Genomic DNA, 60,948 nt, shown 5'->3' on the forward strand with positions numbered 1-60,948 from the left:
TACTTGCATTCAGATGGCAGGATCACAAGCAAGTTATTGTTTGGGTTTTTTTTTCCTTTTCTCCTTTCCAAAATATTTATAATGCATACTGTTAAAAAATAAGGTTTATAAACAACATTAAAAGTCTGGTTCCACAGGAAATGGTTCTTCTCTATGTCACTTTGTCTCCATTTCCCTTTAGAGAAAATAAGGCCTCTGCAGCTCACATAAGTCACTAATATTTATTGAGCAACTACTTTTGGCCCTTTACATATTTAGTTCAATAAGTCAAATGAAGCAGAAATCCTCACTACCACTTTGCAAATGGAGAAAACAGAAGCTCAGACAGGCTAAAAGACACAACTAAGAGGTGACAGCTGTGGGACTGAAACCCAGGTCCTGCTAGCTCCAAACCCAGTTCTTTCCACCACATCACAGTGACTACCTAAAACAAATCTTGGTGTCCAGGGTGTGCCAGGAAGAGTGCTAACACTTTACATATGTTTTCCCATTTAATAACCCTGTAGGTAGGGTCCTCGTTTTACACATGAGGAAACAGCAGCTAAGGGAAGCCATGTCACTAGCACTAGATACCCAAGTTGGTAGGAAGTAGAACTGGGATTCTAATGCAGGTTGTCTGTGTTGGTAGCCATTACGTTGCTATGGTTACCGTGACAAGGAAAACCCAGCAACTCTGAGCCTGGGACACAGGGCACCATCCCTGGTACAGCGACGATCAAAGAAGGAGCATCTGGCAGGAAGGGGAAGGCGATAGGAGGTGGGCTCCAGGGCTGTCCTGAGCTGGGTGGGGCCTGCCTCTGTGCACACATGTGCACCTGAGGCCCCGGGCTGGATGAGCTGGCACTGTGCACACAGATGTCCATGTGGCCTGGCCTAGGGCCAGCACAGATGTCACGTCCTCCTGCCAACACTCACAGTACTGGTGCTAACCTGCCAAAAGGCCTCAAGAAAAGCCATTAACGCTCTCTTAAGGATTCCTGGTTCTCAGGGCAGGAGGAAGGCTGGGGGAGGGGAGGGACACCATCTCCCCTGTGGTGGAAAATTCCGATGCCACCTGACTTGGAAAGAGAAAGTGAGGTCTAACCTCCTTGACCCCTATGGAGCCACGGGGTCCTACTGGGAGCCAGAATGTGGAGCCAAGGCTGCAGCTCCGTGCCTGGATCCAGAGCCTGAGCCAACAATACAAGCAAGGGCTTAAACGCTCAGGGAAGCAAGAAGTCCAGGTGACCAAACAAGAGGTACCCAAGCCAGAGGCCTGGTACGGCCTGAGCATGGCCAAGGGCCTCTGAGATGTGGACATAGCTGAGGGGGAAAACAGACCAGCACCAAAGAGACCTCTGAGGATACAGTGTTGGGAACCCGCATACACTGCTCATAGGAGTGCGGATGGACACAAGCCTTTGGAGAACGGTTTGGCCTTATCTGGTACACACACACTCCATGATCCAGTAACTCTACCCCTCACAATATACCTAGAGAAGCTCCCCCACCACATGGGCCCCAGAATGTTCACAGCAGACTATTAGTAAAAACAAAAGCAGCCCAAACACCCATGGATGTGAGAATGGACTAAAAATATATACACTATATTCATACAATGAAATGCTATATAGCAGTGAAAATGAATAAGCTACAAGTGCATGAATGAGTCCCATAAACACACGCAGGGGTGGGGAACCTGCAGCCTCAAGGCCACATGTGACCCTCCAGATCCCCAAGTGCGGCCCCTCAACCGAATCCAAACTTCACAGAACAAATCCCTTTATTAAAAGGATTTGTTGTGTAAATTTGGACTCAGTCAAAAGGCCGCACTCAAGGTCCAGAAGGCCACATGTGGCCCGGAGGCCACGGGCTCTCCCCACCCCTGCGTGAGCATTATCTGCAAGGCGTGAGGGGAAGGGGGTGGGACTTAAGGGGAGGATGTCAGGGGCTTAAAAGTATTGGAAACATTGAATTATTAAGTTAGGTTCTGGGCACGTGGGCATTTATTTTTATTATTATTCTTTAAACTAATCTCATGCATTATATACACTGATGTATATGTATAAAATGTTTCAAATTAAAAAAAAAAGCTTGAGAAAAATCTGAGTCGGGAACTGCTGCTTGCTACGTTTAGATGGCCCAGCACCTGGCACCTGCCTGGCTCTGAGCAGCCCCCACTGATTGTCAGTGGCCCAAGGAGAGGGCAGAGACACGGGCTCTGGTTGGAAGGAGTATGGAAGAGAAGGTGCAGGTGTGAAGTCAGAAGAATGAGTTCAAATCCCATCTTTGCCAATTGACTGGCTATATGACCCTGGGCAAGTCATTAAAACTCTGTGAGATTCAACATCCTCATGTGCAAAATGAGCATAAGCTAAGAGGCATCTCTCAATACCCAGCACCTAGCATCTTATTTGGTATATAGTAATAAACACACATCAAATATCCAGTCTTATCACGTGAAAAACAGACAAATTCCAATCATGGGAGCTCCTACAAAATACCTGAGCAGCACTCTGCAAAACTGTCAAGGCCTACAAAAACAAGAAAAGAATACATGTCAAATGATCCCACCGACATGAGGTACCTAGACTAGTCAAAGTCATATAGACAGAAAGTAGAGCAGTGGTTACCAAAGGCCGGCGGTAGGGGGAAATGGGAATTGCAGTTTAATGGATACAGTTTCAGCTTGGGATGATAAAAACATTTTGGAGACGGATGGTGGTGATGGCTATACAGCATTGTGAATGTACTTAATGCCACTAACTGTACACTTAAAAATGGTTAACATGGGCCAGGCACAGTGGCTCATGACTGTAATACTAGCACTTTGGGGGACCAAGGCGGGAAGATCACTTGAGGTCAGGAGTTCAAGACCAGCTTGGGCAGCATAGCAAGACCCTGTCTCTACAAAAAAATAAAAATAAAAAAATTAGCCAGACATGGTGGTGCGCACCTGTCATCCCAGCTACTTATGAGGCTGAGCCAGGAGGATCACCTGAGTCCAGGAGTTTGAGGTTGCAGTGAGCTACGATGACACCACTGCATTCCAGCCTGAGCAACAAAGCACGAATTTGTCTCAAAAAAAAAAGAAAAAAAGTTAAAATGGTAAGTTTTATGCTATACATGTTTTACCACAATTTTTTTTTTTTTTTTTTTTTTTTTGAGACAGAGTGTCACTTTGTTGCCCTGGCTAGAGTGAGTGCCATGGCGTGAGCCTAGCTCACAGCAACCTCAAACTCCTGGGCTTAAGCGATCCTACTGCCTCAGCCTCCCCAGTAGCTGGGACTACAGGCATGCGCCACCACGCCCGGCTAATTTTTTCTATATATATTTTAGTTGGCCAGCTAATTTCTTTCTATTTTTAGTAGAAACGGGTTCTCGCTCTTGCTCAGGCTGGTCTCGAACTCCTGACCTTGAGCGATCCACCCACCTCGGCCTCCCAGAGTGCTAGGATTACAGGCATGATCCACCGCGCCCCGCCGTTTTACCACAATTTTTAAAAATCAAACAAAACAAACCATGAAAATTCTGAGAAACTGCCACAGGAGCCTAAAGAGACATGACAGCTAAATGTAATGTGGTACCTTGGATACGATCCTGGGACAGAAAAAGAGAGAGACTAGGTAAAATGTAAGGAAATCTAAACCAACTATGGACTTCAGTTAATCAAAATGTATCAATCTTGTTTTGTTAATTATAACAAATATACCATATTCATGAAAGACGTTAATAAGAAAGGAAACTGGATGTGGAGTATATGGGAACTCTGGGTCACAGTTTGTCAGATTTTTTCTTGGTTGTTTTGTTTGATTTTTTAAAATTGTGATAAAATATACATGACATAAAAGTTAGCATTTTAACCATTTTTAAGTGTACAGTTCACTGGCATTAGCACACTCACATTGTTATGCAGCTATCTTCTCAATTTTTCTAAAAATTGTTAAGTAAACTCAATTAATTTTAATAAATAGAGTTTACTTACATATTATTATTTTATATATATATATTTCAAAAGAAGGATAAAAGGGGCTAAGGGGCTAAGGGGCTAAAGGGCTGAGGGAAGGAAGGAGGCCAGGGGAGAGGCAAAGGAGTGTTGGACAAAACTCTGTGTAGGCCCTGAACCTCTGTCTTCAGGGCCCCCTTTCTGGGAGCCCAAGTCCCAGGCTCCCTCACAGTGGCAGGTCCTTACCCCAGACTCACCATGTTCTTGCTATTTCCCCACCCACTGACCCATGAACAGCGGCCCTGTCTCCTGTGTGATATCAGTCTCTTTCATGCTCCCCCTCCCCCAGATCATCGAGGAATTCATTAATTGCTCTTTAGTTTATATTTCTCATCTTTGACATTCTTTTTTTGTTTGTTTTGGGTTTTTTGTTTTGTTTTGAGACAGAGTCTCATTCTGTCGCCCCAGCTAGAGTGCAGCAGTGTCATCATAGCTCACTGCAGCCTCAAACTCCTGGGCTCAAGCGATCCTCCTGCCTCAGCCTCCTGAATAGCTGGGACTACAGGCGTGTACCATGATGCCCAGCTAATTTTCCTATTTTTAGTAGAGGCGGGGCCTCACTCTTGCCCAGGCTGGTCTCAAACTCCTGAGCCCAAGCAATACTCCTGTCTGGGCCTCCTGGAGTGCTAGGATTACAGGGGTGAGCTACTGTGCCCCGCCACCTTTGCCATTCTATATTTGCCATCTCTTCTGCTGAATCAGACCCAGGGCCTGGCAGGTCACTGAGAAAACACAGAAAGGCCACCTGAAGTGAGAGTTTTCGCCTCACACAGGCATGAACTCCACTGAAACAGAGACACAGAGAAACTCTAACCCTAACATGGAATCACAGAATCTTTGAGGTCACCCTATCCCCTAGCCCTTGTTTTACCAAGTAAGAAACCCTGGGGCCCAGACGGTACACATGACTTGTCTAAGATCATAGCTGGTTGAAGGCTGAGCTGGCAATGGGACCAAGGGCTCCTGACCCTGCCTGTCGTTTCTCCTGTATCATGCTGCCTTCCTAAAGCGGACATTGAACGAACTTCTGCTTCTGGCAACGGAGCACACTAGGCACTCTGACTACTTCCTGCTCAAAACATTAACTATGCTGGGTAAAATAATTTCAATCCTTTAAAGGCACCAAATGAGATGGCAAAAGAGTTAAGAATAGTCACGGGCCAAAAAAGAAGGGAAAGCAGGAAGCCAGGGAACACGTGGAAAGGAAGCTGGCTTTCTCCCCGAGGAAACGTGCCACGTCAAGTGAGCTTCAACTTTTAAGGCCTCACAGTGACCATGAAAGAGATAAACCCCAGCCTAGTCAAGGTGGAGAATCGAATAGAAGAACCCTGCCATAAATCTGGGCCGCATCCTCAATATAAAGGCAGGTGAGAAATAAATGTATGTTTCACAAAAAAGCAAGGAAAATGGCCCATGTCAAATTTTGAAAGTGAACGGAAAGAAAAACATTTTTACCCTTATGTAAACCACAAGCCAGCCCTTGTGTTTAAATTCTTAGATACCAGGCAAAAACTCTCCAGCCAGTTGAGCAAGGCTTCACAGGGGAAAGGGAGTTAGCCACACAGTATCTGGGGGGAGAGCATTCCAGACAGGCAACAACAGCCAACTCAAGGGCCCTAAGGTGGGGTCCTGCCTGGCCTATTCCAGAATACAAGGGGGCCTAAGTGTGGGGCATGGAGAGAGCAAAGGAGAAGTAGGAGATGAAGTCACCTAAGTTAACAGGAAACCAGGTTGTACAAGGCCTGGTGAGCCGTTGTAAAAACCCGGACTCTTCCTCTGAAATGTGGGGCCCCTGGAGGAGTTTGATCAGAGGAATAAGATGATCTAATTTATACAGTAAAAGGATCACCCTGGCTTCACTGCTAAGAATATATGAATGGAAGCAGGAAGACCAAACAGGAAGCTGTTCCAGTAATCCAGGTGAAAAATAATGGTGGCTCCGGCAAGAATGGTAGCAGGAGAAGGAATGAGATCATATTTGGACATGTTTGAAGGGAGAACCAAAAGGTTCCTGAAACTGAATGTGAGGTATGAAAAAAGGGAAGACCATAATGACTCCAAGGTTTCGGGCCTGAGCAATTGGAAGGAAAGAGTTGCCATCAACTGAGATAGGGATCAGGTTTGCAGAAGAACATAAGAAGTTAGGTTTTGGACTTGCTGAGTTTGAGATGTCTATGGAACATGTCAAGTCAGCAGTTAGATATATGGAATGAAGGAGAGAATTCCAGGCTACAGATATAAATTTCAGAGATGTCAGCATATGGATGGTATTTGAAGCCACAAGGCTGGATTAGATCACCAGAGAAGTGAGTAGAGAATCAAGGACTGAGCCCTGACGCACACCCAAAAGCCAGAGGTCACAAGAGGAGAAACTGGGGTCAAGAGAAAGGGAGAAAGAGCCGCCAGTGTGGCAGAAGGAAAACCAAGAGAGTGTGGGGCCCTGGAAGCCACACTGAGGAAGGCGTGACGAACAGGAGGGTGTGCAAATCTATCAAATGCTGCTGGTGGGTCAACTGAAACAAGGACTGAGCACTGACTGCTGGCAAGAGTGGTCTTGCTGGAATGAAAGAGTTGAGAGCTTGACTCAAGTAAACTTAGAGAAAATTACGACCAGAAAAGCTAAGATCAAAAAAAGACTGAAATACCACGTGTTGGAAAAAATGTAGAGCAACTGGAACTTTCGGACACTCCTTGTGGGAGTGAAAATTGGTACAACCCTTTGGCAGTGTCTACTAAAGCCAAACATGGGCATAATCTGTGGCCCAGAAGTTTCCCTCCTGGGTTTGTAGCTAATAGCAATCTGTACATGTGTTCACCAGAAGACATGAACAAGAATATTCATAGCTGGATTCTTTGTAATAACCCCAAACTGGAAATAACCCGTCAACAATAGATTAATGATGATATATATTCACAGAACGATGTATTATCCAGCAAAGAAAATGAGCAAAGTACTGCCATACGCAATAACATGGATGAATGTCACATTATAGAGCATAACACTGATAGAATATAAAGTCAGACAAAAAAAAAAAAAGAATATAAATCATGTGACCCATTTAAAGTTCAAAAACAGCTAAAACTGGTGTTCAAACAGAAATGTGTACACGAATGTACACAGCAGCACTATTCATCATAGACAAATGGTAGAAACAACACAAATGTCCATGAATGGATGGATAAACAAAATGTGATATAGCCAAACTATGGAATATTATTCAGCCATAAAAAAGAATGAAATACTGATACATGCTACAACATGAATGAACCCTGAAAATATCATGCTGAGTGAAAAAAAAAAGCCACACACTAAAGGCCGTATATGATCCTATTTATCTGAAATATCAAGAATAGGTAGGTCCACAGAGATAAAAGGCAGATCAGTGGTTGCCAGGGGCTGAGGGGAAAGGGAAAAGGAAAGTGACTGCTAATGGCTATGGGTTTTCATTCTGGAGTCATGAAAATGCTCTGGAACCAGGTAGTGGTCATGGTTGCACAACACTGTGAATGTACAAAATGCCACTGAATTGTACATTTTAAAATGGTTAAAATGGCAACTTTTGTGTTATGTGTATTTTATAATAAAAAAGATAAAACTAATGTATGGTGTCATACACCAGGATAGTAGTAGTACCTTGGAGTGGAGAGAGAAGTAAGTCATGGGACGGCTGCAGGGTTTCTGGGGTGCTGGTAATATTTTTTTTAAACCAAGTGGTCATTACAGGATTATGTTCATTTTGTAAACACGCATTGAGCTATGAGAAACAGTGAGTATAGACAATTCTTTCAAGCAATTTTGCTGCAGACTGGAGCTGAGAAAGTGAGCGGAAGCTAGGGGGAGAAGTAGAATTAGGGAAGAATTGTCTTAAGAGAGGAGAATAGTATTTTTTGTATAATGAGAACAATCTAGTGGGGGAGGAATGGATGACGTAGGAAAGACAGGGGAGAATGGCTTAAGGGGTCCTTGAGCAAGGGAGAGGAGATGAGACCTCCCGCCTGCGTGGGGAGATGGACAGTCAGTCCATCTACAGGACCAAGCAGGACTCGGGGTCACGTGGGTGTCCATGCTGATGGGTGGGCAGAGCAGTCTGTGGTCTGTGGTGTTCAGTTCTGGTTTATTATCAGGTTTATTACGCCCAATTTATGGACTAGCAATCTCAGGCTCAGGGAGAAAAGGGGTTTGCTCACAATCACACAACTGGAGCCAAAAGTAGACCCAAGGTCTCCCTGACTCCAGGTGCACCACACCAAGCTGCCCAAGTGCCTCAAGTTCACCGCTCCACCGTGTAAAATAGCACTTTCTATTGTTTGCCCTAAAACAACTTCTCAAACTTTTAGAAGTACCTCTGTGTGTGTATGTGTGTATGTGTGTGTGTATCTGAAGTGGCTTGGCTACAATAGATACATAGATACATTCTGGGATCTGATGAACAGGTCTGGTCCACTTTGCCAATGTGCCTTATCATAGAAAGGGCTTTAGCTACGCTCCCTCCTCAGCCGCCATCTTTCCAGGATGGAGGACTCTGACTGTGGAGCTCGCCCTCATGGTAAAAGCCCTTCATCGCTCCATTGTCTGGCCCTTTTCCAGTTCTATTACGTCTTTCTTGGAATGCAGAGGCCATAACAACAGAAACCACAGTGGCTTCCACTTTGAAGAGCCTTTTGCAGGGACAAGGGCCCATTTATATATTCAAACCGATGGTCAGCAAAGCTGTGGCTTGTCCAAGGTCACACAGAGTGTCAACAATTGAGCCCAACCAAGAAGAATTCCAGTCTCCACCACATCCAGCTGCCTGCATGCAGGACTCCAGATGGGCACTGTGTATCAGCCAGGGCACATTCAGCAGCTAGTGATGGGGGCAGGGCAGGCGGGGGTCGTCAAACTGGTTTAAAGCAATAAGGTGGACTTGCTGAGTCACGTAACTTGAAGTCCTGAGGCAGCCATCTTCTGGATGGGTTGATAAGGGCTCAACAATGTCATCGTGGTCTCAATTTTGCCATCCACAAAGGCTGTAGTGGGTTGGAGGGTAGCTCCCCAAAATGAAGTCTACCTCCTAACACCTGGAACTTGTGAATGTGACCTTATTTGGAAAAAGGATCTTCCAGATGCAATTAAGGATCTTGAGGTGAGATTATCCTGGACTACCCAAGTGAGCTCTATGTCCAATGACGAGTATTCTTATAAGAGACAGAAGAGAAGGCAGACACAGAGGAGAAAGCCGTGTGAACAAGCAGCAGCCACTGGAATGAGCAGCGGCAAGCCCGCAAGCCGAGGAATGCCAACAGCCAGCAGAAGCCGGGAGAGGCAAGAACCAGACTCCTCCCTAGAGCTCCTGCAGGGAGCAGAGCCCTGCGACGCCCTGATTTCAGACTTCCACCCTCCAGAACTATGAGAGAATAAATTTCTGTTGTCTTAAGCCACCAAATTTGTGGTAGTTTGTATGGCAGGCCTAGGAAATGAATACAGAGGACAAGAATGCAATTATGCGAGTTACCTTAGGCCTGAACTTTATGCCCTGTTCCTATGTCCAGGGGTGGGGTCATTGTTCCCCAAAGCTCACAGCCTGCATGGGAAAGGTATTGTCACCAAAAGAATGGGAATAGATGTGGGGGAGGCAAGCAGAGTGTCCACTCCAGGCACCATCCCCTGAGCATCTGCTCTGAGAGGAGAGTATAAGAAAGACAGAGGGTAGCCTCGAGGCATGACCTTCACAAGTTCAAGGTTGGGGGGGGGTCTCCCAAACTCCAAGAACGCAGTTGCACAACTGGAGCATGGAGCACCATCCTCTTGAAATAGTGGATATAAAAGTGCTTATGAATTATAAAGATCATTCACACTTAAGAGATCGTTCCATCCACCTGGTTGCCCCAACCAGGACCTCAAGGTCATCCCAGACTCTTTCCTCTCCCTAGCCCTCCCCTCACAGGCAATCTGTCCCCACTCCCGTCAGCTCTGCCTTCTATAAATAGTTCCAATCTGTCCACCTCCCTCCACCTCCATAACTATTACCCTAGTTGAGGTCACCATCCTCTCTGGCTGGACTATAGCAGCCTGGCCTCCCTGCACTAGTCTCGGCCTCTTCCCGCCACTCTCCACCAGGAACAAGAAGAATCTTCCAAAAATGAAAATCTGCTCATGTCACATTCCTGCTAAAAACCCTTCAAGCCCCTTGACAGGACTTTCAAGGCCCCTTGCTTACCTGACTTCATCTCCCATCATGTCCCTTGGCAGTTCTCCCAAAATACTTCAAGCCTTCTCACACCTCGGGGTCTTTGCACACACAGCTCCCTCTGCCTTAATACCCCCAACCGCACTTGCCTGGCCAAGTCCTCAAAGACTCAGCTTAGAGGCTGTCTCCTTTGAGGGGTCTCCTTGACCTCCCACCCTGGTTGGGTTCCCCCACATCCTGGGTTTCCTCTTCTCATAATTCTTGTATGGCAGCGGGCCCCAACCTTTTTGGCACCAGGGACCAGTTTCACAGAAGACAATTTTTCCACAGACCACAGGTTGGGGGGCGTGGCTTCAGAATGATTTGAGCACATTACATTTATTGTGCACTTTATTTCTATTATTATTACATTATAGTATATAATGAAATAATTATATAACTCACCATAATGCAGAATCAGTGGGAGCCCTGAGCTTGTTTTCCTGCAACTAGACGGTCCCATCTGGGGGTGATGGGAGACAGTGACTGATCTGACAGGAGGCGGAGCTCAGGCGGTGATGCGAGTGCTGGGGAGCAGCTGTAAATACAGATGAAGTTTCACTCACCCACCACTCACCTCCTGCTGTGTGGCCCAGTTCCTAACAGGCCATAGGCCGGTATCAGTCCTCAGCCCAGGGATTGGGGACCACAGTTCTATGCATGTGCCATCACCTCCCGCTCAACTCGGAGCTCCATGACAGCAGGAACTAGGCCTCTACCTCTTCATCCTGAGTACACAGCACATAGCAGGTGTTCAGAAAGAAAGTAATGAATAAAGACTGAAAATACAGTAGATGCCCTTGCTTTTCTGAAACTAAATTCATCCTAGACTTTTGCTAAATCTAAATGTTTCCCACCTCAGTAGAGCAAGCATACAAGCCCCAAAACTTAGAGTCGGATGACTTGGGTCACATCCTATCTTTGTGACCTCTGGCCAGTTATTTCACCTCTCTGAGCCTTGATTTCTCTCTTCCTGTGAAGTGGGAACTATAAATCCTACTTCATAAGAAAAATCAGGCTGGGCGCGGTGGCTCACGCCTGTAATCCTAGCACTCTGGGAGGCCAAGGCGGGTGGATCACTCGAGGTCAGGAGTTTGAGACCAGCCTGAGCAAGAGTGAGACCCCCGTCTCTACTAAAAATAGAAAGAAATTATCTGGACAACTAAAAATATATATAGAAAAAATTAGTTGGGCATGGTGGCGCATGCCTGTAGTCCCAGCTACTCGGGAGGCTGAGGCAGTAGGATCGCTTAAGCCCAAGAGTTTGAGGTTGCTGTGAGCTAGGCTGACGCCACGGCACTCACTCTAGCCCGGGCAACAGAGCAAGACTCTGTCTCAAAAGAAAAAAAAAGAAAAAGAAAAATCACCTAGGATATAATCTGGCAGAGGACACAGCACAATGCATTTTACTTTCCTCTCCATATACATACGATTTGGTTGAAGTCAGTGAGTACACAGTATGTACTTACTTACGTGCCGGACAGGTAGGTACTGGGGTAACAATGATGACTCTTAACCTAGATTTCACAGTAAACTTTTCTAAGAAAACTCATCTATAAACTCTGGAGTAAATCCTGAGAATTCACAGGTGAGTCTGCCAACCAGCAGGAAGCTGATGAACAGGAACTTAAGCCTGAGCCAGCCTCGCATCTCCTCCAGGGTCCCTGAACCTCCCTGTAAGTCACATGGGACACAGAGGCGTCAATGGGTATCTACTGCCACCTGCTGGAAGAATGGAATAAGGCCACAGGTAGCAGCCAGGAGAAATTTGGCAACGCCTGCCTGGAGTTGCCAAACACGTGGCTCTAACTCATATCTGCCACATTTGTTCAACTGCTAATGAGAAGCTGTCAGAGGAAATTGCTTTCAAATCAAAATCACCTCATCAGAAAAAAAGAAAAGGAAAACTAACTGCACCTTGCCTCCTGGGACAGTTTCTATCTCTGACTCAACGGAGTGAAGGACCAGAGAACCCTGAAAGGTGAGAGGAAATATCTTCTTTCAAAACCATGGCTGTGCTTTACTCTAAAGGCCATCACCAAGTACAAATCCTGGTGGCATTCTCCAAACCTTGGTGCCCCAGAACCCAACTGAGCTGTTTTCCTGCCCGTAAACAAGGCAGGATCTAGCTCAGTCCCGGAACTGCCTGGATAGAAACTGCCCGAAGCAAAGAGGCTGTCCTTTCCAAAGGCCTTGGCTTTGCAGCCAGACTTGCTAAGTCAACAAAGTGGGAGCCAGCCCTGCCTCCTGCCTTCCTGTTACACCCTCCAACTTCTCTTCCCTCCAACCAGTGGTTCTTCTCCTTGGCCTGCCACGCTCGCACACACATGCATGTGCACACGTGCGCACGTGCACACACACTGTCCTCCAGATCCAGCCCTCTCAGCTGTTTGGGTGGGGAACCTGCTCTGGCAGAACTGGGAGGCAGAATCCAGATGGGCTGCAGCCGGGGTTATTTTTTCTCTTTCTCCATATTCCAACTATCCTGTGAAAAGTTGGCCCCAAGAATGCAAACTCCGGAAAACCAAGGGCAGTGCAGCACCAAGATATTTACTTAGCCAATGAGTTTGCTTCCGTCTCCTAGGGAGGCAGTCTCAGATTTCCTCAGGGCAGCGGGGCTTTGCTGAGTCCAGCCAGTTGCTTCTCTACACAGAAGAGAGTGGTCTCTGCAGCCTCTACAGTCAACGTCTGAGAAGGGGAAGACGGGCTCTCGGGGAAAGGCCCCTCTTAACCCAGGCACACAAGCATCTGAGAGTAACGCTTGGGGAAGCAGTGTCCATCATACCCTCCTGGCTTCTCCGTCCCCACTGTAAACATAGCACCAAACTAGGTTAGGGAAATTCCCGCAGAATTTCCCAAGGGAAAAAAGCCATGGAGTAGAAACAAGTGAGGGCCATCGAAAATACACAAAATTGCCTACACAAATTGTGACCAGCACAATTCTGTGTATTCCATTACAGAACAAAAATTGCAAGTTTTTCATCAAGATAGGAAATAAAAACAAAAATTATTAGCACTCTGGTATTAATCAACCTATGATATTTCAAATACATTATCTCTATCTAGTTGATGATCTGTCCCCCTCCCCCCAGCACTAACTGGTTAACATCCAGGCTTCTCCAACTTTGCGTGCTTACGTCTTGCAGGTTTTTAAAAGCAAAACCATCATTCTCTCTAACCATCCAAATTTCCAACCCCAAGGTTCCATCTGGGCCTTCTGGGGTTCTCCTTGATTCCTTGGAATTGTACCAGGGCTTCATGTGGTGCCAAGGCAAATGGGAGTGGGCATCAGGTCCTCCCTGGCCCTCGCCCCTCTGGGTCCATCAGCTTCTCCGAATGCTTAAGCCCTGGGCATCTTTTGCAGGACAGTCCTAACTGCCTACAGGCACCAACATCCATTACTCTGTGAGGACCTAACTCCCCAAGGTCGCTCCAGGAAGCAGGGCTCATGCTCCATCCGCTCTTAGCATCCCCAGATCTCTCTCCTCTGCCATCTCTCATACCCCAAGAGGCCTTTTCTTTTCTGCCTGGGAAAAATTCTTTTCCTCCAAATTTCTCCAAGATGTACAGTCTGTTGGCCCCAAGCCCCCTTGCCTCCTTATCAAAAAAAAAAAAAATACTATAAATCCATTTTTGAAAAACAAAATCCAGAATGATTTCTTGACTGTTTTCAACCCTGCCACATAGCTCCACTAAGGCAGTGAGCAGAGAGCCAACTGCTCACTTGCGTGCAGAGAGGGATGGATGAGAGAAAACAATCAAGTGCGTATCTCAAATGTCATCCGGACACACTTGGTGGACATATACTTACTCTCCCTTGCCTCACCCAAGATCTTGGCTGTGGTCAGTTGTGGTTTCTTTCTTGATAAATGATACTGTTCGAAAGAAATGTCAGAGTAAAAGTTTCTCCTTTGTTCCTCCTAACAGTCCCTTAGTATGTATTATTCTCAGCAGCCTCTGTCCATTCCCTCCATTTCTCTCTCATCACTGCCTCTTCCCCAGCCTGGCTCACACATTCTGAAAGAAGCTGGCCAAAAGTCACCATTGTCCCAATAGACAGAGAGTGCCAAAGGCAGTGGCTCAGGTGGCCTCACACATCCCCCTAAGAGTTTTAGCCTGCACCGCCCCTGCCTCCACCCCAAATCATTACATCATGTGAGCACTTCCTAATTCCCGCATCCCAAAATACCATTTTGGGCCTCTCTTTATAAAACATGGCCACTCCTTCTTTCTTTCTTTTTTTTTTTTTTTTTTTTGAGACAGAGTCTCACTTTGTTGCCTGGGCTAGAGTGAGTGCCGTGGCATCAGCCTAGCTCACAGCAACCTCAGACTCCTGGGCTTAAGCGATCCTACTGCCTCAGCCTCCCGAGTAGCTGGGACTACAGGCATGAGCCACCATGCCCGCCTAATTTTTTTGTATATATATTTTTAGTTGGCCAGATAATTTCTTTCTATTTTTAGTAGAGACGGGGGTCTCACTCTTGCTCAGGCTGGTCTCGAACTCCTGACCTCGAGCGATCCACCCGCCTCGGCCTCCCAGAGCTAGGATTACAGGCGTGAGCCACCGCGCCAGGCCTTCCTTCTTTCTTAAAACTCTCATTAGATTGGGCTTGAGTGGCACCCCACTTACCTGGTCTTCGTCCTCCTCTGCTGCCATGCCTGCCCTTGTGACCAGATCCTTCCACCCAGCCTCTCACCACCAATGTCCCCCAAGGTTCTGCCCTTGGCCCTCTTCTCTATGTGTCCGCGGTGAACCGTCTCAACCTCTCTCAATGCTGTTAACACCTACCAAACCCTCAAAAATCCCCCAATCTGCACCTCTAGCATCTCTCTGATTTCAGACACATACATGCAACTGCCTGTTGACTGTTTAGCCTAAAAGACAAGAAATCCAGAGAGAGGATAAGATTGCTAATTTTCAATATTTGAAAGTGTGCCAGGACCACAGAGCAGACCAGGACTAAATGGGTAGATTTCAGCTCAACCAGTACAAGGAGGACTTTCCTAACAAGAAGCACCAGCCAGCAATGAACAGGCTCCTTCTGAGGTAGTGAGCTTCCTGGGACTGGAAGCAGGCAGAGAGGAGTCCTACAGATAGCACAAGGCCGGACTAAGAACATCCATGTTTTCCCCCATTCTCAGATTGACTCAGCAGTCAGTGATTCAGATAAATAGAAGATTTTTTTTTTAATTTTTTTGAGTACCTAAAATTACAATGCTTCATGTAGGACACTGTAAAAATTGGTGTGACATTTCCTTTTTATTTCGTTATTTTTTAAATAACCATGATTTGTTTATCAAATAAATCATCTGCATTACAAACTCATTTGTCTTGTCATAAATACACTCTAGTTTTTAAAGAACAAAATTTACCTGGTCAGTGATTGAAGGCTTTCAGATTAACACATTGATTGCCACACTAGAAAAAAAAATTTTTTCCCTGGAGCCACGGTGTTTTAGTAAAACAAAATGATCCTTTCTAATTTGTCATTTTTTATTGTTTTCTATCTGTGAGTTATATATCATGCAGTCCACATTTTTAGAATTAGTTTGTTGGGCCGGGCGCGGTGGCTCACGTCTATAATCCTAGCACTCTGGGAGGCTGAGGCGGGAGGATGACTTGAGGTCAGGAGTTCAAGACCAGCCTGAGCAAGAGCAAGACCCCGTCTCTACTAAAAACAGAAAAATTAGCCGGGCGTGGTGGCGCTTGCCTGTAGTCCCAGCTACTCGGAAGGCTGAGGCAGGAGGATCCTTTGAGGTTGCAGTGAGCTATGATGACACCACTGCACCCTAGCCTGGGTGACAGAGTAAGAAAGAAAAAAGAAAGAAAGAAAAGAAGAAAAAAAACATTCTGATGTCTTTTTTTTTTAAGAAAATATTATTTTCTACCTCCTTACTCCAATAAACCCTATTTCTCTCCTACCCACTTGGCCAGAAATAACCAGAAGGAGGAACCGCAAAGATTAACTTCTAAAATGCAAAAGAGAATCCTAGATTCACAACTCTTTCATGGATCACTAAGAGCATGAGCAACTTGTGAATTTCCTTTGCTCAGCTACTCACGTACATAAGCTTTTCTTCTTTTCTTCCCTCCCACCCCGCCATAGGTGTAATCTTCCCACTTCGTGATTTCTGCCTTTACTCATAGTTCCAACTGCCACATAACTCCAGCTTAAACATGGGCTGACATACCTTTCAACAACATAACCCTTCCATTTCAGCCATTCTGCCACCCTCCTCAGGCCCCCAATATCTCTTGGCTCAGTTTCCCAAGTTTACCTTTTCATGCCAGACATACTCATGGTCTCATCAGTTATGACCCTGGGAGAAGGAGGAAAGAAAGAGGGGTGTGGTGATATATCTACAACCGCCCTTTCAGCAAAGACAGTGGAAGGGACATTTTTTCTCCCTAGGACAGCCTTGGCCATGAAGCCCCTCAGGGCCAAAACCACTGCCTTCCTCGTAAGGTTCTGCCTTATTCACACAACTTGCAGGGACTTTGTAAAACAGTTTATACGGTTAAATGCTCAATTAACTGCTATGGAGGGTACTCAGATTTCAGATCTGAAAGCTTCTCTTGATTCAGCTTCAATAAGGAAGGAGGGAAGTAAGAAATAATCCCTGAGCCTGTCAAAGAGGCACAGGTGACTTACTCTGGCGGCCCCAGACCCCACTGCTACATTCTCGCACATGCAGGGCCAACAAAGACAGCGGACCTCAGAGTCCTGTGTGCATCTAGGTCCCAGTTCTGTCGTTCACTGTGTGATCTTAGAGAGGTCAAAACATTTTGAGTCTTGCATTCCTCACCTCTAAAATGAGATGAATAAAAAAAAAAAGTGACTTCTTATCAGTAATTATACGGATTAAAAGATTAAATGGAATCGAGTTTCATGTCAATTAAAGGTTATAAAATTACTGATTTAATTAATTTGCCAGTTAGTTTACCAGCCTGTGGAAAGCCTTTGTTAACTCAGTGAACATTCAATTTCCCATCAACAGGAATAAATAACAGCCACAAAGTCTCCAATGTCTCCTGGATTCCAATCCCTGGTCAATAGTGTCAGATCTACAGAAACAAACTAAATTTTTTTTTTCTTTCATAGAGTAGTTTTAAGCCTCTAAGTGTTTGAATCCTTAAAATATAATTCAGGGACTTTAAATGAAGGAGTAAAGCCCTGCTCAGAAGCATCTAATCAAAATGGAAAAAAGGGCCGGGCGCGGTGGCTCACGCCTGTAATCCTAGCTCTGGGAGGCCGAGGCGGGTGGATCGCTCGAGGTCAGGAGTTCGAGACCAGCCTGAGCAAGAGTGAGACCCCGTCTCTACTAAAAATAGAAAGAAATTATCTGGCCAACTAAAAATATATATACAAAAAAATTAGCCGGGCATAGTGGCGCATGCCTGTAGTCCCAGCTACTCGGGAGGCTGAGGCAGTAGGATCGCTTAAGCCCAGGAGTCTGAGGTTGCTGTGAGCCAGGCTGATGCCACGGCACTCACTCTAGCCCGGGCAACAAAGTGAGACTCTGTCTCAAAAAAAAAAAAAAAAAAAAAAAAAAAATGGAAAAAAGTAGACTGATTGTTTTTTTCTACTTTTATTTATAAAGAACACAATTCCTCTCAACACAGACACAAACATTCACACATTCCAAGCAGGAAACCTTTAAAAACAACAACAGAACTGAGAACAGGGGGACCTTACGTAACACCAGTCTGTGCACCCCAGACTCAGGGGTCACTGGGAACATTTTCTCAGATATGACATCTCACCTCAAAGAGAGGAAGAGAGACCTTGGCCTGGAGGGCCCACCCACCCACAAGGCAGAAAGCTCCACACTCAGTCTTCCGCATCATCGAACTGTCCCGTTTCAAAGACCATCTTGGAATAATGGGGTATCAGTGGAGGCGGATGGTGCCAACTGGGGTCATAGATCATGTCTCCTCGTGGGGCACAGCACACCCATGGTTTGACCTCTTGAGAAATGCTCCCCTGGATGTCGTCAGCATCTGCGGGCAGTTTTAAAAGACAGATTAAAGGAGGAAGGAAGGTAAAAACAGCCAAGAAAATAATACTAGGGGACATTCATACTCATTTTGTTTAAAAAGATACACGAAGGCCGGGCGCGGTGGCTCACACCTGTAATCCTAGCACTCTGGGAGGCCGAGGCGGGTGGATCGCTCGAGGTCAGGAGTTCGAGACCAGCCTGAGCAACAGCGAGACCCCCGTCTCTACTAAAAATAGAAAGAAATTATCTGGCCAACTAAAATATATATAGAAAAAATTAGCCGGGCGTGGTGGCGCATGCCTGTAGTCCCAGCTACTTGGGAGGCTGAGGCAGTAGGATCGCTTAAGCCCAGGAGTTGGAGGTTGCTGTGAGCTAGGCTGATGCCACGGCACTCACTCTAGCCTGGGCAACAAAGCGAGACTCTGTCTCAAAAAAAAAAAAAAAAAAAAAGACACACGAATACGAGCATGCACACGTGTACACAAACACACACAGTCCTCCTTTCCTGAAAAATTACAAACATGTTCTTTCTGAATAACCCACAGCTGTGCTTCTCAGACAAGGGTTCTTAGCAGTGGAAAGGAAGCAAACTGGTTAACAGCACTTCTATCTGCAGCAGCTCAATGCAAAGCAAAGTTTTTTTTAAGAGAGTAACATTTCAATGTTAAAGTGATACATTATAGAGTCAAATTCAAAATTTGCATATACATTTTTTTTTCAATACAAAAGTGAAGCTGTCACAGAAATTTAGACCTGTAACAGACACCAGGTTAGACTTCTAGATGTGCACCCCCTTTTCCAAACTGTCTGCCTTCAGAGGTAGTCTGGGAAGAGGGTCTGAGAAAGTCTGGCTTAAGGATCCCAGAAACTCCACACCTACCATATGGATTCCCTTGATCTGCTTTCAACTCCAAGTCCCAGTCCTCATTAAAAAGATCACCAGTCTGTTCCTTGGGCGGACACTGTGTCCCTTCTGACAGCTCCCAGGTATTCGGCTCTCCATCAGAACCCTCATCATCCACAGCAAAGCCTTCCTCTTCAGAATGGGTGCCCTCACCACGGGTAGGACTGTCATTAGGAATGCTTTGTGCTCCGCTGGCTAAGAAATCAACAAAAAGAAGATGGTCGTAAAACAACTGACAAACCAGAGAGGGCCTGCTTGCGTGCTAGGAAAATTTTTGGCAAACTTACTAAACGGGCAGTAAAGCAAATACACAGGGAGCTCTTTAGCCACCTGACCATTTTTTTTAAATGTTGTTCTGTTTATGTTTTTAAAAGAGGGATTGATCATTTCTTTTCAATAAGATGTTTTGTCTTACACAAGGCCATTAGTTGCCAGGTCTAGTAATTTACATAGAGAGCCAGAACAGTTTACATTTTCAGGTGGTTTACATGTCACCAAGGTAAAGGGCCCCTGGCAAATGATGTTTTCACAATATAAGCTTGAATTCAATTTTTGCTGTTCTATTCCTCCCTTTAGCCTCAAAGAACACGTTAAAGGTGCACAGAGGGCCAAGGAGGAGTGAGAAGAATGCAGAGAGAAGAGCAGAGCCCATCTATTCCCAACAGGCAGTCACCATGTTCCTCCTCCTCACCTCAGGGGAAGCTGGAAGGTACATTTGCAAAAGGTCTCACAGTGATGGAAGAAAGTCTGGGAAGGATAATGGGTCTATAAGCGCAGAGTGCTACGGTGGTGCCAGGTCAGAGGTAGGAGAGCAATCAGCCTAAAGACAGCCATGCTCTTAACACCGTATCAATAACAACAGCTATAAGCAATAAGTCATAGTTCGAGGCATGAGGTCTGCAAGCCAGACTACCTGGGTTCAAATCCCAGTTCTGCCAATTAATAAATGTGTGACTGAACTGAAATTTATTTAACTACTTCCTCAATAACTTAAACATAGAATTACCATATAACCCAGCAATCCCACGCAAAAGAACTGAAAATGGGTGTTCAAACAAAACAAGGATGTTACAGCAGCACTACTCAATCAACAAAAGGTAGACACAACCCAAATGTCCATCAATGGATGAATGGATAAACACAATATAGCACTATCCATATGATGGACTCATTCAGCCATAAAGGGAATGAAGCACTGATATATGCTACAACATAGATGAACCTTGAAAATACGTTAAGTGAAAGAAACCAGACACAAAAGGCCACATGTTATACGATTCCGTTTAAAGGCAACTCACATTTGCCTATCCAGAATAGATAAATCCATAGAGACAGAAAGCAAATTAGTGGTTGCCTGGGGCTCAGGGAAGAAGGGAATGGAGAGTGTTTACTTAATGGGTATAGGATTTTCTTTTGTGGGTGATGAAAATGTTCTGGAACTAAATAATGGTGATGGTTACACAACACTGTCATTGTGCTAAATGCCAGTAAATTATATGCATTAAAGTGGTAAAAATGGGCCCTGTGCCATGGCTCACACCTATAATCCCAGCATTTTGGGAAGCCAAGGTGGGACGATCACTTGAGGCCAGGAGTTCAAGACCAGCCTGGGCAACAGAGAGAGACCCTATCTCTAAAAAATAAAATAAAATACAAAGGTTAAATGGTCAATTTATATTACGTATCTTTTACCAAAATAAAAAAAAATTTTACTTAACTATTCTGTGCCTCAGTTTCCTCATCTGGAAAATGGAGATATGGTTGTTGTGAGAATTTATTTAAAAAAAAAAAAAAAGGAAAAAGAAACACTTAGAACTGCGCCTGGCAAAAAGTGAGTCCTCAATAAGTGTTAGCTGCTGTGACTATATCTGTTATACACATGATCTAAACCAGCACTATCCAACTGAACATTCTGCAGTAAGGGAAATATTCTACAATCTGTGCTATCCAACAGGGTAGTGCTAGCCACATGTGGCTAGTGTAACTAAGGAACTGAATTTCTCATTTTATTTAATCATAATTAAATTTAAATTGCATCAGTGGCTAGTGGCTATTGGCAGTACCATTCTAGTGCCTCTCATCTAAACCTCAGAACAACCCTACGAGGTAGGTATTAACCACATTTTAAAGATGAAGAAAAGCCAGATGACTGAGCTAAGGCCACAAAACTTGAGCCCAGGACTCTGACCCAGAGCTGAAACTGAAAAAGCTTTTGCCTGGCTCCAAAGCCTACGCGGTGGCCCCCCCTTACATGCAGTTTCACTGCTTGTGGTTTTGGTTACTGTCGGTACAATACAGTAAGATATTTTGAGAGACCACATTCACATAACTGTTAGTACAGTATATTGCTATAATTGTTCTACTTTGTTATTGTTATTAACCTCTTACTGTGCTTGACTTATAAATTAAACTTTAACATATGTATTCACAAGAAAAAACAAAGTATATACAGATTTCAGTACTATCCATGAATATAGGCATCCACTGGGGGTGTTAGAACATATCCCCTGGGGATACAGGGAAACTCTTGTCCTCTTTTCACTGTTCCAAACTCTCTCTCTCTCAGTGGAAGGGATGGGTTTACACATAAAGAAAGTCCAGGACTTCCTTTAAGGAAGCCCCAGTAGGGCTTCCAAAGGAGGGCAGTGTGGAAACACTGGGCAGAGAAGGCAGCTAGCAGGAAAGAGGACTAGCTAGAAAGAGAAGGTAAATGAGATGTAGGGCCTGTCCCTCATCACTTGCCAGCCTCTCCCAATATCCACCCCAGTCTGTCATCTACTTACCTACTCTATCCGTGGCTTTCTCAGTCTCTCTCTCCTGACTGGAGTGGTCAGCTGTAGCAAAGCCAGCCTGCAGGAAGAAGCAGCAATTACCAGGGACTTGGGCATCTGGGGTATGCCCAGTATTAAGCTATTGCCCATCAGCTCTATCTACCCTTCCACACCCACCTTGGGCTGGGACTCTGCAACCCACATTTCTGCTTTGTCCTGTTAGCCTGGGCAAGGCTGGAGGGAGAAGGGCCCTGCTCTTCCTATTCCTATAGTCATCACCGCAGCGACACTTCTTCTCCACTGGCAGCAGAAATGCCTTCCTATAGCAGCCACTGAATCCATTTTACAGTTTTGCCAACACTTGCAGAGCCAGCCTCATCACTGGGCCCTCTTCAGAGGTCTGAGTCCCACGAACTTTCCTCCAAGCTCAGAGACCTTTGCACCCCTCGAGCAGCTGTGGCGGCACCCCCTCCTCAAAGGCTGGAATTTCAGCTCACAAAGCTTCTCCTCTAAGCTTATAATACCTTCAAATTCATCCCCTTGCTCCCTCAGCCATAGGGCTGGTAGCTGTTTCCTGCAATTGCTTTTACCTTGTACACGTCTTACCTTTTTGGTTACTTGACAACTTTATATCTAACAACTCTTTCTAACAAATTCTGTTTCCTCAGTGATAAATAGGGGAACGGAACTTTGGTTCCTCTGAAATGCTGAGCATTGAAGGGAATACCTCTAATTTAACTGGAAATCTTCCCTCACAGCATACCAGATGCTTCTCTGCTCCATCACTTATAAGTTCCTGAAACCCTATCACCTCCAAGACCTCTTTCTAATAGAACAAGAAATGTTCACCGTCTGCATGAGACCTGATTTCAAGCCCAGCTCTGCCATTCATTCAGAATGTGACCCTGGACACATCACTTCAAACACTGTGCCTGGGCTTTCTCCAGAAATTGGGGATAATTGTTCTGACCTTGCAGGAGACTTATGATGAGATAACATTTATGAAAACACCCAGCATATAGCAGGAATGTAACATTTCTTGAATTTAAATCCATCTTCTCCTACATCTCAACTGCCCTTGGCACCTGCCCCAATTAGCTAGCATTCATCACATAGTCATGCCTGAGTTTAGCGATTCAATTCCACCCACTATGGTCAGTGAAAATCATTGGTCACTGCAAGCTACAGAGGAGTCTGATCTCTCACCTAAACCACTGCCATAGCCTCCCAACCACCTCCCCACCCATCTTGCTCAGCCTTACAGGGTTAATCACTACTCTGCTCAAAACCTTCAACAGCCCTCCAATTAGCCTTGGCATTCACAACTCCCCTCCCCTCCCCAGCCCACCTCCCATCCCCAATCAACCTGTTGAGCACGGTTCTCTAGCTTGCTCTGAGACTCAAGTCCAAGCCATTTGCCCTGCACTTTCTCATCTCCACGTCTTTGCAGACACCAACACCCTCCCACCTTGGAGAGGAAGTGCACATCCCTTCCTGCTGTGCCCTGACAAAATTAGTGCCATCCTATCCTGCCCTCCACAGCAATTTTTTTATACGTCTATCGCTACATTTTTCCTATCTTACTTTGGCTAAGTACCATCTTTGATGCTTAAATAAGCATTACATTCATCCACCCAATTAACATACCTATTTCTTGAGCCAGGCGCTGGATAAACGGTCCTAAACAAAGAGTCCCTACCTCAAGGAGCTCACCGCCTAGCAGGGATTGACTGTAAACAAGGCCAGGTGATGACTGTAATAACGGTCTTGGAAAAACCAGGAGCTGTCTAGCGCGCACATGAAATACAAGTTTCTGGAAACCTTGCGTCAAACGGGGCCTTTGGATTTCAGGGAGTACAAAAGGAGAGCCAGCATGTGACACCATCTGGTGCTCAGGGTTAGCTGAGCATCCCCACCAATGGACAGAGGTCCTTAAGGTAAAGTTCCTCTCCTCGCCATCCTCACCTGGCCCTTGTCCAGGCCCCCAGCAGCGGGCCCCAGCTCTCGGTCCTGGGCATCACCAACCATTTACCAAATACGCAGAGGCGCCCGCTGGGCCGACAGCCTTCCCTTCAGACCCGCTGCGCCCACCCACGCCCTCGAGAATCCTCGCCCCGCTGCCTGGCCGTTTCCAGCTCCAGCGCGCGCCCCAACGGCACTCCGCGTTCCCCGGGCGGCCCGAGACCCGCCACTGGCGGTTCCCGGCCCCGCAGCCCCCGCCCAGCCGGGCCCCGCCACTTCCCACCCCGGGCTGCAGGTGGTGGCTGTGCCCAGACCCCGCGCGGCGCTCACCTCCTGGATGGGGGGTGTCTCGCGCGCGCTCGGCAGCTGCGGACCCCCAGGCGGCTCCGCGCCCCCCAGCGCCCGGGCCCCGGCGGCCTGAGGGTCCATGCCCAGCCGCCCGCAGCTCGGCGCCCTGGACGCTGCTCGGCCACGTGACGCGCCGGCCTGGCTGCCAGCCCGAGGATACGCCGCAAAGGGCCCAATGAGCCGGGGGCTGCGAGCCGAGGGGGGCGGGACGTGGGGGGAGGGGTCACAAGGCTGCCAGGGGCGGGGCGGGGCGGTGCAGGGGGCGGGGCGCGCCGCCTCGACGAAAACGCCCTACCTTCCCCACGCCCAGGAGAAATCTGAAACAATCTCGGGTAGTGACTTTGGCGGCTCCTGCGAGTGCAGGCTCTAAGGCTGGACGACTAGCTGGGTCTGCAATGCTAAGTTATCCCTACTCAACCACAATGGGCGTGTTTCAGTTTCAAAACCTCGAACGACCCCAGTCTACCTGACGGTATACAAAGCCCAGCTGTCAAAACTTTCGATGCAATTGAGGCTCCAAACAGATGTCTCTGCATCTTCACAGGTTTCTCTTATATAACTCATCCACAAATGGACAACTCAGGAGCCCAGTGACTCTCCACCTTCAGTTAATGTTCGTCTTTAATCAATTAGAAATCAGGATAGATGACTAAAAAACAAACTCCTACAATGAGTGGGGGACACAGTACAGACTATGACACTTAGGCACGTAACCCTAAAATTCTGCGCTGTGACAGAAGCTGACCCGGTCTCCTATCTTTCAATACTTTCAAGTCTGGTGCTCTACAACCTAGTTATCCCTCTTTTTGCCTCTGAAGTGGCACCTGGTGATAGGAAGGGCCCGAGCTGAGGATAACCCAAAGGAAAGACAGACTTCGCTGCCTTTCCCTGCACTGCCTAAACTCTAATAGCCTGCTCAAGGTGTGATAATCACATGTTCAGTGTCAGAAAAGCTGGAATTCACCAAGGCAACCTTATTACAATCCTTCAGGACATCAGAGAACCTCTTCCTTCAATCCCTCAAAGACCGTGTTGTTAACTACATAAGGCATTTAAAAATTTTTTGACGTAACACTGACAAAATATTCAAGTTTTTTTCCCTATGTAGACTTTCCTACAGAGATGTGAGACCAATTAACACGTGCTCTGTTCTGCTGACCTGAGTCAGTTTACCCAAATCTGACTGGCTGTAGTCAGCACTGTAGAATAGAACCTTCTGCAATGGTAGAAATAAAAGTTCTATGTAGGGCTGGGAACAGTGGCTCACGCCTGTAATCCTAGCACTCTGGGAGGCCGAGGTGGGTGGATCGTTTGAGCTCAGGAGTTCGAGGCCAGCCTGAGCAAGAGCGAGACCCCATGTCTACTAAAAAAATAGAAAGAAATTATATGGACAGCTAAAAATATATATAGAAAAAGTTAGCCCAGCATGGTGGCGCATGTCTGTAGTCCCAGCTACTTGGGAGGCTGAGGCAGGAGGATTGCTTGAGCTCAGGAGTTTGAGGTTGCTGTGAGTTAGGCTGACGCCACGGCACTCTAGCATGGGTAACAGAGTGAGATTCTGTCTCAAAAAAAAAAAAAAAAAAAAGATTTAGCACCTTAAACTTTCCAGGACTTAAGGAAAAAGGAAAAAAGTAATTTTTTTCTTATCTTAAAACAAATGACAAGCAGAGTACAAAAGCTCAAAATAAAAATGTCCTAAAACAGACTCTAATATTCATACAAATATAATCTATAATAAAAGTAGCATTGCAAATCAGCAGAGAGAAAAATGACTGGCCAAATAGTGTTGTAAAAATTCATTAACTGCTTGGGGAAAAAAACTGAGTTGTACTCAACAAGAGGAAGGGCTTTCAAAGCATTTTAAAAACAATAGACATCACACACACACAAAATCTATGGGTATCAAAAACTGCCACAAAAAATCGGGCCAAACAAAATATTCTTAATATATAAAAAAATCTTATAAATTAGTAAGGAAAAAGTTTTTAAAATAGTCTAAGAATGTGAAAAGACAAGAGAAACACAAAAAACACATTAACTTTACTAGCATCAAAGACATGCATGTTAAAACAACGATACAATACTTTTCACTTATTAAATGGTAAAAATAAAAAATATAATACCCAATGTAGGCAAAGGTTGACACTTATATAAATCACTTGAAAGAAGGAAGTAATTAGCAACAGATACAGTATTATCTAAAAGTTATATCATTTGGTCCAGTAATTCCACCATCAGATGTCAATGCTAACACTTCTCTGCTCATCAGTCCCAAAGATAGAAGACACTTTTAAATGGTCTTAACCTTCTTAAAGGACTTTTCCCCCAATACCCAGAAACTCCTTTTCTGCTGCTCCAACCAGCTCTCTCAGAGCATCCAGCTGTTTTTTAAACTCCTCCCTTCCTCCCCAAAGGTCTCCCTTCTTTCTTGCACATAACATTCAAATATTTCTTGAATAAATGAATGAGTAAATAATAACAACATAAATCCAATTCTGATAAAGAAAATAAAATTACTGAGTTTAACTCTAGATGGACTACAGGATGCTTTTATTTTCCTCTCTACACCATTCTATTTCCTCCAAATTTTCTAGAACAAATACATACCATGTATACTTTTATAACATGGAGAGAATAAACACACAAAACTGTACTTTCTCCTCCATTTGAACTGGCTCTTAGGTCTAGATTAGAGATACTCATGCTTGACCTGGGATAATAAATGAAGCTCAGCTGTATGATTTCCATATATTCTAGAAAACATTTAGGACCTACGGTATTGTCTGGCCTCAACAAGCAACCATTAGATCAGTTCTCTTTTCTGGAATTAAAGACTAACACGTTAACACAAAATTAATGTACGTCTCAAAATCAAACAGCCATCCTGTCTGCCATCTCTGAGCACATTACAGATTTCCTCCATAATACAAATCTGGGCTGGGCACAGTGACTCATGCCTGTAGCCCCAACACTTTGGGAGGCTGGGGCGGGAGGATCACTTGAGGTCATCGAAATCAGCCTAGGCCAACACAGTGAGACCCCATCTCCACAAAAAATTTAAAAATTAGCCAGGTGTGGTGGTAGTTCCAACTACTCAGGAGGCTGAGGCAGGAGGATCACTTGAGTCCAAGAGTTCGAGGCTGCAGTGAGCTGATCATGCCACTGCCCTCTACCCTGGGCAACAGAACAAGACCCTGTCACTAAAAAAAAAAAAATTAATAGACAAAATAAAAATAAATAAAAAAAAAAATACAAATCTGCCTAGAGGGCTTGCAACACTATTTCACAAAGTTGGCTGTATTCTTCCTCTTCACAAATGGCCAGTTTGATGCATAGCATATTTAGCTACAAACACCTCTGCTAACTCTCCCTGCAACATTTTCATGGCTCGCCAATAGATCTGTCCACAGTTCTCAGGTCTACCAAAGATGTGGTTCAATTCTTCTCTGATGTAATCCATCCAAAGATCTTTAAAAGGAACAAAAAAAATTACTGTCAACAAACAATTAATTAGACAAGTGACAAGGCTTTATTAGGCAAACTTATTTAATACCAATTCAACTTAATTTCTAAGAAACAACTTACTGGTATTTCCCTAGCACCCTATGTGAAACAATACCTCTCTCTTAGCTTCTTTACACTAAATGTGTAGTGAAAGACTTTTTTTAAAGTAAAAAATCTTCACATTAATCAAGACAGTCTCTGTTATTTAGTGAACACAAATACTGAACTTTTTAAAGAGGGAATTTTTTTTTTTTTTTAAATAAAAGATTTACCATTACCATGCACATGGGGAGAATCACATAGTGACTACTCCAAGACCGAAGATTTTGCTGAGTTTCTTTCAAGGCAAAATTGACCTCAACAAGTTCACTGTAACCTTGTTACCATGCTTAATAAAATTTGCTTGGGTGAGCAAAAATGACACATTCATTCACTTCACCAGGAAAAGTTGTCTGTGGAAACCAGTAGGAACTAGGATATTTTTTAAAATGTGAGTTTATTAACTATACATATCAGCCATACATATGAGTTCATAAATAAAGCCCCAGACTTTACATGACATACCTATACCCACAAGTACACTGTACAAGTCCCACAAATGAGGGTAATGCAGTGATAGCCAATGACAATGAATGCCAATTAACAGCCCACCTTTACCTCTTTGTTATAGTTCCCATTCCTTTTTGTTATGACCTACCTTATTAAGTTTTTCCTTAAAATACATTTTTTTCAGAGAACCAAGCCAAGCAAATCTTTTTCTAATCCAGATTTCTTAATAAGACAACCCACAGACCCTTGGGCTTGTGAACCTGAAATTATGGCAAAATTACGCGTTCAAAGTATTTATGCACAACACAAAGGAGGAGGCAAAGTCAGGATTCAAATTTTATTCTAAAAAAGGGCCATGAGGCAAAAAAAAGCTAAGAAACACCATTTGAACCATAGTAATTGATTACTGCACATGCAAACGCTCATGTGTCTGTGAGCAAAGTCTACTTACCAGAATCTACAGATCCAAACTCTCTCAAAGCCCTCTCATAATATTCTCTTATATTTGCCATCTTGCAGGATTCCTAACAAAAAATAATCAGACAATCTTCCCTCAAAAGCCTATTTTATAATGTCGCAAACTCATTTCAATCATATTGTTAAGCAACTACAATCTGTTAGGTATTTGAAGGGGAAGGTGGGTTAGGGTTTAAGATGAATACAGCCTGGCTCTCAACCTGTCCAGAAAAAGGTCAAATGTACTACTTACCAAAGTGAAGTAAATGTCAAACATAAAAACACTTTGCTCTGGTAGCATGGAGAAAAGCCTAATTAGAAAAAGTAAGCGAACATGGGCAGCTTCACAGGAAACATAATATTTGATGGCATTGAGGGATGAGTAGGATTTAAATTTTTTTTGAATGGAGAAGGTTATACTCTCATGGCTAAGGATTTCTTCCTTTTCAGTATCTGGGCTCTGGCACATACTAGTTATACCCACCTTAAAACTTCTTTTATCAAGGCAAAGTCTAAACAAATACTAGATATACAACCTTCAGCGAGTTTTTTAAACTCTCTCACCTTAAATATTTCCTCACCTATAAAACAAGGGTAATAATTAGCACAACTACAAGTATTAAACTAAAATGTTAATTAAGCACCTAGCAGAATACCTGTAACTAACTTTACAATCAATAACCGCTAATTCTTTTTTTTTTTTTTTTTAGACAGTCTTGCTCTGTTGCCCAGGCTAGAGTGCCACGGCATCAGTCTACCTCACAGCAACCTCAAACTCCTGGGCTCAAGCAATCCTCCTCCCTCAGCCTCCTGAGTAGCTGGGACTACAGGCACATGCCACAACACCCGGCCAATGTTTCTATTTTTAGTAGAGACAGGGTCTCACACTTGCTCAGTCTAGTCTCAAACTCCTGACCTCAAGTGATCCTCGCACCTCAACATCCCAGACAGAGAGCTAGGATTACAGGTGTGAGCCAGCACATCTGGCCTAATTCTTTACCTCTATTTTTTTTTTAATGTATTCTTTGTTTCATTTTCAAAGTAGATTAACATCTTCAATTTAAAAATCCTTTTGTATAGTAAAATGACTATTTTCTCATTCATATTTTCCTTCACTGAGATTGTATTATATTATAGAAAGCCAATTTAACCTCATTTTTACAAATGCATGAAAAACAGAATCATACTTTGTGAAGGGCTCATAATGTTCACGGTACTATGCAAAGTCCTTTCTATCCAGTATCCCATTTAGCCTTACAACTCTCACACTCTAAAACAGTATAATGACCTCCTTTATAGATGAGGGTGCAAGGCTTAGAAGTGACTTGCCCAAGGCACATAACTATTATGTTATTAATCCAAAACCTGGCTATCAAACATTATGCTATACTATTTCCTTACTGTAAGACTTGAACAGATACTTGACTCACACCATGATTGAAACCATGAAAAATGGTTCAACCTCACTAGTAATTTCTAAAAATTCAAATAAAAATAATAAATAATCAAAATATCAAAATAAAAGAAAAAAAGCAAAACTGAATACTTGGAGAATCAATGAGGAAATAGACATACTGGTATATTTGCTGACTGACCCCTTCGCTATAACTTCCATTCCTTCTTCTTATTGCCTACATTATTAACTTTTTCCTTACAAATAAGTATAGTTCTTTTGGCAGACTATCTGTCAATACATAAAGAACCAGAAAAAATAAATTAGTACTCCCAGTCCTTGAAATGTATCTCAAAAAAAATCCCTCCCCCCAAAAAAGCTACATTAACAAAATGTCTATATAGCTCTGTTCTCGGTATCAAAACTGGAAACAACCTATGGGTAATCAAATAGTTAACAAAAACTACATGTTTAGGAATAACAATACAACCATTAAAAATATTATTTACATCATATCACATTGAATTATTAATCTTTTTCCCCATAATGGATGTGTATAAACTATGTAAAAATACAGCAACGTGTTTACAAAATGTTAAGTTAAAAAAAAAAAAAAAGAGAGTGAACCCCTCCCCAAAATGGCACATAAGTCAGAAATCAGTACAAAACAGGGTGCCAGGTCAGGCGCGGTGGCTCATGCCTGTAATCCTAGCACTCTGGGAGGCCAAGGCAAGAGACTGCTTGAGCCCTTGAGGTCAAGAGCTTATAGAAACACTGTCACAAATTAGTAACCACTAACCCATTTTTCCAGACAAGAAATGCTTAAACAGAACACTTACTTGTTCCTTTTCAAACTGAATCATTTTCCTGAAAAAATCGACAGAAAATGGACGGCATTCCTGTAAACTAAAAAGGAGTAGGGAGATGTCATCTTCCACAATGACAGAAAGCCTCTTACATCTCATAAATACAAACACCCAGGCCAGTGCCTCCACATGTTTAATGAAGACTTATCTGCCACTCAGTGGAAGGACCTGACCTGACAGCCACTCTGATAACTCAATGAACACTTTCAACCAGTAATGACTTACTGTTTACCATCAATAAACTCTTCCCTACCCAGTTTTCTTATTGCACTCTTCTTTCTCACTTCTAGAGTCTTAAGTTCTCTTGACTGCATCTCAAAATCTTTTTGGAGACCAATAATTCCATTTCTAAGAATATATTATAAAGAAATACTTTCCAATATGGATAAAAAATATTTGTGCAGAAATTGTCATCAGAGCAGCATTACTGTGGCCAAATAAATTATGGCACATCCAGAGTGGTACATCATTCAGCTGCTTTTAATAAATGATGTTTATGAAGAATTTTTACTGAAGGGAAAAAAGGCCAGCCTAATATTCATCTATAAAAATGGTATACAAAATTGAGATTACAGTATACTCTCAACTACACAAAAAACAAATTTTAAAATGATAATATTAACAGTGGTTTTTCTCTTAAGGATGGGATTATAACAAAATATTTACTGATCATTTCCCCCCACCCCAATAGGTATGAACTGCTTTTATTGTTCAAAAAAAGAAACAGGAAAAAAAATTATGTTTTAAAAAATAAATAAAAAGCCAGGGTTTTCGGCCGGGTGCGGTGGCTCACACCTGTAATCCTAGCACTCTGGGAGGCCGAGGCGGGAGGATTGCTTGAGCTCAGGAGTTTGAGACCAGCCTGAGCAAGAGTGAGACCCCCGTCTCTACTATAAATAGAAAGAAACTAGCCAAACAACTAAAAAAATAGAAAAAATTAGCTGGGCATGGTGGCGCATGCCTGTAGTCCCAGGTACTCAGGAGGCTGAGGCAGGAGGATCACTTGAGCCCAGGAGTTTGAGGTTGCTGTGAGCTAGGCTGACACCAGGGCACTCTAGCTCAGGCAAGAGAGTGAGACTCTATCTCAAAAAAAAAAAAAAAAAAAAAAAAGACAAGGTTTCACTATGTTGCCCACCTAGGCTGGACTCGAATTTTTAGGCTCAAGCAATCCTCCCACCTCAGCCTCCCCAGTAGCTGGGAATACAGGTGCCTGACTTTGAAAAATTACTTCTTGAAAAAAGTCTCTTTCCAGCCTGGGCAATATACTGAGACCTCGTCTCTACAAAAAATTTCAAAAAATTAGGCAGGCATGGTGGCATGCACCTGTTGTTCCAGCTACTCAGGAGACTGAGGCAGGAAGATTGCTTGAGTCCAGGAGTTCAAGGTTACAGTGAGATATGATCACACCACTGCACCCAAGCCTAAGCAACCGAGCAAGACCCTGCCTTAAAAAAAAAAAAAAAAAAGCCTCTCGGATTACTTCATCAGACAGAAACAATCTGGGAATGAGTGGCTGAGTATGGGGTGGAGAGACCAGTAACAACTATGAATATTTGCGAGTACCTTTTAAATACAGCTCTGGCCTTTTTGTAGCCACCACTTCGATAAGCCCAATCCAGGTACCTATCCTTCAGGGTTACTGAGTCAGCACCTGTGACAGCTAAGAGAGCTTTCTACAATTTAAAAAAAAAAAGAAACAAGCAATGTGAATAAATTTATAGGTATCAAAACAAATTTTCCGAGAACCATCCAGGCCACTCAACAGTGCTTTAGGAGCACTGCTGATGAAACAACCCTAGAGCTAGCCAACCACTCTGACCCATCTGCCCATTGCCCACACAAGGCCTACAACATGGAGCTGATACCTTAAAGACTGCCTCAGTGTCTTCTCGGCTTTCTGTACTCTCACTCCACTCTGCCCAAGAAATCCACAACGGCAGACAAACCTGCTTATAATAAAAAAAAATTAAAAGAACATATAACAAAATATCACAGGTACCTCATAAATATGTAAAATACTAGGTATTAAAAAAAATTGTTAGAAAATGACAGTGCTATGTTCTGAAAACTAATCACTATAAAGGCAGGTTTCTCCTAAAATAATCTGTATATAATTATAGATTATTTCTCACTCTGTCCTCATCGGGTCAGAATTCTCACTGCCCAGGAGGAATGACATACCAAAATACAGACAGCCTCCTGACCAAGTCACCCAAAGCAACATGCTCCAGTGAATTTTAGTTCCCTTCTGTTGGGAAATACTGCCTATACCTATAACATTATCAATCATCTTTAGTTAATTAAACAATTAATAGTCCACAGCTAGTCAGACCCACAGCTACCCAGGTCATGTCTCTGCTGTCTAGGACCTGTAACACAACCACTAACTAATCTAGGCTGAATTATCTGATCTTCACTTAGGGCCCAGAGGCACACACAAATGAGAAGCAAATCGGCTTTTTTCCCCACTTTATCTCCTACAATACATTTTTCCTATGAATAAAAAAGATTCACAGTAAAGCTTTAAGATTTAGACCTTTAAACTCTAAGGTTTACAAATGTATTTAGTTTAAAAGTTGTGCTTATGTTCACTTTTGGATGCAAGGGAGAATAACACTCTGTTAGTATTTCTCACTTGTATAATAGCTAAATAGAATAGGAAGTTTTATATAATTTAGTCAATTTTCAAATAAACGGTTAAAAATAAGCTATTAAATGGCATGCTACACATTCTAAGAGCGGTAAAAAAATATATATTTTTTTAATTTAAATTCTACTCTTGACCCTTGAACCATCACCATTTAATAACAAATGCCACTCTAGGGTTGGCTTTCGTCAGACAAGTAGATTACAAATGAGCTTTGGCTGAAGTCTTAAAAGATTTCCCCAAAAGAAGGAAATACAAAAGACCCAATTCACAGACCTGGGGGTTCAGGTGCACAAAGGCTTCTTCAAAATGCACGGCTATGTCAGGGCTCTCTGAGGCAATCAGCATCTGTAGCTTCTGCTGCCACATTGTTACAGAGTCTCTAAACAATTCAGTCCCAGCTACTGCCACCTCCAGAGCATCCAGAAAGTACTTACGTTGCGACAACAACTCAATCTAGATAAGACAAAGGATCACTGGAAAATTAATTACTGAAACCTAAATTATCTATGTAAATGGTAATTAGACCACATTTGAGGCAATACTTTCAACACAGCCTTTCCACTAAGACTTTTACCATGGCTGCTAAACAAGCACAAAGTGAACAATCTGAAATTCCTCCTCCTTTCTGTGCTCCTATCCATGAGGACTATCGAAAAACAGAGAAGACAAAAGGCAGAGGCAGGAGGATCACCTGAGGCCAGGATTTCAAGGCCACAATGCACTATGATTATGCCTGTGAAAAAAAACCACTGCAGTCAGTGTGGACAACACAGTGAGCCCCATTTCCAAAAAAATTTTTTTTAATTTTAATCTTTGTTACACGCTAAGGAAGTCGTAAGCTAAGACTTAAGGAGGAAAAGGCATTAGTCAGGTAAAAATGGAGTCCCCAGGAAAAGAGAAGGCTCTCCCAACCAGCATGTGCAAGAGGCTAAGGGTGAGAGACAGGTTGGATATGAAAGGAAATCCAAGTTCAGAATGGCTGGAGGGTAGGATGCAAACTGGAGAACCGGAAGATGAGGCTGAGGAGTTTGAGCAGCTTTATCGCAAGGACAATGGAAAGCCACAGAACAATCTGAAAATTTTAAAAGATCATTCTGTGGACAATAATCTGGAGAAAAGATGGATACAGAATCAGCTAAGTGTTTTAAGTTAGTGCAGTTAGTGGCAGTATGCTTATAGACTCTCGTTCAAGGCAAGGTCACCAAATGAGTAATTAGGTGGTGTGCTTAGGAACGGCAACATCAGAGATTTGAGGAGTACAGCGTATCTGAAGTTGCCACAGTGGTGAACATGCAAAAGAAAGATGATACTGGAAAGAGAGGAAGACGGCCAAGGCAATACTCAAGGCCCATGTGAATTTACAGGGTGTGACTGGCCAGCATTCAATAACTCAAGCAAGGGCAGCTGAAATCATCCAGGCCTGAGGTTTTCCCAGACAGATCCCATAATGGGAGAAGGGAATCTCAGTCTTGGTGTAATAATACAGCAGGCTACTATATAGCATGTGCACTACGTAAATATATGTAAAGAGTACGGAGAAAATGTTAATGTAAAAACAGTAAAATATAATACAAAATAACAAGACATTACTTGCAATAACATAAAAATGACATGGACCAAAAGAGGCAAGAGTTATACAAATAAAGAGCACTCAACAAAGATTTTTGTTCTTTTTTTCCCCAACAAAGGTATTTAAATACATCACACATACACTATCTCACATAATGCTCTCAACAACTTTGCAAGCTGATTTAAAAAAAAGGGTCACTATTTTAAAATTGAGTAAACAGTCAGAAAAGTTAATCGGTTTGTCCAAGTCACCTAGACATTAAGTGGCAAAACCTGGTCTAGAACTATGTATTCCCGTAGCACATTATTCTGGTCTCTGTAACAATCTTTACCATGGAGTAGAGATCGTTTAATATGCCTCTTACTACAATGTCAGCTTCTGAAACACAGAAATACATCTAATTTGTCTTTAATTTTATCAATGGTTAATCTGGGCTAGGCATATGTTCAGGAAAGGGATGTTCAGTAAAAAAGGAATGAGTGGACAAACAAAATAAACCCAAATTGTGAATCTTTGTTCCGAGTGTTTTTCACTATTGCTCCCTTTATTAATATGGACTTAATGTTTAGCACACACCAAATACTGGCAGCCAAATGTAAATGCTCTCAACATATCAAACTTCCAAATGGCCTTAGTCATAATATTAATATGGCACAAAACAACTGGAATAAAGTATATATAACTGGCAGGAAATGTATTCCCTACATCCTTACCCATTGCTTGTATTGCAATTCTGGCAGAAGCTTGAGTTCATGTGCCCTCCTGAATACAGTCATGGTTCTTTGGTGCCTCTGAAAACAGAAAAATCCCTCAGTTCATTACAAGACCCCAGCAGGGTCCTTTAGCCTCTGACATGAACAAAAGTAGTTTTGCATTTTCCAAGAATTTAGAGAAGAGACTGAGTTGCCCCTGCATGGTGTTTCACTTATGAATAGATGCACTGGGCAGCTGCACCAAACAGAGCCCAGAAAGAAGAGAGTTCCTCCTAACCTGGTAGCCAGTAACCTGGCGGCAAACCAGTCTCAAACCTTCAGAATGACAGGTCACCCAGAAGGAAAAGAGAGAGTGGTTAAGCATGAAGTGCTTAGAAGTTGTCTCAGACCCCGAAAGAGCTGTGCTTCTTTTCTTCTTTCAGAAGAAAGTCACTTTCTAGTCAGCCATTGTGACCATGTAACCTACCTTCCCTCTGAGGAACCCATTAATTGTCTTCTTAGCAAATCTTTCCAAGCAAAAGTTCATGTAACACTTCCACATGGCCCCTAGAAAAGTCAGAAAGACTATGTTGACCAGATCACCAATTCTCTTAGTTCAACAATCATCATGTAACTTTTCTTCAAAGGGAAAACTCCTCTGAAGAGGAGTATAAATTAGCCTGATGAAAAAAAGTGTTATTCTGATTACAGCCAAACATCTCAAATATTGGGGAAAAACAAAGGAGTAATGGTGTAAATATAAAAATCCAGGTTATATATCCCCTCAGCCTTTATCTTCTAATATTACAAAATAAAAATTCAATCTCTACCAAAAGATAATTAAGGAATGATAATTTTAAAATCTTCTGAATTAGTTCCTAAGTATCATTTCCCCCAAATAAATCACTATAAATACCATGACTACTGGGGAAGGTAATAGAAGCTCCACCTTTCACAATCAGAGAAAGAACAAGTGGGAAAGCCAGGTACATTGTAAACTGTACTCCAGAGAGGTTCCTGATATTGATTTTGATAATGGGAACAGGAACTTCATTTTCACACTCATGGATACTATTACTTCTATATCACACCATGATTTGGTGAAGTTCACCTGTTGGCAGAGTCTCCACTGCCTCTTCATACACGGCATAGCATCTCTCCTCCCTCCGGCCCAACTCCATGGATTTGGCTAGCTTCGTCTTAGGTGGCTCTTCTCCTGGCTGTGACTCTATCTCTAATTCTCGCCTTGCCACATAATCCCAAGTGAGAGGATCATCTGTGTGTAGAGCCTGAAGGCTGAAAAATACAGCTTATTGGTATCAACCCTACAAAAACAAACTAACTCACAATATCAAACAGATACTCATACAAGTGGTGAGTAAAAAAAGAAAAAAAGAAAGAATATCGATCAGACAGTTATCTATACTCTAAAAATGTACACAGAACACCCCTTTAACTGCAGTACCATAAGAGCCATTTCCCAACAGGCTCTCCAGACTATCTTCACTCACTGTATAAACTGTGTCAACGGATCAGAGCTGTCACACATTTATTTATTGAGTTTGAGAATATTTCAAACATCATTCACAGGGGCCAGGTGCAGTGGCTCACGCCTGTAATCCTAGCACTCTGGGAGGCCGAGGCAAGTGGATCGTTTGAGCTCAGGAGTTCAAGACCAGCCTGAGCAAGAGCAAGACCCCATCTCTACTGAAAATAGAAAGAAATTAGCTGGACAACTAAAATATATAGAAAAAATTAGCCGGGCATGGTGGTGCATGCCTGTAGTGCCAGCTACTCGGGAGGCTGAGGCAGGAGGATTACTTTAGCCCAGGAGTTTGACGTTGCTGTGAGCTAGGCTGACACCACAGCACTCTAGCCCAGGCAACAGAGTGAGACTCTGTCTCAAAAAAAAAAAAAAAACCCACATCATTCACAAACTTTAACTTTTAAGTTACCTCTCAAAAGTCAAATCAGCAGTTACCTATGACAACACAAGCCTCCATGAGTCCTGGAAAACCTTATTGTATCTGGGCTCTTGATTTTCTACAATAGATGCACAGAAAAAGCACAACCTACTCCTCTACTGAAACCCTGTAGATATCCAAAGAATAAACTGATCCATGTTCTATTTTATCTCTTGTCAAAGTAAGGGGTGTTACCTGAGAATGGAAATATCCATAAGGTAGGCTACAAGTAATTCTTAAGCCATATAATCAGACGCTACAGTGAAATTACCTGCAGCACTCAACTATAAACATCTATCAGTATAACTCTCATTTTATGAATATAAACAGAAGGTCAGGCAAGCAAGCGTTAGATTTTTATATAAGCCTTAGATATATTTGTCAATGATTAAAGATAAACTATTCCAAAAAGTAAGCAAATAAGTGTATCAAAAAACTTCTTCAGATACATACTTTTTAAATTTAATATGATACAATGGTCCTAAAACTTAGCTTTTTCTTCAGGAATTTAGTGTGGTACCTTCTTTTCCTCCCTACTAAACATCCAACCTGAAACTCTTACCACAAGATCAGAAATAGACATGTTCACCATTCTACTATTTTACTTACTCATCATAAATTTCTTTTTGGAGATCTTTGGCAAACTCAAATAGCTGTGCAATTGAAAGCAGTGACAGGTGAAATTCCGCACCTAAATTTAAAAAGCAGGGGAGGAGAGGTTCACTGTCAATAAGACTCTTAAGAATCACTTTACTCTAAAAGTAGCATTTTCTTAGTACTATAATTTTTTTTTTTTTTTCAATTGCGAAATGGGGGCCAGGCACGGTGGCTCACGCCTGTAATCCTAGAACTTTGGAAGGCCAAGGTGGGAGGATCACTCGAGGTCAGGAGTTACCCTGCCTCTACAAAAAATAGAAAAACTAGCCAGGCGTGGTGGCACATGCCTGTCGTCCCAGCTACTCAGAAAGCTAGGGCAGGAGGATCGCTTGAGCCCGGGAGTTTGAGGATGCTGTAAGCTATGCTGATGCCACAGCACTCTACACAGGGCAACAGAGTGAGTCTGCCTCAAAAAAAAAAAAGAGAGAGAGAGAAATGGGACAAAATAGAGAAAAACAAAGTTACCCCATAGTCCCCCTATACAAACAAAGCCATTATTAATATTCTAGAGTATTTATAAGGTAACAGACTAAATCATCTATTTCTTTCAATTCCCCATGAGTTAAGTACTCAGTAAGAACTTACTGAAATTTCCATTTATAGCTGAGGAGAAATAAGCCTTTTCTGTCCCATAGAATTTTACATACATTCTAATCGAAAATTTCAAAATTAGCTAAAGGTCTTCCTCATTATGAAAAGAATGTTTCACTTCCCTACCAAAAATAAATGTTCATACTCAAAGAACACTGAAAATTAAACAAAAATAAACAAATGTTCACAAGATACCTACCTTTAATTATGCTTACAGAATTTTTGTAGACAATCCGTGCCAACTCGCCCTGAAGGATTTCTTCAGAATAATCAAGATTCTCCTAGAGTGTTACATTAAACATAACTCATCAGTAGTGCCAGTAAGTAGAAAAAGCACCAGGATGAAAAGTAACAGTCCTAGACTACCTGTGCCACATGACCTCTGGCAAATCACCTCTCTGGGCTAGTTCCCTCTCATGTAAAATGTGCAGCTTGAACAAGATCACTGGTCTTCCAACTGTGTTCTCACAGGCTGCTGGAGTAGCGGCAAGATAACATGGCTTAAGGCCTCACTCTCCATCTACACCACAACCCGTCAGGTTTTATATGCCTTGTTTGCCCTTCTGTATATTATTTTCTTTGAATAAGAAAAGTTCTGAGATGGAAACCACAATAACAGACGATAGCAAAGTTCCTTTTTTAGCACTAATATTCTAAATCTTTTTTTAAAATTGTCACATTAAAAATCATATAAAAACGGAAAGGAGGCTAAGAACCACACATTTCACAACTTTTCTCAAGTTCCTTCAACCCATTAATAAATCACTTACTGAGACCATACAGTATTAAAGAATACCATTTCGCCATTCTATCTGTAATAATTTTAAAGACCACTTCAGTTAGTCCAAATATCTGTTTTTAAACCACAAAACTTCATTTCTATTACTAAGCCTATTTATTTAATTAAATCAACACTAGACCCATCTTAAAGCTGCAAGATGTGACAACATTAAATTGAAAAGAAAAATATATTTCAAAGATTTTCTCTTCCTCTTAAGCAGGCTCAAAACACCATATATTAATAAATTACAATACAATCAATATTTAAGACCTTACCACATCCATGTTGGCTTTTTCAAATTCTTGCTTTTCTTTCCTCAGTTTTTCAACATGCATCAGCTCCATCCTAAAGTACTACAGAAAGGAAATAATAAACTGAAAGTCTTTAGAGATGCTTTTTTTAAAAATTAGAAATATGTAAGATGCCATTTTTTTTTTACCCATAAATATGGGATCTGGAAAAGTCTGGGGGTGTTATATTTTATTTTGCTATGAAACCAGCTGACACTAACAAGGTATGGTAAAAATGGTATTATTTTATGCTCTTTTGACAAGCAATTTGGACATATGAATCAAAAACTTTAAAAATGTTTGTACTCTCACAGTCATCACTTCACTAAACTATAAATTCAAGTCCTAAGTTAGTGAAGATGTCCTTAATACAGCTGATAAGTATATAAGGTTGTCATCTAACAGTGAAGGTTATTGCAAGGGATTTTATTTATGACCTTATCCATATATTTCAAGTGTCAACAAAGGCCAAATGGGAAATCTGGACTTCTAACCCCATCTAGCAGCAAAGAAGCAAAGCAGTATCCAAGAAGATATACTAAACAGAAGATTTAAACAATCTCCAGAATTTTATAATAGCCAAAATGTCTAAGACTCAATAGAAAATCACTTACTATACCAAGAACCAAGAAAATCTCAACTTGACGAAGTAAAGACAATCAAGAGACGCTTCTGGGAGGCCAAGGCAGGCGGATCGCTTGAGGTCAGGAGTTTGAGACCAGCCTGAGCAAGAGCAAGACCCCGTCTCTACTAAAAATAGAAAGAAATTATCTGGACAACTAAAAAAATATATAGAGAGAAAAAATTAGCCGGGCATGGTGGCGCATGCCTGTAGTCCCAGCTACTCGGGAGGCTGAGGCAGTAGGATAGCTTAAGCCCAGGAGTTTGAGGTTGCTGTGAGCTAGGCTGATGCCACGGCACTCACTCTAGCCCAGGCAAGAGAGCGAGACTCTGTCTCAAAAAAAAAAAAAAAAAAAAAAAGAGACACCAACATCAAGATGACACAGATGTTAGAATTATCTGACAAGATTTTAAATCAGCCATCATAAAAATGCTTTACAAAAAGACAAAAAAAGAAAAACCAAATTCTTGTGAGGATGCGGAAAAAAGGAAAATCTCATACACTGTTGGTGGGAATATAAACTAGTACAGCCAATATGGAAAACAGTATAGAGTTCTCTCAAAAAACTACAAATAGAACTACCACATGATCCAGCAAGCCCACTACTGGGCATTTATCCAAAGGAAAGAAAATCATCATATTGGTGATGTTTGCACCTCCATGTTTACTGTAACACTGCCCACAATAGCGAAGATATGGAATCAACCTAGGTGCCCACCAGATGAATGGATAAAGAAAATGCAGTATACATACACAATGTAGTACTATTCGGCCATAAAAAATGAAACCCTGTCATTCATGGCAACATGGATGGAACTGGAAGGCATCATGTTAAGTGAAATAAATAGGAACAGAAAGTTAACCATCACATATTCTCACTCATATGTGAAAGCTAAAAAAGTTCATCTCATAGAAGTAAAAAGTAGAACAGAGTACACTAGAGACTGGGAAGGCTGGACAGAAGTGGGGGATACGAAGGAATTTGTTAAAGGATATAAAATTACAGCTAGATAAGAGGAATAACTTCTAGTGTTCTATCACTGTAGGACTATAGTTGACAATAATACATAGTTTCAAATAGCTAGGAGGATACTGAATGTTCCCAACAAGAGCAACGACAGAAATTTTAGAACTAAAAAATACAGTAAGTGAAATAAAAGAACTGAGCAAGTGGACCTAAGAGCAGAATGCAGACAAGAGAGGAAAGAAACAGTGAAACTTAAAATAAAACAATAGTCTGGGCTTGGAGTCTCACACCGATAATCCTAGCCCTTTGAGAGGCAGAAGCAGGATTGCTTAAGACCAGGAGTTCGAGACCAGCCTGAGCAAGAACAAGACCTCATCTCTATGGAAAATACAAAAATTAGCCAGGTGTGGGTGGCATGTGCCTGGCTACTGGGGAGGCTGAGGCAGGAGGGTCACTTAAGCCCAGAAGTTTGAGGTTGCGGTGAGCTATAATGGCGCCACTGCACTCCACCATGGGCAACAGAGCAAAACTCTTTCTCAAAAAAAAAAAAAAAAAAAAAGAAAAAATAAATAAAACTTATGTTTCAAATTTCTGTAATATGCATAGAAGTATGGGTAATTAGATTATGAGTACCTTTTCTTTTTTTTTTTTTTTTTTTGAGACAGAGTTTTGCTGTCGCCGAGGGTAGAGTGCAGTGGTGCCATTATAGCTCACAGTAACCTCAAACTCCTAGGCTTAAGTAATCCTTCTGCCTCAGCCTCCCGAGTAGCTGGGACTACAGGCATGTGCCACCATGCCCGGCTAATTTTTTTCTATATATATTTTTAGCTGTCCAGATCATTTCTTTCTATTTTTAGTAGAGATGAGGTCTCGCTCTTGCTCAGGCTGGTCTCGAACTCCTGAGCTCCAGCAATCCTCCCACCTTGGCCTCTTAGAGTGCTAGGATAACAGGCCACGCCCGGCCTATGAGTACTTTTTCTATACTCAAAAATAAAAGTTCTTTTCATAAAACTATTTCCTTTGAATTATTTATGATAAATATATTCTAATATTTTGTTAAGAACAGGCAATAAATCCATTTCCATTTTGGTAAATACAAGTATGGAAATTTACAAAAGGCTCCAAAAAACATATAAATGACAATACCACACAATAACCCACTAACAGTGGGGAGGAATGATTCTTATAAACCTTCTCGATAACAATTAATAAAGGTGACAAAGGAATGTCTAACAGAATGTAAAAAGAAAAGATGCAATATAAAGCTACAATATAAAAACATCATTAAATTACTTGCAAGACCAGAAATACAGTTGAGACAGCTACAAAACCTATGAAAACCCGTATGTTTTTCCCTTCATCACATAGGCTTAATTTTCATTTGAGGACTAAATAGCAGTTTCTCCTTTATCTCAACAAATGCCTCCCAAAAGGGCACAGTTTCCAACAATACATCATTTCTATCATTTGGGGTGTTTTTAAATCAAAATCTTGGCCATCAAGGTGCTACAGCACCCTCCAAGAGAGTAAGTCCCCTAAGAAAGTCAGGACATACTAACAGTACCTATCTTAAGAAAGAGACAAAAAAAAAAAAGAGACAAAAAGAAAAAAGAACCCGGAGAAAAGAGGAACAAAAGTCAAAATAAGACAGAAGGGAGGGAGGGGAACCAAGGGAAAAAAAAAAGTAATAACAAAGATACAAAGAAACTGAAACTGGGCCAGGGGTGGTGGCTCCTGCCAGTAATCCTAGCACTTTGGGAGGCCGAGGCTTGAGCTCAGAAGTTCAAGACCAGCCTGAACAAGAGCAAGACCCCATATCTCTAGTAAGAATAGGAAAATTAGCCAGGCATGGTGGTGCATGCCTATACTCCCAGCTACTCAGGAAGCTGAGGCAGGAGGGATCACTTGAGCCCAGGAGTTTGAGGCTGCAGTGAGCTATGATACCACTGCACTCTACCCGGGGTAACAGAGCAAGACTGTCTCAAAAAAAAAAAAAAAGGCGGCGGCTCACGCCTGTAATCCTAGCACTCTGGGAGGCCGAGGTGGGAGGATCGCTCGAGGTCAGGAGTTCAAGACCAGCCTGAGCAAGAGCAAGACCCTGTCTCTACTAAAAATAGAAAGAAATTATCTGGACAACTAAGAATATATACAGAAAAAATTAGCCGGGCATGGCAGCACATGCCTACAGCTCCAGCTACTCGGGAGGCTGAGGCAGGAGGATCGCTTGAGCCCAGGAGTTTGAGGCTGCTGTGAGCTAGGCTGATGCCACCGCACTATAGCCCAAGCAACAGAGCGAGACTCTGCCTGAAAAAAAAAAAAGCTATAGTTGGCCCCCCAGAGTCTAGTTCTCTATCCCTTCACAGGTGGGGATTCCAACCTCTCACCCACCCAGACGCTGCATAATGTCAACACCTACCACTGGCCAAGAAATACAAAGATGTTTCCTCTCCTCTTCCCCCAGATTTATCCCTGGCCTCTGTAAATTAAAGTCTTTTCAACTTAATAAAGAATATATGTCTCCAAAGGACTAAACTTAAGACATCACTCTCTCACCCTACGTGCACACACACTCACTTCTTGATAAAGTTTCGGGCACTCTGGATGAAAACGCAAAGCCCGAAGAAATAGCTGCCTTGCACTTTCTGAAGACAATCGGTCCTCCATTTCCCATTTGGCAGCCATAATCCACAAAGCTATAAATGAAAAAAAATCAAGACTTCATTTCAATAAATTAATCAAGTCAGGTAAGAAAAGACCAATGCTCCAATTTTAATACTCAAACGATTTTATTTTTTGAGACAGGGTCTCACTATGTTGTCCAGGCTGGAGTGTAGTGGCATGATCATAGCTCACTACAGCATCAAACTCCTGGGCTCAAGTAATCCTCCTGCCCCAGCCTCCCGAGCAGCTAAGATTACAAGCATGTGCCACTACACCTGGCTCATTTTTTTATTTTTATTTTTGTTAAGAGATGGGATCTCACTATGTTGCCCAGGTTAGTCTCAAACCCCTGGCCTCAAGTGATCCTCCCACCTCGGCCTTCCGAAGTGCTGGGATTACTTAAAGAATTTTTGTTTAAAACCCTACCAAAAGGGGAAGGGGATGGACAGAGGGAGTTTCTAACTACAAAGTTTTGTTGCTTTATTTGAAATTGGAAAAAATATCCAGACACAAATTGGTAAATGCTAACGTATGTTCAATCTCGATGATGGGTACATAAGTGCCTGTTATTATATTTCATCAGATCTAAGAATAACATTATTGTAAGTCAAAGACAAATTTTAAAGGTGTTAAAATGCCAGAAAAATCACTTGGGAGGTTGAGGAGCGAGGATCACTGAGCCCAGGAGTCCAAGGCTTCAGTGAACTATGATTGTGCCACTGTATTCCAGCCTGGGCAATACAGCAAGACTCTGTCTTTAACAACAACAAAAAAAAAGCCAGAAAAAAATGTATATGTTAGAATCAATGAAATAAAAACATTTTCCTCTTTTCTCTATATTTAGAATAGTTCACAATTTTTCTAAAAACCCTTTGTCCTTCTACATGGGAAATTAACCCCACATGGATATTCTAGTTATTTCCCTACAAACTTAATAGAAGTCAGCTATCTTACCAAGCAAGATTGCATTTGATAAAAATGATGCATGGTTGGTAACCACATCTGGACTAGGAGGACCAGGAATGGTGGCCAACTGTTACTTTGGGTTTTCTTGAGCATATGACTCCTGAAATTGAGGATGGACATTTCTAGGATCTCTAGAAGCCATGCCCAGCTGTGATCATCCATAGAACTTCTAAGCCACACTGGCTCCCCCTACCCACTCATGTGATCTCATCCCTCACACCCGAACTGTCACCTTGTGAACCAGAGACTGGCCTCCAAACTGCTAAGAGTACTCTGCTGAAGAAACACACCTAATGCTGTACTGCTCTATCCTTCAAGAAAACTGGTGCCAAATGTAGCCTATTTGAGTCTTGTGTAGCATAAAGTATTTGGTTAAACCTAATATCCTGAGAATAGGTACTGAAGCACCTCCACTATAAAATATACCATTCATACATTATTCACAAGAGAAGACTTTCTCTTACAAAATGTGAGTACCTGCTCTATGCCAGTACTCTCCTAAAATCTATATTAATATTTTCCCCTTTAAGTTTTTAAAATCCCTCAAATTTGCCTCCAAATAAGATGTCCCTCAAAGGACCCAAAAGCTTCTTTTACTATCAACTGAAAAGAAATATAGTCCTTCTTGCCTGCAGACACAGTAGGCAGGGATGAACTAAGAGACAGCTGTTCAGGAACAAAAACTGCTGAGGCCAACTCTCTAAGCACAAGTCCTCAAAATAATTTCTCTTAAGTTCATCAAGAAAAATTCCAATTAGCTTGAGTCTAAATATTAATAAAATATAGAAAAATAATTGACAAGGATTTCACCATACCTGGCTTGTTGGAATGAATGGCCAACATGGCAGAGAATATCTTGCTAAGTTGAGTTTTGGTACCCTGTAAAAGAGGAAGAAATGTTTCCACTTCCTGCACAGAGAAATCATTGCTACTACTCTTGAAGTATTATGTACTATCCTCACCAACTGTAAAATCCAATGGGGCAAGATCTGCTATCGCTAGGGACATATCAGTAAATACAGACACTCTCATAATTTTCTCTCTAAACCACTACACATAAACATTCTAAATATCTAAAAATAATTTCAACTTTACTGAACAAATATGCATAAAAATTATTTTGTTTTCATCTGACACAGAACCCATTTAGATAACCATTCAGATATACAAATGTTACACTGAAGTTCAGCCTTTGTGGGATCTTTTCCCATTTGTTAATCCTACACCTTTGGAGAAAACATGGAGCTCAGTAATAAAGTATGAAGCTCAAAAGGCAGACTAACAGAAAATAGAGGAGCAAGACATGGCTTTACTTACCCATTTCTTACAGAAAGCTACATAGGTTAGCCAAAGTTGAACATCATCCTGCAAGAAAAATAATGTAGTAAGCTGGCTGAATTTGACCTCTATATATAATATACCTTTGCACAAATTAACTGTGTTAAAAAACGGGTAGATTTCAGAAGTTCCAATCTGTTACCACACCCCTCAGCCTAGTATGCTCTTCCTCTTAATCATGATAATTCAATCTCTCCCTGACTCCCATCCACCATGTTCCAAGATAAAATTTGTTGTTTATTCAATTTGTTCAATGCAGATCTTAAGTGGTCTCAATCAGGGGTAGCATCACAAAATTTGTCATTCCCAAGAATCTAAAGTACTTCCTATATATTAATAGTACCTCCACTCCCAAAGCCAAACTTTGAAGAAAATCAAGTTACTGAGGTACTTCCCCTACCTAACCATTTATCTACCACCTCTAAGTCTTCGGTGTACTTTGTATCAAACACACTATTTTCAGCACCATCCTCACAGAGTAACTATATGGTAATGAGATCAATGTTCTTACTGATTTGTTAAGTGGCTCAAAAAATGTTTCCAGCAGTGATACCATCATTAAAGTAAGTATTGAGGGCCAGGTGAGATGGCTCACCCATGTAATCCTAGCACTCTGGGAAGCCGAGGCAGGAGGATCACTTGAGGCCAGGAGTTCCAGACCAGCCTGAGCAAGAGTTAGACCTCGCCTCTACAAAAAAATACAAAAACTAGCCAGGCATGGTGACACACGCCTGTCGTCCCAGCTGCTCAGAAGGCTGGGGCAGGCAGATCACTTGAGCCCAGGAATTTGTAGGTTTCAGTCAGCTATGAAGATGCCACTACACTCTATCCTGGGCGACAGAGCAAGACTCTATCTCAAAAAATAAACAAAACAAGATAAAATAAGTATTGAGACACGCAAGAATACAAAAAATGCATTAGAATATCCAGCTCACAATATGCATAATACATATCTTCAACTCTTAAAGTTAAGGATGCTCTGATCACTTACTTTCCACTTTGCTGAACCACGTCGGAAGACACTTTGTACCCGGTGTATAATAGAATTCTCAATCTCATCCCTCTTAAATGAATAGCCAATGCGCTAAAAAGGAACATAAAAAACAAAGCCTCAGTTTAATCACATTTCTCCAAAAGCAGCATTCCTACTCAATCATTTAACAGTACTGATAAAGCAAATAATTGCAAATATCCATTATGGGCAAATCACCACTCAGTTTATCAACACCACTGTCTCCCAAACATAAGTTCTAACTATACAGCCACACTGTTTAATTCTGTATTTTTTTCCCAACTTCTAGAAAATCTACTTACTGCTCTTCTTTTCTGGATCAGCTCCAAAAGATTAATTTCATGCTGTGGAAAAAAAATACAAAAAAATAGAAACAAGAAAAAATTATAACCTTTTAAATATAGAAAATATATTGATTAAAATCATAAAGTAGAAATCAAGAATATAAAATAGAAGATCATTTGCTATCAATAAGGATAATTTACAATAAATGTCTAAAATTCACTGAAAATTGACCTTACATCTATAAAATACAGAGCCATTAACAAGCTTATAATTGCATGCTTCATTTAAAAATTGTTTTATGAAATATTTCAAGCACACAGAACACTCCATGCAGCTACCATACAGCTACATCAAAGCCTATATATATTTTACTATATTTGCTTCAAATCATTTTTAGAATACATTTCAAATAAAGGTGAAACCCCCTCTGTATCCATCTCTGATGCCACTCTTCTTCCTCTCCAGAAGTAGCAACTATACTGACTTCATTATCATTCCCACACATGACTTTGCACTTTAATGCTGTCTTGAATACTTTTAGATTTTATATAAATGGTATCATGCTATACTCATCATTCCATATTTTTACTCAACATTATTCCCTGTTAAACAGGGAATTCAAGTTCGTTCATTTTAACTGCTTTCATTGTACGAATGTGCAATTTACCTATCCCCAGCTCCTGCTGATGTACATTTGTTTCCAATTTTTCTTTGCTACAAAAAGCTGCAAGTAATAATCTTATACATATCCTCTTGTGAACATAAGCAGGAACTTTCTCCAGGGTGTACCCTACGCCTACCATAAATATGTAATCTCCTCAAGGCACTAATTTTTGTCTGCTTAAATTTATTCCTGTACCCCACTGGATTAGATCAGTGTCGTATACATAGTAGGCACTCATCAATTTACTGTGTGAATGAAATTGCTGGGTCACATGGTACATTCATTGTCTAACTTTATGGGATACCACCAAATTACTTCACAAAGTGATTGTACCAATTCTGTACTGATGTCAGCCTTTAAAATATTTGCTAATATAATGGATATAAAGCAGTACTATGCCCTGGTTTTAATCTATATTTACCATACTGCTGGTGAGGCTGACATCTTCCCATAGGTTTAAATATGAATCATGTTTCCCCTTTGTGAATTGCATGTTCATACGATTTAGTGATTTTTCTTCCCAGTTGTTTGTCATTTTCTTCTTGATTTGCAGTTCTTTATATATGTTTACATACGTAGTTCTAACTATACATGCTGCAAATATTTTCTCACATATTGTGGCTTGCCTCTTCACATTTGCAGTGTTTTTGCACAAAAATTTGCATGTTATGGCCGGGCCCGGTGGCTCATGCCTGTAATCCTAGCACTCTAGGAGGTCGAGCTAGGAGGATCGTTTGAGCTCAGGAGTTCGAGACCAGCCTGAGCAAGAGTGAGACCCCTGTCTCTACTAAAAATAGAAAGAAATTAGCCTGACAACTAAAAATACATGGAAAAAATTAGCCAGGCATGGTGGTGCATGCCTGTAGTCCCAGCTACTCGGGAGGCTGAGGCAGAAGGATAACTTGAGTCCAGGAGCTTGAGGTTGCTGTGAGCTAGGCTGACGCCACGGCACTCTAGCCCCAGCAACAGAGCGAGACTGTCTCAAAAAAAAAAAAAAAAAAAAAATTGCATGTTTAACAGAAATAAATTAATCTGATCATAGTTTGTGCTTTCAGCCTTATTTAAAGAAATCTTTCACTATGTGAAGTCATTCTTTTATAGTTTTTGCAAAAGATTTAAAGTTTTTCCCCAGAATAAGCTTTTCAACAGGAATTTGTTTTTGTGCATTACGTGAGGAAAGGATCTAATTTTATTTTTTCAATGTGAATAAGCAGAACCTCACTGATTTAAAACACCACTTGCGTCTCATAGCATGTTCATGGTTGTATGCAGGAAAGGGGGTACATATGTAAGACAGTCAGAGAGAGTGTGTGTATATGTGTTTGTGTATATTTTAATCTACTTACTTCAGTTACACTCTAAAACTAAACAAATCAACAGGTAGCTCTTCAAATATTTGAAGAGTGAAATCATTTGCCACTTCTCAAGTTTCCTTAAGGTTAAACATCTCTAATTCTTTCAATGAATCCTCCTACAACAAGGCTTCTATCCTCACTGCCCTCCAACTAACCTCTCCAATGTCCTTAAAATGTAGTCTTAAGTACAGGCTTAATGGCTCATGCCTGTAATCCCAGCACTTCGGGACACTGAGACAGGAGGATTGCTAGAGCCCAACAGTTTTGAGACCAGCCTGAGCAAGAACGAGACCCTGTCTCTACTAAAAATAGAAAAATTAGCCACACGTCGTGGCCCACACCTGTAGTCCCAGCTACTTGGGAGGCTGAAGCATGAGGACAGCTAGAGCCCAGGAGTTTGAAGTTGCAGTGAGCTATGATGATGCCACTGCACTCTACATGGGGTGACAGAACGAGACTGTTTCCAAAAAAATTTAAAAAAAAAGTAGTCTTAAGCCTAATACAATGCTCCAGAGGGGGACTGATAAGTGCAAAACACTTTTTTTCAAACGAAGATCTTCCGAGTACCTACCATTTTCAATGTCCTCTGCTCAACTAATTTACCTGAGGCTCTACTTTTGTTAACATACTTATATTTTGACATAATATGCCCTTGGCCCATTTTGAGTTAGCAATCTACTACAGACCCTAGGATCTCTTTCAAAAACAAGATTTTTAGCCAAGTTTCATATATAATTTATTCAGCTCAAAACTTCTAGTCTTGGTAAACATTTCATCTTGTTATTGGTTCTTTCTGAATACGGATCTGCCACCCAATGTATTAGCTATTCCCTCCCATCTAAAAATTGGTCTGATATGTATAATATCTTCCTCAATCAAACCTTCTATCCATTTAGAAGATGAAAGAATCTTGCAGCACACCTCTTTCCAAGTTGATAGACTTACATATACAAGTGTTAACTTTCCAACAATATGCTATTACCAAATTCACACTCCTCTATCTTACCGACCAAGAGGCAAATTTCTTGCTGAAATCTGATACACACTGTGTCTCTGGCAATCTCTTATCTACTAACTCAACAGAAAAAAAAAAAACAGAAAAGGGGGTGGAGGAGGGGAGAGGGAAGACAAGAGATTTGGGGAGGGGAGAAGAGAGGGAGAGGTAGAGAAAGAAAAGTTCAATTTGGCAAGGACTAAAGCCCCAGTGGAGCAATGCTACTCCCAATGATCACCTCTACCCCTGTTCAAAAATACCTGTCTAATCAACAATTCTGGAATTTTGAAGAAAATGGATGTTAAGCTCATCATTCTATAACTAATTTAAAATTTGTGAGGGGATTAAAAAGTAATGGAACTATTCACTTACTTGAACATAACTGATAAAGTCATCCTTGAAAAGGGCTCTTCGCTGTATTCTGTATTCTAGATGGGAAGACTTCTTAATGATAGCCCTGAGGAGAAAGACATTTTAACCATAACACTTCAAAAGATCAAAAGTTAAATATCTTTGGATTTTTTCCAGTTTATTTTGAATATATTTAAAACACACATTTGCCAAAACCCGATTCCCAAACACAATTATCTTTCACAAACAAGTATTCTCTTAACATGATTACGTCTGTGTTCTTAAGGCGTCAGGATACAATGTTGAACTTTCAGGAAAATCATCTTAATCAATTGCCAGGACCACTGATGATCCTACCTGCAAAGCCAATTATGTTAAGTACTTTTACATTATTTTATGTATGGTATAAATAAAGATTTCTTTTCCTCCAAATTCAGGTCACTTAGGTTTTAATAATCCAATCTCCTTCCCAAGTTGGTCCGAGTGCAGTGGTGTTTACAACTAATGGATCACAACTAGTTACAGATTCCTTTGTTCCTTCTCCACTCCCATTGCTTCACCTGACCAGCCTTTTAAAAAAAAAAAAAAAATCTTTCCTAAATTCCTCTTATTTCTGAGTTTTCAACATGTAAATTAAAAAAAAAAAAATCTAGGGCTGGGCTTGGTGGCCCACACCTGTAATCCTAGCACTTCAGGAGGCCAAGGGGGGGAGGATTGCTTTAGGTCAGGAGTTCAAGACTATCCTGAGCAAGAGTGAGACCCCCATATCTACAAAAAAATAGAAAAATTACTGGGGCAAAGTGGTGCATACCTGTAGTCCCAGCTACTCAAGAGGCTGAAGCAGAAGGATCACTTGAGCCCAGGAGTTTGAGGCTGCAGTGAGTTATGATGACACTACTGTACTAGTCCAGGTGACAGAGTGAGACTGTCTCAGAAAAAAAAACTAAATTCTACCTAAAAAGATTATTGCCACAAAGGATTTCTGGGAGAATATTCAGCGTCCTTAGCTAAGGAGTGAGCACACAACATGTGCATATTACAGGAATTTAATGCAAGATGTACAGATGATTGTCTTCAGTAATGATAAGAATAACATTTACTGAGCACTAAGAATCCACATTGCTATGTTCCGTGTTTCATTAAATGTTGAGACTTCCGTAGTCACATTACTGCATTCACAGTCACTGAGCTAAAAGAAGAAATAGTCACAGAAAACTAAAAAAAACTATCAAAGATAATGAAGTTTGTTTTTTTTTTGAGACGGAGTCTGGATATGTTGCCCAGACCAGATTGGAACTCTTGGGCTCAAGTGATCCTCCCGCCCTAGCCTCCAAAGTAGCTGGAACTAGAGGCACGCACCGTGCCCGAAAACGTAATTAATTTGTAACAAGTTACTGAATGCCTACTCTGTGCCAGTCGCTGTGGCTAGGCTCTGGGGCAGCATAGGAACCTGAATTAAATGGTTCCCATCGAATCTAGTTAGGAAGACTTATCTACTCCTCTGGGGCTCCCACAGCACTCGCATGTTTACAACAGTACACTGTAATAAATATGTCTAAAATGTCTGTCTCTCACACCAAACGCAGGGCCCTGTTAGCTCCCGACGGGCAGGGACCCTGGTTTTATCTCCTTTTGTAGCCGCAGGACCTGACTCCATAAAAAGCTGTATGTTTGGTGGTAAACAGACAGACGGATCACCTTGCGATACCTGAGAAATTAATTCTGGGAATTACCAGAACCCGGCAACGGGCTTCCGCTACGTCAGGAAACAGAAAACACAACCCCAGTGTCCCCACACCCGCCTCGGCCTGCCGCGGCTCTTCCTCCTCCCCTCCCCCAGCCCTCTCTCACTTAATCTCCAGACGGCTGAACAGGCCAGTGCGCTCCAGCTGTTCCAACTCGGGGAGTCTATCTTCCAGGCGTTCCTGAATTATCTCCGCCATGAGGTCCCAACGCTACAACACAGCAAGCAGCGTCTAAACAGCGAACACGCGCGGCAAAACGCCCACCTCCTCGTGCACACACCCAGCCCGCGTGCTCGCACGCACTGACGTAGCAGGCTCCCTAGGTCCCGCCTTTTCCGCTTCCGCCTTTGTAGTTAAGGAAGACCCTCTGCATTTTGCAACCGCTGTCGCCACCCTGTGGCTGACTGTGGAATTGCAGCGAGAACCGCTGCTGGTCTCCGACTCGGGCGGACAGGAGTGAGGGGGCGGAGCTAGGCTAGGAGCGGGACTAAGCGCGCGCGCGGCGAGTTAGACCCGGATCGGTAAAAACGCCCCAGGGTCTAGAGAGGTTACCTGAAAACGGCATGAAATGCATTTTCTGCCGGAAGATGTCTATTTTTATTGTGGTCTCATCCCACGTCCTGACGTTCCAACACCAAGAACCGAAAAAAAAAAAAAAAAAAGACAAATGGGGGAGGATATTGTATAATTAAACACTTAAAAAAGTCAACCACGAAAATCGGAGGGGTGTACCCAAAACGCTTAGTCTTAACTTTCTGCTAGATTTACTAAACCAGCGTGATGAACCTAGATTTTCACGGTTAGAATCTCTGATTGGCTGATTAATTTTAAAGTAGGGAGGAAAGTTTTATTATTTAAATAATTACCCTGGCATTGTAGACAAGATCTTTCAAAACACATGTACCTGGGTGGACATCAGACACTATAATTTATCTTGGACATTTTTTATTGAAATAAGTCAATAACGTATAGACCTTCCTTAAACTATTGCCGAAGCAACTTATTTCTAAGAGGACCATCAGGCAACCCAGCTTGGAAGCAATATTGCCGATGTAATTACTAAACCTACAATAATAACTACATGGCTCAGTTCTTTTTAAGTTCTGGAAGATGATAAAAAGCCAAAGCAGGAGTTCTTGTTAGACCTGTTTATTTCAACATTCCCATTAGCACCTTGATCCTCGGTGTGATTTATGAAAGAAGAATAGGCTTAGCAATTAACTATGTTCCACTCTGTGCCTTTCCTTTCTTTTTTTTCCTTTCACATTGTACTCTCCACTGGTCTCAGAACTGAGACAAAGGTGGCTTGGGCTTTATCATTTCTTGATTCTCTCAGCTGTAAGACATGAGGAAAGTGAAAGGAAATCATGAGTGTAAAACAAAGATGGAATTTATTTGTAATAGTAAAATCTCTGGGGCCTGTGTTAACAGTAAGGGTAGGGATGACACTACATAGTAAGCTCCATATGCACAGGGAATCCCCCCGCCTTTTGTTCACTAGATACCCTGGAGCTTAGAACAGTGCCTAACATATAATAAATACTCAATAAATAAATGCCTGACAGGCTGGGCACGGTGACTCACACCTGTAATCCTAGCACTCTGGGAGGCCAAGTCTGAAGGATCACTTGAGCTCAGGAGTTCCAGACCAGCCGGAGCAAGAGTGAGACCCTATCTCTACTAAAAATAGAAAAATTAGCTGGGCATGTTGGCACGTTCCTGTAATCCCAGCTACTCGGGAGGCTCAGGCAGTAGGATTGCTTGAGCCCAGGAGTTTGAGGTTGCAGTGAGCTAGGCTGACGCCAGGGCACTCTAATTAGGACAACAGAGTGAGACTCTGTCTCAAAAATAAATAAATAAATGCATGACAATAAGAAAAGGTACTTGCTAAATTTCTTTAGATACAATGAAGTCAGCAAGCTCTAACAGATTGTACTCTTTCATTTTAAGGCAAATTTGATAGAGACTTTGACAAGTTAACTACAATTTTTAAAGGAACCTAACTATAAATACTCTCCTGCTTTGTTTTGAAATTTAGCTTTTATGTTTATCTTGCTCTAAGAATCATTATAATGAAAATGCCAAAGGCTTCTTTTCACTTCTGCATCTCATAATAATAGATGTCACTTATCTAGGGCTCACTATGTGCCCAGCTACTATGTGCATTGTTCTAAATCTTTTATGTATTAATTCACCTAATAGTATCACATAAATATTTTGAAATATCAACCCAAGAAGGAGCTCCTGAAGAGGTAAAAAGTGCCTACTAGAGAAAGCCCAAGACCATGTTTACATAATGCTCACTACATCTCAGAATCCTCAGCTGAGCCCATCTTTCTAGTTAAGAAACCCTAGGAGCAGAGAAAAAGCACTCTTGAATCTGGAACTCTATGGTGCCCCTTGAAAAGCCTGACTTCTTTTAGTCTTGTATTTTATCTTTAAAATTCACCATAGATGTCAGATTAGTAAGGAGGTACTGACTGGGAGGTAGCACAAAGGAGACTTCTGGGTAACGGAAATGTTCTCTACTTGACTGGGTGGTCGTCCCATGGGTGTATACATCTGTAAAAATCCATCCACTGAAGTACACACTCAAGATTTGTATACTTTGTGAAAGTTATACTTTAATTAAAAAGAAAAAATTAATTACAAGTCTCTCTCTTTGAGGATATCATTCTCTTCAAGAGCTTCAGTTATTATTTTTATGTGTGTGACAGGGTCAGAAATATTCAAACGTAAATGATCAAAGTCTTCTCCCTTTCCAAAAGAGTTCATGTGAATTTTGCATCGTAGCCCATAATATACTAGTAATTGTTAATATAAATGACTATGATTTTTTTTCCAGATTGTCAAGTAAGATTGATCCCAGAAAGAAGTACCCTGTGCTGGCACGTGCCTATAATCCTAGCACTCTGGGAGGCTGAGGCATGAAGATCACTTGAGCTCAGGAGTTCGAGACCAGCCTGAGCAAAAGCAAGACCCGTGTCTCTACTAAAAATAGAAAAATTAGCGGGGTGTTGTGGCACACACCTATAGTCCCAGCTACTTGGGGGACCAAGGCAGAAGGATTGCTTGGGCCGAAGAGTTTGAGGTTGCAGTGAGCTGTGATGACGCCACTGCAATCTAACCAGGGCAACAGAGTGAGACTCCGTGTCAAAAAAAAAGAAACAAAAGAAAACAAGAAAGATGTACTCTGATCATCCCATCTCTTGGAGAAACTCTTGGCCCCCATTGTGGTGCTCATCAGCCAGACTGGAAAACAGCTAAGAGAAGTCTCAGGATCCCAAGACAATCTATTAAAGAGTCTGCCAGATAAAGACTAGCCAGATGTTTGCAAATTAAAATTTCTATTCTTGCCTTCAAAGTACTCAAACATAAACTTCAAAGTAAACTTGAACTTTTCCTTGAAATATTCACATTGTCACATCTGAAGATTAAGTTCACAGACAGTTCAATGGTTAAAGACAGCAGAGAAAGAAATGCTTGTCTTTTTTTCATTATTATTTGATAAAGGGAAGTACCTAGTTTCAGCGATAATGAGAGGCAAGGCACCTGGAATCCCATCCCCCTGCCTTTTTCGAAGTCCCCTGCCTGCTTCTCCCACACAGAGATCCCTGGTGGACTTCAAAGTCAGAGTAGAAGTGATAGACACAGACCAGTCTTTGATGCCTAAGAACATCAGAGCCCTTAGTTTGATACAAATGCAAAGCATCTGTACTTTTCAAACCTTTCATGTTATCTGGCATTGCCAACAACAAAAGCTGAAAAGTTTGAGGTGACACACATTACACACATTAAAATATTTGGAACCAGTAACTTTTCATTTCTTTTTCTATTATTTATAGCTTCTTTTACTTCGCAAACCGCACTGGATAGTAAATTACTTTTGGCATGCAGCCTTGTCAGTTTGCCAAATTTCAACTGGAGCAAGTTTTTACAGCCGGGCTAATAAGCCCTGAAAAATAGGAGGTAAGTATAATGGAAATAATGACATGGTCTTTAACTGCAGGAGCATAGAATGATAACGTGAGATTTTAATAGATTCTGCTTTTAAAAGTTTTTTTTTATTCTAATGAAATCTTTACCTTTCTTAAGGTTATTTTAGTTTAACACACATGTAAATAGAAGGAGTTTCTTTTAATTGGTGAAAAGCAGTTCTGTAGGGGGTTTTTCCCTGTGCCTTAAGTTACTGCTTTTTGCAAACTTCAAAAAAAAAAAAAAAATACAGAAAGAAAACTAAGAATATAGTAGTTTAGGTATAACAACCTACTATTAAAACAAACTGACATCTTGAAAAAACATGTTCTGAAATGGTTGGGTTCCAGGATGGGGCCTGGCGATTGTTTGAGTGTGAATACATTTCATCAAAGCCATAGCTGATTAGCTACATCAACTTTTTTTTTTTTAGTTTGCCTCAATCCCGATAGAAATTCAGTTCCAACTTAAGTAATTTTTAGGTCTTTTTTGAACAAGACTTCCAAGTATTAGAAATGACTGTCACATGTGATTTTTATCATTGAAGAAACTTGTTGGAAGGTAGTATCCGTTTCTCTAAACTTAATTCTTACATCTGTTCCCATTCACAGTTTACAAGTGACAAGGAAAATTCTTTTTCCCCCTTCTCATTCTGCCTTCCAATTAGATCTGGACTGATTAGCCTCAGCCCCACATGCTTAGTCCCAAATTGTTGAAGCAAACAGGAGGTTTGGAGTTGTATGTAGTTTGTTTTTTTTTTTTTAACTATACTAAAATAATATGGCCTTGATCCAGAAATGCCAGCTTTCTTACAGTTCCCCAACCATACCATTTTTATACCTCTATTAACACACTCTATTCCTTTTGCCTGGAATGTCATTTGCCCCCTTATCCACTTGGCAAACTTAATTCATAAAAAAAAAAAAAAAATTAAAATTAAAAAGGAAGCTTGCCCTTAACACCTCACCATCCTATCATCATCATCAATTTGTGTATTTCAGTACACAAGTATAAAGAGCTCAGTCTTTGAATCTCTTTTTTCCCCTCTCATTAATTCTATAGGTGATCTTATCCAAGCCCGTCACTTCAAATGTTATCTATATCAGTGCTGTTCAATAGAACTTTCTGTGATAGTGGAAATGTTCTATATTTGCACTGTCCAGTATGGTAGCCACTAGTCAGATGTAGCTACTGAGTACCTGAAATGTGGCTACAGTAACTAAGAAACTGAATTTTTAATTTCATTTAATTAAAGTTTAAATTGCCCCATGTAGGTAGTGGCTGCCATACTGAACAGCACCAACCTATATAACTTCCAATTTTTTTTTTTTTTTTTTGAAACAGAGTTTCACTCTGTTGCCTGGGCTAGAGTGCCGTGGCGTCAGCCTAGCTCACAGCAACCTCAAACTCCTGGGCTCAAGCAATCCTACTGCCTCAGCCTCCCGAGTAGCTGGGACAACTAGCATGCACCACCATGCCTGGATAATTTTTATATATATTTTTGGTTGTCCAGCTAATTTCTTTCTATTTTTTTAGTAGAGATGGAGTCTAGCTCTTGCTCAGGCTGAGCTCAAACAATCCACCGACCTCGACCTCCCAGAGTGCTAGAATTACAGGTGTGAGCCACCACACCCGGCCTATAACTTCCAAATTGATAGCACCAATCCATAACTGTTCCCTGAACTGAAATATCCAACTGCCTGTTCATCTTCTCCACTTGGAGCTCTTACAGGCATTCCAAAATTAGTATGTCTAAAAACAAGCTCCTGATGCTCTCCCCTCAAATCTGTTCTTGTCATAATCTTCCCCATCTCAGTTAAAGGCAACTCAATTCTTCCAGTTCCTCAGGCCAGAAACCTTGGAGTTGTCCCTGACTCTATGTCTAATTCATCAGTGATCCTCTCTGCTCTACAAAATATAGCCGAATACGACCACTCCTCATCACGGCTACTGCTATCACCCTAGTCCCAAGACACCCTTATTTCCCACCTGGATTATTGCAATAGTCTCCAACTGGTCTCCCTGCTTTCACTCTGGCTCTCTTGAGCCTATTCTTAACACAGTAGCCAAAATTATTTTGTTAAAATATAAGTCAGACCACATCACTCCCCTGCTTAAAGCCCTGCAGTGGTTTCTTGACTCACTCAGAGCAAAAACTAAAAATCCTTTCATTTGCATATACAGGTTCCCATGTGATCTGGTGCCCTGCCTCACTCTTTCCTCTCTGACCTTATATTCCACTCATATCACTAGCTCCCTCCACTCAAGATGCACTAGCTTCTTTGGAATCCCTTCAACACGGCAATGCACAGCCTGTGCATTGGCTGTTCTCTGCCTGGAATTCTCTTCCACAGATTCATTCATGGCTCATTCCCTCACCTCCTTCAGATCTTTCTCCAATGTCACTCTCTCTGGGGAAGCCTTTCCTATTTCAAATTGCAGCCCCTACCTGCAACAATTCTTATTCTACATTCTTTTTGTTTCTCCCTATAACTGATCACCATCTAACATACTATAATAAGGTTTATTATTTGTGTCTCCTCACACATACACTAAAACACAAACTCCATGGAGCTGAAATTGTTTGCTGCTCAATCTCCAGAGCTAGACACTTAGTAAGTGCTCATTACATATTTGTTGAATAAATGAATGAATATTTGTGTAGTTATACAGTACTATTTAGTTTATATTGTAACATTTCTTGAATCCATGTTACCCTTCATGAAATGTGACTTCCACGAAAGAGAGAGCTAGTATTTTATTTACCTTTGAATTCCCCAAACCTAGTATTAGAAAACATTAGGTAGGTATACAATAAACATTCTCTGAAAAGAAATTTCTGTACATTATGCAAACCATCTGTGATAAGAGTCCCACTGTCTAATATGCCCAAAACTTTTCCTAAAGGAAACAGATCTACCCACGGCTACTTTTTTCTTACTGCTTGACTCTGGGCAATTTGCTACTACTGATGGGACCACAAGTAAGCTCTTGACTCAAGGGCAACCAATCCATTGGCCGGGCAAAATCCTATAATACATCTTGGCATGAAAAGGTGAACTGAACTAATCTAACTCTCCCTCTTTGGATTTTGAATTAAGAAATAAAAAGAGAATTACATGATGGGGACATATGACTTAAAACCAAAGAGAATCCATGAGGTAGAGATAGGAGCTTGAGGAGTTTGACAGGGAAAAGTTGTAAGGAAGCAGAAACTACGAGTAAGTAGAAACTATGAAGTATAGAAAAGGTATACAGAATAAAGCAAGGAGAAAGGAACACAGTACCTAAGAGAAAATGGAGAGTCACTGAATCTCATTAATAAGAGCACCCTGGAGTGAGGATCCACAAACTGCTGTTGAGGTCCCATTTGAGCTGTTTTTATTTCATATTTTCTTTTTTTTCCGAGACAGGGTTTCGCTGTCACAGGGGCTAGAGTCCCCTGGCAACCTCAAACTCCTGGGCTCAAAAATCCTCCTGCCTCCTGAGTAGCTGGAACTACAAGTGAGCTATCACATCCAGCTGATTTCTCTATTTTTGTAAAGACCAGGTCTTGCTCTTGTTCAGGCTGGTCTTGAACTCCTAGCTCAAGCTATCCTCCCTCCTTGGCCTCCCAAAGTACTAGGATTACAGACCTGAGCCACTGCACCTGGCCTTTCATTTTCATATTTTCTGCCAAGTGATACATTTGAAATCTTTTTCAAAGCCTAAGGTGATTGGCCTTTGGACCTTTGAATACTTATTAGGAGTCACAAGGGAGGAATGTTCTCTCTGAAGCCATTTGGTTCTCCTTTAAGGTCATACTCCTATAGTAAGCTAGGATCTACTAAAAGTGTGAATATACCTTGCTTTAAACAAATTCGATACTCT

General features: G+C 41.8%; 2 protein-coding genes across 3 annotated transcripts; both read right to left on the minus strand.

The window, feature by feature from the left end:
• Window positions 1-17,780: 17,780 nt before the first annotated feature.
• On the minus strand, window positions 17,781-24,361 carry COPRS (coordinator of PRMT5 and differentiation stimulator). Of its 2 annotated transcripts, none has more exons than XM_045525431.1 (4): window positions 24,163-24,361; window positions 21,883-21,949; window positions 19,076-19,294; window positions 17,781-18,196 (listed from the first exon to the last, which is right to left on the minus strand). In XM_045525431.1, the coding sequence occupies exons 1-4, from the start codon at window positions 24,259-24,261 to the stop codon at window positions 18,027-18,029; spliced, it is 555 nt and encodes a 184-aa protein (XP_045381387.1). In that variant the 5' UTR covers window positions 24,262-24,361; the 3' UTR covers window positions 17,781-18,026. The 2 variants fall into 2 exon arrangements, with proteins under 2 accessions (XP_045381387.1, XP_045381388.1); XM_045525432.1 differs by lacking the exon at window positions 24,163-24,361 and adding an exon at window positions 23,836-23,913 and having other exon boundaries at window positions 17,793-18,196.
• Window positions 24,362-27,368: 3,007 nt separating this feature from the next.
• On the minus strand, window positions 27,369-53,413 carry UTP6 (UTP6 small subunit processome component). Its single transcript, XM_045525433.1, has 19 exons — window positions 53,210-53,413; window positions 51,380-51,464; window positions 48,012-48,053; window positions 47,689-47,781; window positions 46,677-46,724; window positions 46,175-46,238; window positions 44,307-44,425; window positions 40,129-40,206; window positions 39,272-39,353; window positions 38,434-38,515; window positions 36,972-37,156; window positions 36,348-36,427; window positions 35,882-35,959; window positions 33,872-34,051; window positions 32,814-32,894; window positions 32,512-32,621; window positions 30,922-30,988; window positions 28,685-28,757; window positions 27,369-27,648 (listed from the first exon to the last, which is right to left on the minus strand). The coding sequence occupies exons 1-19, from the start codon at window positions 53,299-53,301 to the stop codon at window positions 27,491-27,493; spliced, it is 1,797 nt and encodes a 598-aa protein (XP_045381389.1). The 5' UTR covers window positions 53,302-53,413; the 3' UTR covers window positions 27,369-27,490.
• Between the last annotated feature and the right edge of the window lie 7,535 nt (window positions 53,414-60,948).

This window comes from Lemur catta, chromosome 15 (genome assembly GCF_020740605.2).
Source record: "Lemur catta isolate mLemCat1 chromosome 15, mLemCat1.pri, whole genome shotgun sequence".
In the NCBI taxonomy this organism is placed as follows: Eukaryota; Metazoa; Chordata; class Mammalia; order Primates; family Lemuridae; genus Lemur; species Lemur catta.

Coding starts and splice junctions, on each gene's coding strand:
- COPRS (XM_045525431.1), bottom strand. CDS start 24,261: ATGGACCCTCAGGCCGCCGGGGCCCGGGCGCTGGGGGGCGCGGAGCCG. Junction 19,295..21,882: donor GAAAGCCACGGATAGAGTAG/GTAAGTAGATGA, acceptor TTGATTTCTTAG/CCAGCGGAGCACAAAGCATT. Junction 18,197..19,075: donor AGATCAAGGGAATCCATATG/GTAGGTGTGGAG, acceptor AACTGCCCGCAG/ATGCTGACGACATCCAGGGG.
- UTP6 (XM_045525433.1), bottom strand. CDS start 53,301: ATGGCGGAGATAATTCAGGAACGCCTGGAAGATAGACTCCCCGAGTTG. Junction 46,239..46,676: donor TAGCTTTCTGTAAGAAATGG/GTAAGTAAAGCC, acceptor CCTCTTTTACAG/GGTACCAAAACTCAACTTAG. Junction 38,516..39,271: donor TTCTGTAAGCATAATTAAAG/GTAGGTATCTTG, acceptor TTTTAAATTTAG/GTGCGGAATTTCACCTGTCA.